Genomic DNA, 72,089 nt, shown 5'->3' with positions numbered 1-72,089 from the left:
CTTCTTGCTTATATTTATTTTTTATATCTTTGAGTCGCATGGAGTGCTACCTTTAAGATGCAGTGTATGTGAAAGCCTTAAGTTCTACAATCTAAAAACTAAACAAGGGCTGTTTGTAAAACATGCATGCCCCCCATATGGGCTGTCCGTTGTAGTGGCAGCCATTGTGTGAATACAATTTTTGTCACTGTGACCTTGACCTTTGACCTAGTGACCTGAAAATCAATAGGGGTCATCTGCGAGTCACGATCAATGTACCTATGAAGTGTCATGATCCTAGGCAAAAGCGTTCTTGAGTTATCATCCGAAAATCATTTTACTATTTCGGGTCACCGTGACCTTGACCTTTGACCTTGTGACCTCAAAATCAATGAGGGTCATCTGCAAGTCATGATCAATCTACCTATGACGTTTCATGATCCTAGGCGTATGCGTTCTTGAGTTATCATCCGAAAACCATTTTACTATTTCGGGTCACCGTGACCTTGACCTTTGACCTAGTGACCTCAAAATCGACAGGGGTCATCTGCGAGTCATGATCAATCTACCCATGAAGTTTCATGATCCTAGGCGTATGCGTTCTTGAGTTATCATCCGGAAACCATTTTACTATTTCGGGTCACCGTGACCTTGACCTTTGACCTAGTGACCTCAAAATTGATAGAGGTCATCTGCGAGTCATGATCAATCTACCCATGAAGTTTCATGATCCTAGGCATATGCGTTCTTGAGTTATCATCCGGAAACCATTTTACTATTTCGGGTCACCGTGACCTTGGACCTAGTGACCTGAAAATCAATAGGGTTCATCTGCAAGTCATGATCAATCTACCCATGAAGTTTCATGATCCTAGGCGTATGCGTTCTTAAGTTATCATCCGGAAACCATTTTACTATTTCGGGTCACGGTGACCTTGACCTTTGACCTAGTGACCTCAAAATCAACAGGGGTCATCTGCAAGTCATGATCAATGTACCTATGAAGTTTCATGATCCTAGCCCCAAGCGTTCTTGAGTTATTATCCGGAAACCACCTGGTGGACGGACCGACAGACCGACCGACCAACATGTGCAAAGCAATGTACCCCCTCTTCTTCGAAGGGGGGCATAAAAACCTCTTCTTGAGTTTAACATGTAGTCTAAGATTCCAAGAGGAACATTTTGAACTGTATATTGAAGGTAAAGTGTCATTTGGACACTGGGCATTGCGAATTTTTGTAGATATTAACAGTTTCAAATTAAAGCGTAATTTTCATAGACATGACCATTTAACTTTTAGCAGTACATAAATTTCTAAGATAAACCGATCATTTTAGTCATAAAACAATTGGGAGTGGAGTTAGAGTATGCTGCAAAATTACTTCTTTGACATCCATTTTTTTTTGGGGGGGGGGGACATATCAATAAATTTAAGATCCTGGCAATTATTCACAGTGCTTAATTATTTAAAGACCAAATTAGTGTAGGCACAAAAAACATTATTATCCAACGTAATCAACTACCACTTCCAGGGCCTGTTTCGCAATCCAATACATGTTGACTTCTGTTAGTGAGTTACACTTAACAATTACTGTAGAACACTAATAACGTTAACCCTTTACCACTTAGATACGTATTTTTATGCATTTGTAGTCCCTCAGAAATTTCAATTTAATTAACTCTTGCAGTGCTGGAACCAAATTTTGAAGGACTTTGCAAACAGTTTGGATCCAGATGAGACGCCACAGAATGTGGCGTCTCATCAGGATCCAAACTGTTTGCTATTCTGATAGTATTCTGTGAAAAAAATCTAAGAAAATGCTAATTTTAGAAATTCAGCAGACGACATGTTAGCAGACGACAAATTTCCCAGCATGCAAAGGGTTACAGACATTTCTTACTAGATTCAAGCTTCATCTCCAAACCTTTGATACTGATGAGCAGCAAACAGCACAAAAACCTGAACAGTCTGCAATTTACTCACAGGCTGTTCTGGTTTTATGCTGTTTGCACATTTCACGGTGCGTTTCAAAATAAATTTTCATTCATTTGAAGGCAAAACAATGTCTTTACCAACTCAATCATTTACCAGATCGTTGTGTATCCATTATTCTCATACCATCGGCCTTCCTAATTGTATCATCAACTTTAACGAGTCCCCTTGAAAAAAACTCAAGGATTTCAAGGCATACAATGTTTTTCGATTTTCAGAAAGTTGGTTTTATTTACATTTTATTAATGAATAACAAGGATCATTTTGATAATTTCTGTTTTCTGTTGGTAAGTAGGTATACATGCCAGATGTTTTAAATAGTCAGAAAATAGTTTTAAAATTTTGCATCAATCTAAATTTAGAGTTTTAAAAATTGATGATTGGTTAAATAAAACACATGTTTGATTGGATGTCAAAAAGAGGCATATGCCCATGCACATTTCACTTTATGGAGTCATTTGCTTAGAAAGTGCAAATGTGTGTTTACTTCTGAAAAATTAAAAACGTTTGAGTTCATGAAATTCTTGAACACATTTTTTGTCAAAATTGGCCAGAAATTATGAGTTTTTGTTGAGAAATATAAATTTAGTTCCAGTACTCCTGCAACATCGATACAAACTCCGAACTATTTTTCAAACAAACAAAAAATAGGTTTATAAGTACACAAAGAAACTGCACTTTCGTTTTGACCATGTAAATGACATCACCGGCACAGTAAAAATAATTCTCGAAATCGGCTGCACTTGATTGGTATATGTCAGGAAGTTTGTAAATCAGATTTAATTGGTATTTCTAGAAAATCCTGGATAAATGTATTCGTCATATCAATGCTTAGACCGAGTAATTACGGCAAATCGGGACTCAACTTGCGTAAAACACTTGCTCAATTAACCGTTTAACCCCACCTCCGTTCTCTGCAAAAGGTGGAGCTATGCACCTGCTGTTACTTAATTGGACGATTTCCATTGAATAACAAACAAACGATTGGTTCAGCATGTTGATTGCTAGAAAAAGGCAGCCAATTTTGTCGGTGAGAAAGGTGTTGTTTATGGCTTCAGACAGGAAGCTGCTTAATTTGATGACGTCAAACTGTCAATTCAAGCAGTCAGTGCAAATTTTCGCAAGACTTGTACTGATACAATTGACCCTTTGTTTACAATTTCAGTAAAAAAAAACACTAGCTTACATTAAACTTTGGATTTTATTATCAGACTAAAGCAAAAGTGAAGTTAAAAATGTGATAATATTAATTTGTGTTATTTAAAATACGACGTTTAACGTTGTAAATCTGCGAGTTTTCATGACAACAACAACTTTACAACCATTACCGCGCATCGCGGGGATAGATCTACCTCGATTTTTATTTTAAAAATTTAATTAAGATCTCATAAGTTGAGACTATAATTTTAATCCATTTTTGGAGGAAAAAATCTTGACTTATGAAAGCATTTTTACAGTATGGAATTGACTTATAGATGTTTGTTTATTACAATGAGACAAAGTCAGATGATAGTTTAAAATTTCAAAAAGGTTCTGGTTGATTATTACTATAAACAAGAGCAACGCAAAACGGGTTTTGTTTTTTTAGAGGTCACAGTGACCTTGACCTTTGACCTAGTGACCCAAAAATGGTTGTGGCGTGTAGAATTCATCAAGGTGCATCTACATATGAAGTTTTAAAGTTGTAGGTTGAAGCACTTTGATTTTAGAGCCAATGTTCAAAACCTTGATAAAATGTTAAGGTTTTAGCACGACGCGGATGGTGGACACGATGAGCTGGCTATGACAATACCTCTTTTTTTTTTTCCGAAAACAGCTGAGCTAAAAATATACATATATCAGGGATCATATTTTCCCGCAACATCAATTGGTCTGGATATAAATGGGGAAAAAGTATCCGAAAATTTATGTCCGAAATAATGACAAATTACATTAAAATATATACCATTGATTTTGCCATTCATGAAGGTGGTATAATAAATGTACATGTAAAATTCCCTTATGCGTTGTTTTTTTTTTAAACGGAACATACGAGTTTTCTCAACTTGCTATTTCATTGTTGTTTCGTGTGCTGTTTTATCAGACTTTTTTTCATCGTTGTCAATATAATTAATCTGTGTAAGTCTATACCGATGTTTTTAATCTGTGTCGACTCGATAATAGCTTACAAACATGCACTGAACCAAACAAATGTCTGTGCGTAGGTTGGCTACTGACAATAACAAACCAAATAATTAAGAAATAATTCGTGTACGTTATAGTTTGTTGTCAAATAACCCACAGCCGATAGTTTAGATGCGTAGGGATTAAATTACGAGAGCGAAGCATTTGAAACCACGCATCTAATTTTCCGGTCATGAGTTATTCAACAACAAACTATAAAGTACACGAATTATTTTGATTCTAACACGGTTTCACTAAAGATTTATACCATGTATATTATTTTTCTTGTGTACTATTTTAATTTATGTGAAGTTCCGCCCATAAAAATAACTTTCGGCTGTTCTGTCGATCAGATCCGCGACTTTCATTCATAATTATATTACCGGATTATTACGCTGGTGAAAATGTATTGGCATGTTTTGTTTAGTTACAGCGCGTGCTTTCAGACGCGTCTTTTCGGATGCGTCTTTAATCCGCTGTTCACAAGTTTTTGATTCTTGGTCTGACGTGCAATGAACCGGTCCTGACCAGCTTAGAGACTGCAGCGAATGGGTTATCACACCTAATCGAGATAAGAATGTCATTAGGGTGTGTTAGCATGTACACTGTGTAATCGATTTCATGACATGGGAATTTTAGCAAACAGAATCGGACCGACTGTTTGGGATATTCAATCGGTTTTTCATGACCCCAATCGGTCTAGGACCAACAAAACCGAAAAAAATATGATCCCTGACATATATATATATATTTTTTTAATCCAGGGCGTGAAGATTTAAGTAAAGGGGGAGTGGATTGTCAGGCCTACTCGCCCTGCAGGGCGAGTGGCTCCGGAAAAAAGTTCAAGGCCTGAATATAAGGGTAACACGTTTACAGATTTTTCTAAACGTTTAAAAAAAAGGAAATAAACGAAATGGTACCCCTATATTCTTTTTAAAAAGCATCAGTGCCATCGCATTTCCATATTGAAAGCAGTAATTATTTCCAGAAGTAACATTAAGTGTATATCCCATTCAAGAAATGACGTCATATTAAAACCAACTGTTCTCGTCTTTGTCCAACCATTGGGTTACACTTTTTCTACGTACATGCCGATATATTTTGTAACAAAGACGAATTAATATTGAACCCACATTTCTTCAATAACAGTAAACCGGTTTAAAAATTTTCAATGTTTAACTTAACAAGAAAAAAATGAATACCGATGAAGAAACGGCAGACAAATTTCCTCATGCACTTCTTGCCGACGCGCATGGAATGTACAAAACGATTTGGGGCATGCTCATGCAAAAATGGCGGGAAAATTTTCTCGAGCACTTTGTGTCGACGCGTGTCAAATATTAAAGACATCTTGTCCATACATGGTGTATTGTTTACGGTATTGTGAATAAGGGCCATCAGGCGCACGTGATACAAATACGAGTCTGTTTCAGCAGCTGTCAATAAGCTTTGCTACGTCGTAACGTAATGAACTAAAATAGATTCTGTTGATGTAAGACTGTCGTTTAAACGTTTACTGTTTTTGTAAACGTTTTTTAGCAAAACACGAAACGCGACCGTTAAAATGTGATACCCTTACCTGAATATACTGATTACTAAAGTGACTACAGTAAAGGTTGCATGATTACATTTGATCATTTTAGGTTTTCCACTTTTGGGTCAAATGTCCTGCAATTTTTTATGTAATGTCCTGATTTGAACCTAAAAATTTCTGGCATGTACAGGGCCCTCAATCTATCAAATCTGCCGCCAAATTTCGGCGGCAGTCCCCCACCTGAAAAGTATACTTTTTTCCCCTTTTGGGGGGAAAAATTCCCCCTAAAAAAAATATTTTTTTTTTTTTTTTTTTTAATAGAAAGATGTGTCTCATGATTATTATATCTCAATTCTATTTCAATTTAATTTTTTCAAACATACTAAATTATGAAAAATGCAATGAATATAGTGCAAACATGTACAAATGAAATAATGAGAGAGTAAGTAAAAAATCCCCCAAAAAGGGAAACGCCGAGAAAATTCCCCCTCCTAAGGGCTGCGGACCCCTTCCCCCAAAGTAGTGTGAGGGCCCTGATGTATGATTATTTAAAGCTTTTTACATGATACAGATTACTACAGGGAGCTAAATCTAGCCAGTATTTTGAAAAGCCTATACAAATGCAGTTTTGGTGTAATGTCCAAGAATAAACATTTAAGTGTAGATTAACACATGTATGTGTTTTGAAATCTTTTCACTTAAAAAACTTATGTATTCATTAAGAGGGCCAATACAACAGTTATACATGCTACATACAAGTTATTCACCTTTAAGACAATTATTCAAAGACCACGGTTAAGAATTAATTATACACACACGTTTGCCATTGTTTTGTAATCAAATACTTTAGGTCTGTCAGAGATGATCTAACACCCACTCAGTATCATGTAATATCCGAAATAAGCCATATCCGAAATCCGTATATGCTTCACAAATATCGTATGATCATTGTTAATGAGACACGCAGAAAGATGCAATACTGGATATCTATTGAATGACTATTTTTTTTAAATACGGACTAGACAATTTTACCAAAAACCTATGCAATGTCATACTATAAAGTCTAATCAATAGGTTTTTGTTAAAACCTACCAGATTCTCGTTTCTCCGCCATTTCGGTTTTCTTGATTGCCAAAATGGGTACTTTGCCCAAGAATGGCCACTCTTGGTAAACTACGTCTTATGATAAATTAATATAATAAAACAGAGCATTTCAGCGGATGTCGGGAAACCCCTTTGACTAAGTTTAACCATGTTTAAAGCAATTCTATTATCAATAGCATCAAAGCAGGAAATTATCAAGTACAATTATTGTATTAATTGGTTACAAAAAAAGTTAAAAACTTCTTATCCCTCCAAAATGATTTTGCTTAATTTACAAAAGTCATAATCCAATGCCTGTGTGGTCTCACTAAAAAACAGCCAATTTTCAAGGCATAATTTCTTGCCTTTCCCTTTTTAGATTGTGCTAGTATCAAATTAATATTAATCTATCCTCTTTTGTAAAATCGATTAAAAAGATATGTCGCTTCTATAACACAATCACTTACGGCTAAATGCAAACACTCTCAGAAAACAGGGCCACGGCAAAAGCCCAGTGCCTCAGTAAACGCTCCCTATACGTTAATCCTTCAACGTTTTCTCTACTGAAATGCGACAGAATCGCATTTGATGGATCCAATATAAATCAAGAGAGTGTCACGTACCTGTGACTGTACACCAATTGAACCGATAACCAGTATGGGAGTTATACTTTTGTTGTCGGAGAACTAGATAACATGTTTGTATATGTTACTACAACATTAAATGGTACAATTGTTTATGTCCTTTAAGTGGTTACTTTCCCAATTGGCTTTTTCATAGCTAGCCGGCACAGATCCCTATAGTTTCGCTATTAACAAAAACACGTAGAACAATCTCTAGGGTTTGTGTGTTACTTATAGGCTACTCTCCTCTATTGCACAGGCAATTAGTCACTTACCTTACTGAAAAAATGCGGATGTCAACAACAATATTTTTCCTTACACTTCTAAACATGTAAATATATGCAAGAAAAGAAATTGTCTTCAATTACTGGTAAACATAGATATCAAGATTCAATATTTGCGTAAATGTTAACATCACAATAACCGATTTAGCGATGTCATTGACAACAGAGTCATGCTTATTAAGTGTTTTGGAAGACAATACCGAGAATGATGGAGAGTCTTAAGCGTCTTATTCACAGATGATGATATTACACGATGATTTACTTCAGGAGTATCAACATATTATTTACAGTTGGATACGCTACCGCGACATTTTTACCCAAAGATCTATGTTACTTGATAGATCTTTACCTGTGATGAGGCTTATGGAAACAATAGTGTTGTTCTAATTATATGGTGTATGCAAAAAATAATAATGATATCTTGAACTGTTAAGCCTTTAGAACAAGTATAGATCGAGGGCCAAAGATTACCGTAATGAGATTACATATACTTAGATACTTTTCTAACGCAACACTTTTAAAACTTGAATACCTCACTTATGAGTAAAGATTTTGTTTTAAAATTGTACATGTCATCATTTTAATACAATACTTAAGCACGTGGGGTAGGTATCATTTCCTCTTTTTGCACGTGGAAATCGTGAAACGCGACATACTTTTACTTTAATTTCGATTTCATCATAATGACATCATTCTATGAGGGTTCTTACACCAGGAAAACATAAAATAAATTTAAAAGGACTGTTAACCACGAATAACGAACAAATAACAGTTCTAAAATACCGTATTTTTTACAATTATTAATTTATATTGATTACGATTTCACGAGTGGTATATTACATTACTTGAAAAAAGTTCATATTTGCAGTATATTCGGTAATAAATGACGATGATGATCGATCTACTGGCGTCATTTATATTTAACTGGTAGTTACCTGGTAGACATACCCAGTAAAAATTAATACCGAATATACTGAAAATATGAAAACTTAACAACTTTTTGCAAGTAATGTAATATACCAGTCGTGATGTTTTAATCAATATAAACTAATAATTGTAAAAAATACGGTATTTTACAACTTTTCTTTCTTCGTCGTGGTTGACAGTCCCTTTAAAAACAATATGGCTCGCATTAATATTCTATAGCGCATTCGGCATGTTTCAGGCTACATTCCCCATACGCTTAAGCGTCCGTCGGTCAGAGATGAATGGTTTTATAGTGTGCTTGCACACAATGTAGGTACAAATGATCTCAAATAGAATTTTAAATACAAATCTTTATTTATAACTGAGATACTCAAGTTTACAAATTGTTGCAGTAGAAAAGTCACCAAGTGTAAGCCCTTGTGGAAGGGGGACGAAACATCTCTAAAAGTTTTATAAACAAATGCGTGGCTTCAATGAGAAAGATATGTGCTCACGTTGTTACAGCCACGGGAGGACACCCAATGAATAAGCAACTCGAATGTGTTATATTCGTGACTTTTAGTTTTTTACGTTGTACGATTTTGAGAATTTGAAGTTTAAAATGGTGTTTTTTAGTGTGTTTTTTCTCTTTTTTCAATCAATTTCAATAAAATTTTTACAGAAATTAAAACTTATGTTTTGAATTATTCTTCGTCCAAATGTCATAACAATCCGTTAAAAACTTAGGGAGCTATATTGATTTGAAAACGTGTTGCGTTAGAAAAGTCCCCAAGTGTATGAAGCTTCATGTTTATTTGAATATAAATTATGCAAACATTGTTTATATTAAAAAAGGTTTCGATGTTGTTATATTTTCAGCCTTCAGAGGCTGGTAGCGGTATTGTGTTTTTATTATTTTTTAAGAAACCTTGTTTAAGACCTTTCTTATACTTAGATTCTTATACATTCTCTGTACTTATAAAGTAAACGTGTATGTTCATCAATTGAGAGTTCTGCAGGTTATACTGACTTTTTACAGACCATTATCTGACAAGCTGCCTCTTACTCTTTTATGTATGTTGACTTGGCAATGTGTATTAATGTGATTATAAGATTGGTGGTTTCGCCAAATAAATAACCTATGGACAGATTGATTACAAAAAACCCGAAAGTTGTTCTCTCACCATTGAGAATTCCGATTACACGTAGTATTCATTTGCCGTTAAATTATAGACAATTACTTTTTTCTAAACCTACAGTCAAATTAAGTTTACTTCGAACATCTTTCATTGGAGGTACAATGCGGCTGGGTTCTAGTTCGCAGCGTAATTTAGCTCCGTGTAATCGGTATCCTACAATAAATAAGTGCAACTCCAGGAAGTGTTTATGTTGCAAGTTTTTAAATATGTCCTCTTTTATTCTTTCATCGGTTAATAACCGCAAATTTTCAGTTAATATTAAATCCGATGTCTCATGAAATTCTATGCATGTGGTTTATGTTATTACTTGAAATGTACCCTGTTGTGGTGCGCAATACGTTGGGCAGACGGGTAGATCACTTAAAACACGTTTTAGGGAACATTTTTTTTTAATTAAAAATAACAATAAATTTTATAACTTCATTTACCAGCACTTTAATAAAACAGGTCATAGCGTAACAAATATTTCAATTCAACCTGTGGAGCAAATTATTTTTAATAATAGTACTTCAAGTCAGTGCCAATTAAAAGCAAGGTGCATGTCAGAATTTGAATGGATTAAACGTTTGCAATCAGCTTACTCACTTGGATTAAATGATAATATTCTAAATGTTGGAACAATTTCTAAAAATAAATCGATTAATTCATTTTCTCTGTTTAGTAAACGTCTAAGAAATAAACGTTCACATGGCATTAGGAAAAATGGTAACTTAAGGCGTAAATTTAAACGTCTGCTTTCTTTAAATGATTGCTACACAGTATTACAAAATGGGGGTAAACATAAATTACTAAGTGCACTTTGCTCTCTTTCTGTTTCTTCGTTGGCGCATATTGATAAGGAATGTAAACTTATTTTACTTCAATCTGACTCTCTATATGAATGTGCTTGTATTATCGAATCTTTCACTGACTACTATCTTAAACCTTTTATTGAAAATGTACTTAAAGGGATCTTTTCACGCTTTGGTAAATTGACAAAATTGAAAAAAGTTGTTTCAGATTCGCAAATTTTCGTTTTAGTTATGATATTTGTGAGGAAACAGTAATACTGAACATTTACCATGGTCTAATAGAGCCATTATATGCATCTTTTGACGATTTTAAAACCTAAAAATTATAAAGCGTTGCAACGCGAAACGATTGAATAATTTGGAGAGTTCTGTTTTTGTCGTTAAATTTTGTGAAACTACGAAGATTGCTTATATAAGGTATAAAATACATTCAGTATGTGTACTCGGCGGAATAGCTCAGTAGGTTAAAGCGTTTTTACTTCAGGACTCCAGGGGTCACTGGTTCGAAACCTGGTCCGGGCAATGTTATTTTCCTTTTTTTAATTTTATTCTTGATTTTTTACTGGAGCTTTTACGATCCAATGTTTACATTTATCGATATAAAGCATTTAATGAATAAGTTTAAAAATGCCAAAATCTGTGAAAAGGCCCCTTTAACAAAACTAGAAATCGTATCAAACTTGAGTTTTGTAACAAAGGTCTTGATTTAATTGACCTTCCTAAAATATTCAATGATAAAAATGTACGTCGGTTGATTCCCCCTTATTTCCGCAATACTGAATCACCACTTATTTGCTACAAATATAGTAGACCTGTAAGAAGTATCGTTTTTAATTATAATTCTATTTCCACAGATAAAAATGTAATTAGAAATTGTCCTACATTATGTGACTGTACTAGTTCTAAATATATATATGGTCCAGTTGGACATATTATTACTGGGGACCTTAATTTCATTCAAAATAAAAACCTTAGAAATTTGCTACGCAGAGGCCCTAAGTACAGACTGCCTATTCCTGTTGATTTTGATGACTGCATTAAGAATATCGTAACATCCTTACATGATTATTGCACTAAATGGTGCAGGAAGGAAAATGCTGAAATTACTGCACTCAATGATTGGAAAACAAAAATATTTAGTATGGCCATGAATAAAATATTTTTTTATGATACACATCCTTTGGCCCTACCACATTCACCTAAATTTAATAAACAAAATCTCTGTAAATTGCTTGAAGACTTAAAATCTAAATTCGTCTTAGTTCCTGCTGATAAGGCTGCTAATAATGTTATCATAATATGACGAGTGTTTTATGTTCAAACTATTTCACAAGAACTTTCACAAACTACATCATATTGTGAGTACAATAAGCAACCTAATGAAATTATTACCGACCATATTGCGCAATGCATAAAGTTAAATGTAATAGTCAATATTACTGACAAGAAATTGCCATCACTTTACTGGATACCTAAATTACATAAGACGCCATATAAAAGTCGTTTTATCGCTAATTCAGTGTCTTGTACCACCAAACAATTATCAGTGTATCTTACATCTGCATTGAGTGCTATTAGATATCATATAGCTAAATTTTGTAATAAAGTTTATGAAAATAGTAATATTAACCTATTTTGGTCAATAAAAAACACCTTAGAAGTTATTGATAAAATTGAAAATAAAAAATATAAGGTGTCACAGGTAAGTACTTATGATTTTTCGACACTATATACAACGCTTCCTCACGCTTTAATAAAATCCAAACTTGTTTCTTTGATTGAAAAAACTTTTGCTAGAGAGAAATGTTTGTATCTAGCTTTAAACACTAAAACAGCTTTTTTTACTAATCAGATATTAGATAATTACATCATTTGGACTGGTCTTGACTTTTGTGCAGCACTTACTTTTCTTTTGGATAACTTGTTTGTTGAATTTAATGGTAAAATATTTAAACAAATTATTGGCGTTCCTATGGGTACTAATTGTGCGCCACTTATAGCTGACCTTTTTTTATATTGTTATGAAAGCGAATTTATGTTAGAATTATCTAAAACTAAGCAAGTAGATTTGATTAATTGTTTTAACCTTACTAGTAGGTACATTGATGACATACTTAATTTAGATAATCCATTATTTGAACAATATATTCACAAAATCTACCCAAAAGAACTAGTCTTAAATAGATCGTGTATATCCAATACAGACGCTGCGTATTTAGACTTACATTTAACTATTAATAATAATTTGATCAAAACTAGTTTATACGACAAACGGGACGATTTTAACTTTGAAATTGTGAATTTTCCGTTTCTAGATGGCAACATCCCTAAAGGACCTTCCTATGGTATTTACATTTCGCAGTTGGTACGTTATGCTAGAGCATGTTCGTGTATTAAAGATTTTAATGATCGTAATCTAATATTAACTAAACAATTGCTAAAACAAGGCTTTTTGTATCATAACCTAAGAAATAAATTTGTTAGATTTTACTCTAAGTATGGTGATTTAATTTCAAAATATAATGTTTCTTTAAAATGGCATTTAAATAATGGAATCTCCCATCCATCATTTTATGGAGATGTTTTGAAGCGTGTCCGCAAATTAAAATATGTTAAACCAAATGTTCATATTAAACTTTTCAATTTAATTAACTTGTTTTTATCAAAAGGATACGATGCTTATGTACTTAAAAACACATGTTTGATGGTTTTCGATTCACTATATCTTTCTTCCCTTAAAATTTGGAATCATTAGTGATATTATAGGCATTTTTCACTGTTGAATAAAATTTTGTCATTGTGTCGTATGAACAAATCTGCATGAATACTACATTATAGGCATTTTTCACTGTTGAATAAAATTGTGTCATTGTGTCGTATGAACAAATCTGCATGTAAACTACATTTGGACTCAAATCGTACATCAAATCATTTCTGTCTTCAGTTGTCAAAACACCTATATACTGTTTGATTCCAATAATGTCGCTTTAATGGTATTACCATTTGTATTCATTTGCTTCTTAATATTAAATCACGTAAACTTGTTTTATTAGTAGCACAGCCCCATGAATATTTTTATTTAGTACTGCCCTTGGAATTTGTTCACGTCATTATGTCATTATTGATTTTTGTGACGTCATACGACCGACTTTCCCAGTTGTAATCTACATGCATAGGTCATTGGGTTTATAATGTTCCATTTTATTTATATTTTCTCTCTGATAGGCGTTTCTTGTTTGATTTAATTATTTTTAATTTGTTTAGCAGTCACATAAACAACCAAGCTATGTAATATGGAATTTTTACACCCATTATTGCTGCTTCTTCCTGTATTTGCGCGATGATTATCTGAGATATTAACTCTATGATTCTACATTCTCAAATCTTTTCTATAAAGAAAGAATGTAGTTGACAATTGTTAATAGTTTTATTTGATCGTTCGTCAAAAAGTTGTAATTCTGTTACTCTTGTATCTTCAATGCAATTGAGTAATTAAATAGTAATTAAATTGAATGCGTTTTAATTCCCTTTTATTATTGTTTAATTTGAGTTACAATGCTATGACGTTAAATTTTATTTACACTTAAATGTATTATGAATATTGCTGGGCCAAGTGTGAGGTTGAGCGCTCTATAACCAGGTTTAAACCCCCAATGCTTTGCATTGACCGTTCCAAGGCGGTGACCCCAGCTTTATTCATATTTTGTGTTTATGTTGTTTTGTATTGTGCTGTATTGTGCTGTTTTGTACTGTTTGGGCAATCGGTCACTTGCCTTAAATAAAGGACCAACTAATTGTTTTTAATGAAAATTCAATACTGCTCCAGCAGCTGGAGTTTCACTTCTTTATATTGAGTTAAGTACAGGGTGTAGGACTGTTAGAACTCCAAACATAACATATCCATGATCAGTAATCTCCAACCCAACAATTTGGTCGACCTTGATTGTATTTTAATAGTCCGCAACTGACTACACCCCCCCCCGCCAAGAACAAAGTTATTGTATGTGCACCTGTACATTAGAACAATAGAGCTTTTAGGCGTGATTATGTCAACAGGACACAGCCTTAAGCGATAGTTTCAATACATAAAACAAACAGAAAAACATGAGCACGTGCACCGCACAAATGTAGACTCGGTTAGAGCATTAGTACCCTGCTGTCATTTATATGACGATATTTCATGTTTAACAAGTGGAACCAACATGAATTTCACTTCAGGACAGTCATTTTCCAAGTTTCTGAACTAGTTAAATATCAATTCTTCTCTGAAGTTTATTAGATAGTAGTTTAGCAAAATGTATTTCTAATAATGACTTTTATTTGGTAGGTGTATGTGCTTCTACTTGAAGTGATTGTCTTGCAAATGCACTCGAATAAAATTATGTTTTCAACGTAATACATTTCATCCGTTGGATTCAAAGGGACACAAATCCTGATTTGATTTTTACTTTGCGTAGTCCTGATACATAAATCTACAATTCCCCCCTCCTTTTTATCGTTTTAAGTTCTGGATACAGGTTAGAGGGATAAATTAAAGTTTTTTTTTTATCAGAAATATCATTAACTGTTTACTATGTGTGCAAACAATTTTTTCAAATGATTTTACCTGTATTATTGTCTACATATGTTATTGACATACGAGGTGAAATATATAACAAATTATGTTCACAGCCTGTAATATAACTTCTTCGGAATAGTTTTAATATTTGGAAATTTAATTAAATCGTACTTAAAATCTTTGTTATCTTTTTAAGTCTATATGCTAAGAGTTTAGACCTAAATCTTATGTTTGGAGAACAGTTTGCTATATTGCATTTAGGGATGATGCAGTTCTCTTTTCATAATAATTGTGAGCATTTTCCTACTATATTGCATTATGAAAGAAAAAGTTGAACTACGCCGTGATTTAAATCTTGCGATCTACGCAGAAGTTGGGGTATTATTTAGGTTAGTAACTTAGTTCCTCAAAGTAGTACCTATTTGTAAAGAGTTCATTTTCTCTTCATGTTTAAAAGCAATTAAGCGATCGCACAGGTGTTTTTGTGTTTAAATCCATGTTTCTTATGTGTGTCTATATTGTTTGGTGCATTTCCTTAGGGATAACGTTGAAAGATAAACGTGTGGAGTGCGTGTATTTAAATACGGTTCTTTTGTCGGAATAATTAATCTCATATCCGAAACCGTGTTTTTCGAAGATGCTTGCATTTTTGCGAATTTTTACTTTCTTAGAAGTTGCGAGACGGACTATTTTTGACTATAATTGTTGGAAGAGCACAGAAATATCTTTAAAATGATACCAGACTTGCACAAATTGATGTGCCTGAAAGTAATGAAAAATGCATTGAAAGTTGGCAGGAATTAGTGTAATCCAACCTCTAATCGATGTAATTTGTACGCATGCGCATTCTTTGTCAATGACCGGAGATTTTCATCGGAACTCCATTTTGCGTTACACCAAGACAATTTCTATTTTACGTATACTATGCCTGTTGATCAACATCAAAATGGCCAGGGTCTAGAACAGCAGGTTTGTTTGTACAACGCCGGATGTTTGATCTCAACATAGCAATACATGACAACTACAAATTTTCAAAAGCCGCGTGCTTTTGTCTAGAAATCCAAGATGGCTGCGTTATCGACCAGAAAACAGAATTTTGAAAATGATCTTGAACATTCAATATTGCATTTGACATGTGATTTGCATAATATGATTATAGGTGCTACCTAATTTACGGCGAAAGCTTTTTAAGTTTTTTTGATAACCATGTATTTTTAATAAATATATGGACATGATTGTGTTCAAAATATTTTAATTGTTGCAATAATAAAGTAATGCATCCAAAAAAACGAGTTACATGTTCCAAGCTTAAGACTCTATTTTTATTTTTTTCTAGCCACATGAATTTATAGCTGGTTCGGTGTCTGGTATAGTGGATGGGGTGTCTGCTAACTGGCTTAGTCACTGGGAGGTCTCTGTATTGATCCCTTTAGTGGGAGCATTCTTTAGATAACCCTAAAGACATACTATGGCGTACCATTTGGGTTGAAAGTCAAGAAGACCTACAAGTTAAAGAGAGAAATGTACGTCAAAGTACAATAATTGTATGTCGACATAAATATAAAATACACTTCGAAGTATATATTTGTTCTTCGACATACATGTTTGTACTTCTACCTACACATTTTCTGAACAGCCAATCAAAACACTAGTCTCTTGAGCCGCTTTTCCTTCAGATTTATTCATTATAAATGTTTAAAATCTCTTTTTTTAATTGAGGACAAAATGAATAAAAATATCAGAATGGCAAAAAAACAACACATAGAAGTTTCAAGTATTTGATGCATTGAAATAGATGATATACAAATTTGAAGAAGATTCAATTGTTACCTTTTTAAAATTAAAAGTATTCAGCGTATTGTGAGTATTTTTTGATCATGCGGGGCGGAGTATCCCGACCGTCCAGCGCATAGCTGTGTAGGAAATTCCCAATAGTAACCAAACAGTTACCAAGCATTAACGGGATAAATAATGTATTATAACCTCACCGCAGGGATGGAAATTAGTGCTTGCCCGTGAGCCTGGGGCAAGTAAATTTTAGCCTGGGCAACTAAAATTCAAAAGTTGGTAGTCCAGCCGGGCAACTAGCTTTTTTAAGCTTGAAACATTCAAGTACAATTAAACATTTAATAAAATTGGCGACTGTTGATAAATAATTTTAATAATATTTATTCATAAAGGCCAAGGAAATTATTCAACTCAGACTCATATTAAGACATTATACACAAAAAGAGTGTAATGTAAGCAATTTTGTTCAGTTATCTTTTATTTAAAGAAAGTATTAGATACACATGACCATACATGTACATTGTACTGAGCTCGTTAGTCTTTAGCTGGGCAACCAAAATAATAAAGATTGTAAAACTTTAGTTTTCATCCCTGCACCGTTGGTCGTATTTTGTGATAACCATAACTTGCATAAGTCAGAGGTTAATTCCGCCACACCAGGTCAATAAATACGCACAATATCTGTGAGTTAGCGGTCGATAGTCGCATAATTTGGTATAAATTATAATAATAATAATGTTTAATAAATACGCACAATATCTATTAGCAAGCGGTCGATAGTCGCATAATTAAGTATAAATAATAATGTTCAATGTCAAATGTCTCTAAAAGCAACAGACGTAAGGTGTCTTCTGATTGGATAACACTCAAGGGTCGGTGAAAATTGTACGTCGAAGTACATTTCTCGTTCTACCTAGTAGGTCTTGTAGACTTTCGACGTCATGGTACCTCATATAGACACAAAGTACTGGTCCTACCCAGAACAGTTTGTTTCATCAAATGTCTCAATTCAGATTGACAGCTTGCTAAAGCAGTTGCATTAAGCATACAGTACACTAAGCCGGGGCGTGTCCTGTTTGTTACAATTCCATTAGTTTGTTTCCTTGATTCAAATATGATTCATGTCATGATTTAACATAATCAAAATCATGTGATGTGTCATTTCAATTTTGATTGACAAATTTGGCAGGATTTTTTTTAATCCAACAAGTTTTAGGCTGTCAAATAACACACACTATGTATTGAAAGCCATACCTGGAGCTTTCGTCTGAATATCACTGGCTTCATCAGAAGAATGATTTCTATTGTTGGGAAATGTTAAGACCACTAATTGCCTTCTTATTTATTATCAATGTATAATTATGTGTAACAGCATAACAACATACTTGTTTCGCAATTAAAATATTTAATAAATACAGGTATCTTGCAGGTTTCTAATTTTCTTTCGCAAACTATAGTTTAAATTTTGTCGCCACTAAAAAACTAGCCATTTCGTTGCAATTCTAAAATCACAGTCTAAACTGCATACACGTAGCTCTATAGTTACAATTTGAATGCAAATATTAGAATGCATCATGTTATATCATCCATATTTTTTATATTTAAACATTCAAATAACACATTACACAGTACATTTATAAAAAGGTATGTGGTATTGTGTGGAGATACAAAACACTTCACATCATTTATTTGCACATAAAATAACAGTTACAAAATAAGTAAAACTAAAACACTGTCATCAACCTACATTTCAAGAATATTTACATATATGAAATTAGAAAGTGGTGTTATTGTATTACCTTTTACAAAATTAACATTGCTGGTTCTGTACTAGACATAAACCATATATCATGGATTAACAAGTAACAACCAATTTATTAATTACACAATAGAACGGAAATCATATTAATTGCATTATGCATTTACTAAACAAGCTATTTGCTACTGTTTAGAATTACACTATCTTACTAAAAATTATCACAGGTACTTAGTGCTTTAACATACTTGTGGTAAGTTTTGTATTACTAGTTTGACAATTATCGGCAGACACTTGTCGATATACAGACAAAATTTGCATGGGAACTTTCATATTTTTTTCAGCATAATTGCCTTCAAATTGTTAATTTAACAACCCTTTGACATTGTTTGCACATCTGATCTATTATTCCATAGCTGATTTTTGTTTATAGATGGACATATATAGACGTTTCAAAGTTCTATAAAAGTTCACACATGTTCCATCCAAGTAAACAAACAGAACCAATAAAGATCACCACAGATGATAACTGTGTGTATAGCTTGGAAATTTTGATAGTTCAGGAATCCCTCCTTTGTTGATTTCTGTGAACCAAAACTGTCAGTTTTTGCTGGATAGAATGGCTTGTATTAAGCCCAGCTCTTGCCATGGCAGAACAGCTTCTAAAAACGGAAAACCAACAAATATCTTAAAATTTGATCAATAATACAGACAATTTATAAATGTCTTGTTTTTTGTTGATTTCGAATCTGGAAGATTTTTTACGTAAGATTGTGGTACGAAAATCCAACGGTATCGGATTTTGTGGTTTTAGGCCTAAACTAATTATAGTAATATGTAACCTTTCGGATATTGGTAAAGTGCGAGCAGACAAGGTGTAAATACGTTAAAAATTAAAGCTAAAAGACTAAAAAGTTAGATCGGAATATCTTTAAAATTTGTGAATAAATGTGTTTCTGGTGGATAACACCGACAACTTACCAGAATATTGCTCATGATCACACGTAAAACTTCTTTCTGAGAGCGAATGGAAAATGCGTCACAAATTCTGACAAATAAACAGTAGGGTGTCGTTATTGAAATACCGCGAGAATACTGGAAGAATAGAGATGCCAACTATAATGTTTAAAACAAATATTTTTTTAACAAGCGTTTGTGATTTGTCAGGATAATAATAACAATAAGATATCGAAAAGATCAAAGCAAATAAATTCAACAGAAATCTGAGATTCGGCAATATATTAAAGACGGTTTATGTTCCCCTAAATTGTGTTTGGTAAAGACTGTCACTATATGTAGTGAACCAGTCTTCGGCTTATACCCACTGAAGGAGAACATTCAGGGGAGATAATTGAGAAATGACTTAATTCTGGAACGGTTGCGAAGAAAAACAAATAATGCAAGAATATTTAGTGCAATTCGCTACACAATTATGATGTCATTTATATATTTTTTCCTGAGGTATGTATTTACATGTGATTTAGCATATGTCAAAGTGTTTTTGATTTGTTCAAGGTCATAAAAAGTATCGCGAAAATATATGTCGCGTGGCAAATTTTTTTGAGACGCATCCCTATATGGTATTTTTATGTAATTTTATGGTCTAAATTTCCATATGTATGAACAGTCAACGCCGGCTTCGCGGGCTTTTGACCGTATAAATAGCTTTATTGATACGTTAATATAAAGATTTTATTAGATATGGCCTTATTTTTCTTCTGAAATAAAGGGTCTATTGGCTTGCAGCATTTTACGTTCACATTGAAACCAACATGAACATGTTCGGTCTGTCAAGTCTTCAACGTGTGATTGAACCTGGGTCTCCAGAGTGGTAACTAGACATGCTAACCCTGTTGTTAATGAGCTAGACCAACAGCAGGGCTGTTGGAAGTGACCTTATTTCACTACAGTTTCCCTCTCTTAATGTTTCAAGGCCCAGACATGCCCGATACTTCTTCTACCCATAAAGTGCGGGGCTCCTCTGGAGCATCGACGCATTGTGACTATACAACATTATGATTCATGTATTGCGACCACATGGCTACCCCAGAAACCATTATACAAGCTCAAACCAATTTCCGCCTTTACAGTTCTCCTTGCCTCTGCCATTTAGGTGAAAAATCCTGAGCTTCAATGGGGGTTTATACCAGAGTAGTAGTCACAACCATGTGGCCCAACAGCAATGCTTGTCCTCTGGTACCAAAGTTTGCTCACTCAAGAAAGATGTAGTTCTCTGCTGGTTCTGAGAAAGAGTTTGCAATAATTTATTCAGCGTCAAGTTACAAGCACTAATCCCTGTACACTCTGCTCTGACATACCAGGACTCTAGCAGTTTGTCCAAGTGTTTTAGTTAACACCTATTTAATCACAGGTACTTGAATTTTTTTTTTTGTCCTTACATATATAATAAGAGTAAAGGTATCCAACGACGATTTCACAGGTGTATTGAATACAGGGGTTATTTTTGGGTTGTGGGGGAAGGGGCCTTTAGCCCTTATGTGGGGGAATTGTTACGCGGGATTTTCCACTTTGGGGAAAAATTGTGCGCGTAGGAATTTTCGCGGTGTTCCCCTTTTTGGGGGATTTGTTTACATACTCTCTCATTATTACAATACATGTGTACATGTTTGCACTATATTCATTTTTTTTCATAATTTATTACGTTTGGCAAGATTAAATTGAAATAGAATTGAGATATTATAATTATGAGACCCATCTTTCTATTACCAAAAAAAAAATTTTTTTTTGGGGGGGGGGGGGAATTTTTGGTTCTGAAAGGGGAAAAAAAACAGCCTAGTTTGGTGGGGGAAGACGCCAATATTCGGCCTCTGTTATATAAGGTAAAAAACCCCTGGAATAACACAATGCAACAGCATAAACGATCAAACAATGCACACATATGTCGTTGTGGTTGCCAGCAGGAAGGGTCCATCTATGATAAAACACCTTTTATTTGATGAAAATCGTCCAAGTATGTCCAAAACAGCCAAAAGTTTCACAAATAGCACCCCAAAATGAAAGTGTGTAATTCCGGACGTCCAGCTGTCAGTAATTAATGAAGGCGATTTCGGTAAGGAGAGACTTACTTCAAACGTAAAATACCATAAAAGCAGAAAGTGTCGTCCCTGATAAGCCTGTGTGGACTGCACAGGCTAATCTGGGACGAAACTATGCACATGCTTTAAACCCCATTTTCACAGAACAAGACTAAATAGATTTAGTCCTTTCCATTACAGTGCTCCCAGGAAGCATTAGGCTAAGTGATAACTTTGATTGACCAATTAGAAAATGTCACCAGGCTGGTCCAGCTTTTCACCATGCACCGTTTTAGCTGCATCCTGTATCTTTGATGATCCTTAATCTTTCTAAAAAACTGTCAATACAGAATATGTTTATTATCTTTCGTTTTTCCAGTTTGCTGGTCTAGATATCAACCGTGGTGGAGGTGGAAGGGGTAGGGAAGACTGTAAGTTCAATTGAATGTATTTTCTCGCTTGTTTTAAAATCTGCAAAAATTGTATTCCCAGTGTTTTTTTACTAACTGAAGTACCTTTATGAGATATATCAGTGTTCTGACATGCTGCAAAATAGAAATTTTATTGCATAATTTTCACAGATATTGCATGAAATAGGGTCTTGTAGTTACAACAGCCTTGATCTATTTAGCATATACGTACTTTTTCATGAAAAGCTGAAGCTAGTTATTTGAAATTTGGTGTTCACAGTGGACACTCCCAAAATGTCAAAGTATGAGACATCAAATTAAAAATGTCAGTGGTATCACTGAAAGCATAATGTGAGTGCTACTATAGCTATATTCCTGTACCAATATGATGTTACAGATAACCAGGGTGGCAGTAGCTATGTGCCCCCACACATGAGGAATAGGGGTGGGGTAAACAGTGCCCCTCCCCAGGGACGAGACAGCAGAGGTATGCCCTGGCTATTGAATTTCTCGGCTGCAAGCTTTAGCAATACTCTTGATTCACAGTTTTAATTTTTGGTCCTATTAATAGACTAAATCAAAATTATAAACAAATGGAAACTACATCTGTGTATGTTATTCAAACAAAATGATATGCTCATTTATCAGAAGGCTTTGATGTTTTTGGGGCATAATCATTTTTTAGTTGGTAAAAAAACAGCTGATTAGTAAGGGATTTTTCCTCTGGACCTAACTTAATTTTTTTTTATTTTAGAAATTGAAAATCATCTTTGTGTGTTATTCAAATAAAATGATATGCCCATTTACCAGAAAATAATGTATTTGAGGCAAAATCATTTGGTAAAAAATCAGTGGAATATTAGCGTATTTCTCCTCACTTAGTTAAACTTCAAGTTTTTTAGATTTGTTGGTAACGTTGCATTGCTTTTCAGAGGGTGGAGGTTACAATAATTACAACCAGGGTGGTGGAGGTTACCGCGGTGGTGGTGGCGGAAGCTACAACAACTACCAAGGTGTGATCATCTTGTTAAAATGAATACATTTTGACAAAAAAATGAAAATTGTGATCCCGTTTTATTTCATTATCTGAATGAAAATACTCCACTTCGAAGACTTTGTAGTGTTATAAGATCAACTCTACAGCGGTCTCAGTTTTAAAGTGAAAAATGGAAATATCTGAAGACAGGATTTAAAACAATTCATTGTTATCTTATTTCAGGAGGTGGTTTCAGTGATCGTGGAGGTTACCAGGGCCGTGGTGGTTACAGTGGCGGGAATGACCGTGGTGGGTTTCAAAATCGCGGCGGTGGGAACGACCGCGGTGGTTATCAGAATCGTGGCGCATACAACAGCGGTGGTAATGGTGGTGCAGGATTTGAGAGGCGCAATGATGGAGGTGGCTTTCAGAATGCTGGTGGCAGAGGGGGGTACAACGATCGCGGGGGCAGGGGTGGATACAATAATTATGGGAATCGAGGGGGATTCAATCAAGGGCCACCTAGGTGTGTATGATTTACTGGAAGTTGTATTATTGTCTCCTACCGGTTTCACCGGAATGGACTTAGGTTTGCGCTCTGTGAGTCTGTCTGTCACACTTTTCTGGATCCTGCGATAACTTTAAAAGTTCTTAATATTTTTTCATGAAACTTGCAACATATATAGATGGCAATATGGACATTTTGCTCGTCATTTCATTTCGTTCCTACGTCAAATATTGTGGTTGCTATGGCAACCCCCCAAAAAATAATCTGAAAATGGAATTTCTGACAATGGTGGAGCCGGTAGGGGACCATATTGCTTGACAATAGCCTTGTTTATACTAGTATAAATGTGTTTTAAGAAACACATTTATCACTTATAATTATGACATATTTATTTTAAAAGAACTGAGGAAATGAAGCACTCAAAAAATCTTAATTATACCCCCACAAACGAAGTTTAGGGGGTATATAAAAGTGAACTTTTCTGTCGGTCTGTCTGTCGGTCCGTCTGTATTAAATTAAGTGTCCACTCTCTAATACAAGGTGTTTTCATTCGATCTTCACCAAACTTGGTCAGATATTGTATCTAGATGATGTCTAGGTCAAGTTCGAATATGGTGTCGTGCCGGGTCAAAAACTAGGTCACTTGGTCACTTAGTGCCAGGGGTTTTTTTTAGAAAAAGGGGAAGACGCTGGACGCTGGGTGAAAGGGGCAAAAAATAAAAACTGTTCATTTCAATGTCTATAACTCACCTACAGACTTCAGGTTTTTTTAGAAAAAGAGGCATGTCTCTGACCTTTTTGTTCTTAAACACATGAACAAGTATGATATTAAAGTCAAATTCCAAAATAAAATTGCAGGTGTAGATCTAATTACGGGAAATGTTTTCAACTGGGGCCGGGGAACGATGTCAATATTATGATTTCAATTTCATGATGAATGGGTTGACGATCTAGATCTGCTACAGTATTGGAAGGGAAAGGTGCGGCAGCTGCCGATTGTCTACTTTCACTTTCACAATAATCCGACAGTATTAATCAATGTTGATTACATGTACCTTCGTATCCTGCTGGGTTTCAAAGGTTATTGATGATTCATTCTTAAAAAATGCGTCAACGCAATTAATATTTTCCGAGTCCGAACGTTTTATTTTGTTCGTGTATGAACGCCAATTGTGAGACTTTTTCTGTTTTAACGTTTATATCTTGGCTTTCACATAACCCGGATGAAAACTCGACTGGTTTCCGGTAATTCATTGACGAAACACCCTTCTCGCGCAAGACCGGAATCCAGTAAAATAGTCACATGATTAATACGATTAGTTGCCCGGTTTTCATGACGTATTTTAAAAGCTGTATATAGAATCACTGGGATTCCCAGATATGAGTGTTCGTCGGGAGAGAGAGAGATCGTTGTACATGGTACAAATTGGATAAGTGTCGACTTCCCAAAAGAAAAAAAAATTTCTTTAAGGGTAAAATATTATATTTTGGTAAAAAAATATATTTTGGAGGGGAAATGGTATTTTTAGGGGAAAAATTCTGGTAGGGGAAGACGCCGAATATCGGCGTCACTTTCTTAGTAAAAAAAACCCCTGAGTGCGTTTTAAACATTGAGCATGGTGTCCTCTCTTTAATTCAAGTAGTTTTCATCTGAGCTTCACCAAACTTGGTCAGAAGTTGTATCTAGATGATGTCTAGGCCAAGTTCGAAAATCGGTCATGGCAGGTCAAAAACTAGATCACGGGGTCACTAAGTGCATTTTAAACATTGAGCATGGTGTCCGCTCTCTTATTCAAGTAGTTTCATCCGATCTTCACCACACTTGGTCAGAAGTTGTATCAAGATGATGTGTAGGTCAAGTTCAAACATGGGCCATGCTGGGTCAAAAACTAGGTCACAGGGTCTCTTAGTGCATTTTAAACATTGAGCATGGTGTCCGCTGTTTTTTGTGAATACAACGTGCAAAATATTCTGTGTCAATGCGGCATGTGGGGGTATTCGTCACGTCTGTGACAAAGCTCTAGTTTAATTTACTTTTTTTACACAGTCATATTCAGGGGGCAACAGAGTTTTTAAGCAAAATGTGCAGTAACAGTTTTTTATTTTCCATTAATGGGATTTACCAAAATGTTGATGTATGTTATGTTTTTCGAGAATCTCAACTTATTTACTCATACAAACATATTCATGTAAATGTTTAATGTTTAAGTGTACATGATTACTTTGATCTTAATTTATGATAAATTTCCAAAGTTTTAATGAGTATCATTAAGTCCATTTCAATTTCTTTACATGACTATAAGAATGCCATCAAAATCTCCTATTCATTCTATGCCATAATGATAGCCTCAATATTTTTCGTTCAGCTAAAATTACCCCAAAGTCATGTGTCCGGTATTCAGGTTTGACCAGCCTCCGCCCAACTTCATCGCCCCGCCCCCTCAGGCGGGTGGCCGCTGGGAAGGCCTGGTGAGCGAAGGAGACCAGAGGCCGACACGGCACTACCAGTCCGGGCAGAACTACGACGTGAACTCTCGCTGGGACAACCGGTCAGACAATGACCGCTACAGCGGTACAGAGACCACAAAGGAGAACTGGGCCGCTCCACTGCCAGCTAACCCTAGGATTGAAGAGTGAGTTGTCCTTCGTAGACATTTATTTTATCCACAGACTGCATCAACGGTATTACATCCCAATGGATAATCCTCATTGCCATCTAATCAAAGGATTTAAGAGTGGTTTCTCACATGCAGCTATTTGTCTATTTCTGAGAAAACGGGAGTTTAATCATGTGCTATAAGTATCATCCTGTTCTGCCATTCATTATGTATAGAACTGAGAGAACCGGGTTTAATCCAGTGTTCCCATATTGAGACCTAAATTCCCTGTTGCTGTGATGTTACAGGGAGCTGTTTGGCAGCAGCAACACTGGTATCAACTTTGACAAGTATGAAGACATCCCTGTGGATGCCACGGGCGAGGATTGCCCCAAACACATCGAGACTGTAAGTACCCTCAGAACTTGAGGCTTGTTTGTGCCAAGCTCCTCTTTAACCTTTTTATTGTCCCCTATCGGTTTCACCGGAGAGGACTTATGGTTTGCGTTCCGTCAGTCTGTCTGTCAGTCTGTCCGTCCCACTTTTCTGGATCCTGCGATAACTTTACAAGTTCTTAATATTTTTTCATGAAACATGGATAGATGGCAATATGGACATTATGCACGTCATTTCATTTTGTTCCTACGTCAAAAATTCTGGTTGCTATGGCAACGAATAAACTAGAAATACTGCTGAAAATGGTGGTTTTCAGGATCCTGCGATAACTTTAAAAGTTCTTAATATTTTTTCATGAAACTTGAAACATAGATAGATGGCAATATGGACATTATGCATGTCATTTAATTTTGTTCCTACGTCAAAAATTCTGGTTGCTATGGCAACAATGAAAAAAGAAAAGAAAAATTCTGACAATGGTGGAGCCGGTAGGAGACCACGGTAGGGGACCATATTGCTTGGCAATCTCTTGTTGCATCTATATTGCAATTGGGTACTTTTGATGCCTGCCTGACTATTATATATGAAATATATATAGTGGAGCTATTCTACTAACCCTGGCGTCGGCTTGAGCGTTAGGGTTAGCGTAAGCGTGCAAATGTTAAAGTTTTCGTAGCACCCCAAATATTTCATATGTCCCTTGACATATTGCTTTAATATTTTGCATACATCTTTACCAACATGACCCCAACCTATAAACAAGAGCAGACAACTGTATCAAGCATTTTGTTAGAATTATGGCCCTTTTTTCACTTAGAATATGCATATTATTGATAAATCTATGTTAAAGTTTGCGTACCACCTCAAATATTTTTAATGTCCATTGACATATTGCTTTCATATTTTGCAAACTTCTTTACCAACATGACCCCAATCTACAAACAAGAGCAGACAACTGTATCAAGCATTTTGTAAGAACTATGGCCCTTTTTCCATTATAATATGCATATTACTATAGTTACATTGCCAGAACTTCTTTATTTATGATCAGATTTTATTAATACTTTGACAAAACAACACTTACCTGAATACCACAATGGATTCCACAGGGATTTCAATAGATGCAGAATCCTGCGTTTTGACGCGAGCAAATTAAAAATGACTCATTTTTGACGCAACCCTTTTTCTGCTGTGCGTCATTTTGACGCGTCGAAAATTTGACCCGTGCGTCAGTCAGTTAACATCTTGAGTTCCATGGTAATAAATCTCGCTGTGCTCCTAATTGAAATCAATGTTTCAGTATTTGAAACTCGGTCTATAATCGAGGGAATACCCCGGGCGTTGTTTATCTTATCTCTTCCAATACACATGTCACCGTCTAAATAGTGCGTGCCCACTTACTGGGTATTTAGCAGCAGTGATTACGTGATAATTGATTGACCATCCGACAATTGCAGGTTTTTTGCAGACTTTTCAGACGGCACGGTTAAAGAAAGTCGGCAAAATTAATTAAAGTAAAAACCATATTGATCAAAGGTCTATTAATTACGTAGATCCAATAGTAGATCTAAGTCCAGCGAGTTTTGTCAGTTGTTAATCCGCTGATATTACGAGTAACACCCATCTTATATAAACTGGAATCACAGTTCATTTTTACACTAACAAGTAATTATACTACACATAAACATTGAGAAAACACATTTTTTCGATAAGATATAAATTATCCGAGTAGAATAAATTGCTGCGTTATGACCTTCGACATTGTAAATGGCGGACTTAACATTCAACCCGCGTTCAATTCAAAGCTGGCGATTCAAATTGCAAGTTATGGTGATTCAATAATGGAGAAAGCATTAACTGGATTTAACAAACATTTGATAAGGTTTGTTAAACCCGATAACAACAAGAAAAATTTGGATTATTAAAGTAAAACTACTACAGGTAAGGCATTCCAAAGTTTACATATTTCGGACGTTTATAGTATTCGGATAAACAGTAATAGATATACAAGATGTTCCATGCATTTAGATTGTGTTTTGTTAGAAAAGCTATCATAGGGATGATGATAATATAATGACGATAAATATGTGAAGAAAAGGTGCTACCGGCACATATCTTAAATTATTTAAATGTGTTAAAAGACTTAAATGTGTTATAATTATAAGGAAGTATATTTAATGTACCAATTCATTAAAATATGTTGTGTTATGTATTATGGTATTGTAATTTAATAAAGCAGTATAACTTTTTAAGATATTGTGTTATATTAGAGCATATTTTTATCTAAAAAATTGAATAATTCAGACAAAAACACAATTAACGCGCTTCAAAATTGACCCCAACATTTTTCAATTTGACTCCTCAAAATTTCAGTCCAGGGGTCATTGACTCCTGGTTTTTAAAATCTATTGAAATCCCTGGATTCCACCCAAACAATACCCCACGCCCCAACCCAGAATTCCTGCCCCTCCGCCCCCGCAAATTTTTATTTTTTATTTTTATTATTTTTATTTTTGAAAGATCATCTAATAAATGACCACACCCCACATTATCCCCCCCTCTCAATCCCCCTACTCCCCCCCCCCCCCCCCCCCCCCCCCAAATTTTTTTTTTTTATTTTTTGTTTTTTTTATTTTTGAAAGATCGTAATAAATTATTTAATATGAACAATTCCCCCACGATGGCTTATGTTATACTCAGGGTTTTCATTAGGAGGCGGCCGGCGGCCGATTTGACCGCCTCAAATGTTATTCAGGCCGGCTCAAATTCGGAAAGAAAATTTAAAAAAAAACATCGGCAAATTTTCACGACGATGACGAGATATTTAGTATTCGTTAATATACTAACTGTTTGAAACGGAAGTAAACAACCTTAACCGATATATGTTAACTGCTTCCTCATTGGTCGTATCGATATAATTGTCCAATCGCGGAGCGGGTAACGGGACTGTACGGCTTTGATTCAAGGTCACAAACTGTGACAAAGTCAACAATTGGATATGTCAAAAAAAAAGAAAAATAAACGACTTTTTTGTTTGTGTTTCGAGTAAGAACGATAGTTCGCTGTTGAAGTTATCTTGTTCCAGTTTTGTTAACGTTTATCATTTACCGGCACCTCCGGATAAATGCACTTTCCTGCTACACTTGCGTTTCGTTTTTTATTCGGTTTTCGACAGATTTCGTTGATGTTTGGTTTCTCCGCGGAGTTTTGATCCTCCGAGCGGAAAGTGGATTTATGTGTTACCACATTTTACAGGAGGGTGAGTCTTTCATTAGGATAAATGAAACTCTCGAGCCCAAACTCCCCTGATTTTTTCATCATTAAGGTCGGACTTAAATGCCTTAAATGCTAAATATATTGAATGGCACTGCAATGTTAAGCTATGTCCAAATTTGTATTTGAAAAAAATGGCCCAAAGAAGCTTCCTCAGCAAAATATTTAAATCCTAAGATTGCATCAGCTGGGGCAACCTATGCCCGATTTTTTTCCAAAAAAATGCCTACGTTAATCAAATAAAAACAATTATTCTCATGTCAACAGGCACACAATCTTTATAAACTGAATAATCAATTATTTCAGAAAAAGACAGTCATTGTGTACTCTTAACACAGTATTACTTATAAATGTTCAGGTATTTGCTCATAAAATGCTTCAGTATTATTGTTTTAATTATTGTGATGTTTATCAGCCTTTATTTTTCTTAAGGTAACTTACTCCTTTGGTAATATTATTTGAATTGCTAGTCACATACTCTTGATAAAATGGGATCGTGTTAAGTAGAGGTTAATTATATTGAATGTTATTGTTTGACAGGTGATAAAGATGTTTACAATTTGTACTGTTTCTTCTTATTTGCAATAACTACTTGTGGACTAGTCATTTAAATTGGTTTAGTTACAATGTATATATTTTGAAATGTCATTGTCATTATTGGAAGTTACAACTTATTAAAATGTTAAAATTTCCAGTGTTTGTTTAAGTCAGATTTTCATTAATACTGTAAAGAATACATGTTATGTACTGCACAGAAATTATACATTAAGCTAGGGCCCGGGCCGTTCGCCCCCGACGGGGACATTCCACCTCAGACCCATGCATCTACATGAAAATTTAAAGAAATAGATTGTGATATTTGCTAGCCAAAGTATTTTTTTTTCTGTTTTGAATCTCTTAAAAATACAGGTGTCTTAAAGCTCAGGAGAAGAGATTTCTTTGTTTCAAATAAGCTAAATTGCAGGTGCTTCCGGGGGCCTCTGGCCCCCTGAACCCCTGTCCAGGGTGTGCCCTGAACCCGCCGTGGGCCCTATCGGCACCCAGATTTTATTTTCAGGATTTCAAATTTGGGACATTGGCACCCCTGAGAGTTGATGTAACCTGAGGACTTAACAATTCACATTAATATCCTCTATTTTAACTGAGGAAAATCATGTAAAATATGTGTCAAAAATCGCTCAGAAGCCACGATTTGGCACCTTTATTTCAAAACATTTCCGGGGAGGCATGCACCCGGACTACCCTAGCAGGTTGGCCTCCTCAAATAACTCAAAAGCCTGCTACAAAGAATCCTAATGAAAACCCTGTATACTGTCAAGCGCTCGAATAGTCGAGCGTGCTGTCCTCTGACAGCTTTTCTTTATGTCCCCGGTAGGGTGGCATATAGCATTTGAAATGTCTGTCCGTTCAAAAACTTTAACATTGCCCATAACTTTTACAATATTGAAGATAGCAACTTGATATTTGGCATGCACGTATATCTCATGGAGCTGCTTATTTTGAGTGGTGAAAGGTCAAGGTCATCCTTCAAGGTCAAAGGTCAAAAAAACAAATCCAAGGGAAGAAACAAGCTTTAAAGGGAGATAATTTCTATTTTACATTTGGCATGTACATATAATTTTTACAAGGGAAGTAAAACATTTTAAAGGGATATACTCAAAAAAATTAATAAATCAATCAAAGCGGCGCAGTTGGGGGATTGTGTTTCTGGCAAACACATCTCTTGTTTCTAACTTAAGCAGAGTTTTGGCCCTTAAATAGCATAAAACAACATTGGTTACTTGTGTTATGTGTAACAATTGCTGCTGAAGTCTTCAAAATATGCATTTTGAAATAACGAGCCCGTTTGGCTTGTACATTTTTAACCAGTCAGAAATATTTTTTGTCCCAAAATGTTGAGGAAACAAACACAGAAATGTAGTATCTAATTGAAATAATGATGTAAGCATATTTTAATGGATTACTGTGTAAATGCAAAAAAGCCTCGAGTGTTTTTTTCCTCAAACAAGTAAACAAGTATTTTTTGCCGTTTTATACAGCTTATTACTTTTGTTTGATTTTTAAATGACACACACTTTTCAGCCATATCAGGGAAAAAGTGATCAGCGTTTATTTCGTATTCATTTTCGGTTTATATTTCGACTAAACTGGCTCTCAATTTTCTAAGCAGGAGCTGTACTTTTGTAGTCCCACTGAGAAATTTCATTGCCAGTGGTCATTGTTAAATTGCTATCGGTCTGGCTTGTATTTTCCACTAGCATTTATACAAACAATCTGGCTTACTTGGCATTACTGCTGTAAGCTCAGTTTGTAGGCTGTTGAACTACACATCGGCTGTTTGCGGGTTCAGAGTCTGCATGAGCATTGGTCAATAAATTATATCTATGGCAATTGTCTACCTACTGCAGACTCAAGTATGAGGAGGTTATGTCTACTACGATATCATTGACATACTGTTGTAAACAGAAAAAACAAGAGAAATAGAGTTATGTTCTCCCTTGCAGTTTGATGACACCGAGTTCGGTGAGATTATCCGTAACAACATCAAGCTTTCTCGCTACGCCAAGCCTACCCCTGTACAGAAGTACTCCATCCCCATTATCATGCATGACAGGGACCTGATGGCTTGTGCTCAGACCGGTATGTACAGTGATTTTTGAATTTTTTTTGCACAGAATTACAGCCACTTAAATGCTGCTTCCCAATTGCAAAAAGTTAAAAAAGGCTGTTTCCTAATGGCAAAAAGTAACATTTTTTCCCCCAAAATCTGTCTAAAATGTTCCCAAAAAATTTGCCAAATTTTTCCAATTAACTAAATAGTTTGTTTAGTTAGTTTATTACTCAGCAATTTGATATTGTAGCACTTAATGATATGAATTTTAGAAAGCAGTTAAACAATTTGTATAACTCATTATATAAATGGCATTATAGCAGTTGAACTGTCCGTCAGTCAGTCTGTCCGTCCATCCGAAAACTTTAACATTGCCCATAACTTGCAATATTGAAGATAGCAACTTGATATTTGGCATGCATGTGTATCTCATGGAGCTGCACATTTTTAGTGGTGAAAGGTCATCCTTCAAGGTCAAAGGTCAAATATATTGCTTCAAAGCGGCGCAGAAGGGGGCATCGTGTTTCTGACAAACACATCTCTTGTTCCTAATGTCATGGTCTATCGCGCGTTTGGCCCAATTTAAAAGGCACAAGCTGTTGAATATAAAGTGAAATAAATCACTGATGTAAGTAGTGGACTAGCTTTGACAGTTGACCAGAAGAGCGATGTTTTTCTCCACCTTTTGGTTATTTGCTGAAATGTATTGGATGATATGCAATGTGTTTTTATCCATTTCACTAGTCCTGGAATATGATCTTTACATTTCAATATAAATAGCATGAAGTAGCCTTTATGTCTAAAAAAAATTCTTTAAAAGTCACCTATTATTGTCCCCTACCGGTGAAACCGGAGAGGACTTACAGTTTGCGCTCCGTGTGTCTGTCGGTCTGTCCGTCACACTTTTCTGGATCCTGCGATAACTTTAAGTTCTTCATATTTTTTCATGAAACTTGAAACATAGATGGATGGCAATATGGAGAGTATGCACGTCATTTCATTTCGTTCCTACGTCAAGAATTCTGGTTGCTATGGCAACAAATATTTAAAAAAAAAGATAATAATAAATTTTGTACTGACAATGGTGGAGTTTTACCGGTAGGGGACAATATTGCTTGGCAATCTCTTGTTCTAAGCAACCCTTCATAAAATCTGAATGTCCTGAACAAAAACTGATCAGCGAAATGGTAATAACAACATTTAATGGTAAAATTCCAGAGAGTTTTCTAAACATCCTAACTGAATTTTAGGAAAACAAACTTCACCATGCGCCAAAGGCGGAGGGATATTGAATTAGCGTTTTCTGTCATTCCTTAGGTCTGTGTGTCACAAAATTAATTTTTGGCAGGAAATATCAGTGCAAAGAATTGCTTGTTTTGATTGGGAATATGACCCAATTTAGCTGTAACATCGGCCTAATATGCCCATGGTTTGGTTCTCAGTTTTTGTTTCTGAAAAATGAGGTAACTAACAAAATTGTAGTATTTGGAATATTTTTTGATAATTATATTATAAGAAAACAATACTATAAGGCTGAGCAGGTTTATAAACACATATGGTATTCCTAGGCTTGTTATTAAACCACCTTTTTAGTGCCCTTGTTGAATTATTTTGCATCGGACCTCCAAGCCATTTAATTTATTATTACCTAAATAACTTTCATTTAGCCATAACTTATTTCTAAAAGCTACCATTGATGAATTGCAACACATGTTGATTCTGTTTCTGGCTGCTAGGTTCCGGTAAGACTGCTGCCTTCCTGGTGCCCACCCTCAACAAGCTGTATGAGACCGGCCCCGGCGATGCCCCTGTTAGCGGGCTGCCCCAGGGCGGCAAGGTTGGGCGCAGGAAGCAGTTCCCCCTGGCCCTTGTTCTGGCCCCTACCAGAGAGCTAGCCTCTCAGATCTATGACGAGGCCAGAAAGTTTGCTTATCGGTATGTATTCCATACCTGCACTATGTTTGACCTCATTTCTGGGAAAAATGGGCTAAACGCTTGTGTGTGAAGTGACCTCCAAGATTAGTTTATGCAGTAAAATTAAGGCGGACTGCACAGGATAATCTGGGGAAACACTTAAAAACACACGTGCATTAAGCCCTGTTTTCCCAGAACAAGGCTCATCCCACCTCTAATGGATAGGCCAATGTGGCATTATTTTTGGAATATTAGATAAGATGGACAATGGTATTGCATGGAATTGAAAATCATGGGTAACATTAATTCAGGAGAAACTTGCAATGACTTGAACAATCGGATTAAGGGACTTAAAAACAATACATTGGGTAAAGTTTAACAAACATTAAAGGTGTAAAATGGGCGTGTCGGGGAGAATGCAAAATTTTGCTTGGCTCACTACCATTGCCTTTTTTTCAACCACTGATCATGTACATGTTAATTTGCTAAGTGAGTGTATTATGTATGGTAAAAAAATCCTGCTGAATGAGATCTAGACTGATGACTGTGTGTCCCATTGTGTAGGTCTCGTGTGCGCCCGTGTGTGGTGTACGGTGGTGCTGACATCGGCTCCCAGATGCGTGACCTTGACCGTGGCTGTCATCTGCTGGTAGCCACCCCGGGCCGGCTGGTGGACATGATGGAGAGAGGCAAGATAGGCCTGGACCACTGCAGGTCAGTAACATTGTGGCAGTGGGCTTGACTTGTAACATTTCAATAGTGTTTTGTTTAAGATTATTTTTTTTTAATTTTATCCCCACTCTTTTTTAAAAGCGTGGTGATATTGTGGTTATCTCCTCCGTCTGTCTGTCCGTCCGTCATGGCCACTATCTCCTCCTACACTATAAGCACCTAAACCTTGAAACTTGCACATAATGGTAGCTATGAGCATATGTGCGACCCTGCACTATTTGGAATTTTGATCTGACCCCTGGGTCAAAAGTTATGGGGGTTGGGGTGGGGCCGGGTCAGAGATTTTCACTCATTTTTTCAGGTTATTTTACATTAACTTCTTTATTTCTACACCGATTCACTTTAAATTGATACTGAACCTCTCTTATAACAATACGTTTAATCTCAACTATGCATGGCCCCATTACCAACCCTGGGACGCCCCGCCCACATAGACCACACCCACCCAAAATTGCCTTTTACTATAATTTCTTCATTTCTACACCCATTCACTTTAAATTGATACTGAACCTCTATTATGACAATACGGTCGATCTCAACTATGCATGGCCCCATTACCAATCTCAGGAGTGTGTTATATTCTCTTGGTTTTAATGAATAATATAAAAAGTTGAGCTTATATTGATGAGTGTGTTAACTATAATTAAAACTAGAAAAAAAAATGCTGGCATACATAACAATACTTTCCCTTTAATAGTCTTGGCTAGCTTTAATAGTAGAGAGCTGGAATACGATCAGGGAATTGTTGGTTCAATTGTGGCCTGGCCACATAAGTTGTGTGGGAATTGGTCATGAAATTATTTCAACGGCCATTTTCTCCCAACTTCTGATGCAACGCAGGCAGTTTTCTGTTACAGCTATAAAATATACTGGTCAACCAGCTTACTAAGGAAAATGTTAAATTGCTCAACTGACCACTGTTAAATGAAGCTCGCTCTGGGAACATGGGCTTTATGCAAATGGGTAAAGTGGTGGCCCAGATAAGCCTGTGCAGTCTGCACAGGCTAATCAGGAACAACTCTCCGCTGTAATGGTATTTTTGTTTAAAAGACGTCTTTAATAAGCAAAAAAATCTAGTTTATCAGAAAGTTTTGCTCCTTATTACTTTGCACAGGCTAATCTGGGACGATACTTTACGCAAATGCATTAAGCCCTGTTGACCCAGAGCAAGGCTCATTTGATATTGTTGAAAATGGCAAACAATCCACACACAAACAAACACGTTTACATTTAGGTTCCTCATTCTGGACGAGGCTGACCGCATGTTGGACATGGGGTTTGAGCCCCAGATCAGACGTATCGTGGAGAAGGACACCATGCCACCCACTGGGGAGCGCAGAACTATGATGTTCAGTGCCACCTTCCCCAAGGAAATACAGGTGAGAGATATGGAGAGAACACTTGGGTGGTATTATACAGAAGATTTTCTTGTACTCCACACCTGTGATTAAAAAATAGCAGTTGTCTGTTGGTGGTGGTATGCCCTTTTGAAGATTGGAAATTATTGCATAAATTAAAACAACAAGATTATTGTCCTTTGTTCACAGTTTACTCTCAATAACCTTTCTTCCCACTTAACATAGAACATTTTGTCTGTCAACATGACTCCGAATTATTGTTGTGCACATTGACTCTGAATAACTCTTTTCATCCCCCCGAAGGAGGGCATATAGTGCTCCGACCATCCCGTCAGTCTGTCTGTCTTTCCAACACACTTTGCATTTAGGTTTCGAAAAATACTCATAACTTCTATGTCACTTCAGATAGCAACTTGATGTTTGGCATGCATATGTATCTCATGGAACTGCACATTTTGAGTGATGAAAGGTCAAGGTCATCCTTCAATGTCAAATGTCAAATATATGGCTTCAAAGCGGCGCAGAAGGGGCATTGTGTTTCTGACAAACACATCTCTTGTTCTCACTTGATTGTGAATGACTCTTATATACACTTGTTTCTGAATTACCCTTGTTCACACTTGTTTATGATAACCCTTCTTCCAGCTTTGAACCTATTTATGTGACTGTTCCCCCCAGTTGTCTCACAGTATTACCAATATCTCCACTGTGTCATCCAGATCCTGGCCCGTGACTTCCTGGAGAACTACATCTTCCTGGCTGTGGGCCGCGTGGGCAGCACCAGCGAGAACATCACACAGAAGGTGGTCTGGGTGGAGGAGAACGAGAAGAGGTCCTTCCTGCTTGACCTGCTCAACGCTGCTGGTGAGGAAGGTGTATTGACATTTAATAATCTTATTCATTTAACGTTTACAAAGTTTGACTTTAGATTATGGTCAATAACAAAGATTGTTTCAATTAAGCATGGGGTTCAAAACTGGTCCCACCCCAATACACAGGACTGGTCCCACCCCAATACACAGGTGGGTGATCTAGGGCCATCTTAGTCCTCTTGTGTTGAATATACTAAATATCTCTGATAACCATTCAAGGATTTGCATGATATATATGTAAATTTCATTCAAAAGATGTTCAGACCTTGTGACAGTGTTTTTTAAAATGTTTTGGGGAATGCGACCAAGCCTATGGAATTGGGAACAGATCTCATTATTTTCACTAAAATTGAGGAATTGGTTAGTCTTTAAAATTAAGAATTCAATTGTTTTCAATTTTATATCTTCTAAAGTTTAACTTATACATCTGGATAGGGTAATTAAATAAAACTAAAAAATAATTTATTTATTTTTATTAATATATTTTTTTCAACCTTCAATTGTGAATTTTAGGCATGCATTCGTGAAAAATATACTTTTGGAAATTCTGCCCCAAATTTGATCCCCAAAATACAGTCATGGGACAATCAGACTTACTCTAAGTCCGGGTCGCCTTCAAGGTCAAACAATTCTAGGGTATGACTTAAAAAGACTTGGACACTCAATTCAAGTCCCAACAGTTTTAATATGATCTTCACCAAACATTAATTGAATTTGTCTTGGCCTTATATCTGCTGGGTAAACTTTAATGATCAGCTGAGTTTATTCAGAAACTGTCAAGATTTGCTCTTTATTTAGAAATAATTATTAATTTTGTCACATTGGTCTCGCAAAGGTCTGAAAATAGTTTAGGACTGTTTCATAACTTGTATATTGTTATCTTTAGACAAAGAATTACCAGGCGTATTGACTGTACCTACAGGCCCAGAGTCCCTAACACTGGTGTTTGTGGAGACCAAGAAAGGGGCTGATGCCCTTGAGGACTACCTGATATCTGAGGGCTACCCGGCAACCAGTATCCATGGCGACCGCTCACAGAGAGAGAGGGAGGAGGCACTGAAAATCTTCAGGAATGGGGAGAGGCCTATACTGGTGGCCACAGCTGTGAGTTGGAAAGAATGCGTTAGGAAGGCTGTGCCATTACCATTTTTAGTGTTTAAAGAGTTTCCTTATAATGTGTACAGCAAAAGAATGGTTCCTTGTGCATTTTCAATTAATTATAATTGTCCTGATCAGGCCTGAGAAAGAATTTGGGGCTTTGAACTTTTTTTTTATGATTTCATAACGAGAAAACTGACTTAGCTTTTTATTTTAACTTTTGTCATTTAAAAGTTTGTTGAATATTAACACCCCTGATTTGTTTTCAATAATTAAGGATATTCCAATTCTGTGACAGACCAAGCTATATATATAGTTAAAGCATCATTTACTCATCAGATTATGACTAAAAATGCCAAGTTGTTGTATCTTTTGTGAACAGCAGCAACAAATATTTGCAAAACTTATATTTCACTTGCATTGTGCAACTGCAGTCATGTATTAGTAGTGTTTGTTCATGCAAAGGTGGCAGCCTGTGGTCTGGACATACCCCATGTGCGACATGTTGCAAAACTTATATTTCACTTGCATTGTGCAACTGCAGTCATTTATTAGTAGTGTTTGTTCATGCAAAGGTGGCAGCCCGTGGTCTGGACATACCCCATGTGCGACATGTTGTGAACTTTGACCTGCCCAGTGACATTGAGGAGTACGTACACAGAATTGGACGTACAGGGCGTGTGGGAAACCTCGGTAAGCTGGCTTTGCTATTGCTTTCATAGATGGATAAATCTCCTGTTTGGAAATATCATAGTACTGTGAATTTTCAATCTGTAAAACTTTCTCTTTCAGGAAACATTGTAAAATACTTATGATATTAGCGCAACTTGTACTTATGATATTAGCGCAACTTTTCGCAGAAAAGAAAAGCTGCTCTACTGGCCCCAAGGTCTGCATTGGCTTAAGAATGGTATTTGAGCTAGGCTGAAGTTGGCTTAAGTTATATGGGTTATGAAAATGCTATTTTAGTTTCCAGTAAGCATTTATTATGCTCCCCGAAAATTTTCGGGGAGCATATAGTTGCCAGTTTGAAGTTCCTTCCGTACTTCCTTCCGTCACACTTTTGTTACCGTTTCTCATAGCACCTTCAATACTTTACCGATCTCTTTCATATTATGCATGTAGGTACCTTGCATGGACCTCTACCTTTTGATGAGATTTGAGGTCACTAGGGTCAAGGTCACCGAGGTTAATAATAGATTTTTCCGTCACTCTTTTGTTACAGTTTCTCATAGCAGCTTTAATATTTTACCGATCTCTTTCATATTTGGCATGTAGGTACCTTGCATGGACCTCTACCTTTTGATGAGGTTTCAGGTCAGTGGGGTCAAGGTCACAGAGGCTAATAATAGATTTTTTTAGGTGGTTATTAACACATAGATTGACAAAGCGCATCATCGGGGAGCATCCATCAGTTTCACTGATATTCTTGTTTGTACTCTTTGTCTATTTTTGTTGAATCAGAAATCACTTTCTTGAGTGAGCTAATCTTGTTGAGACTGTTCATAAAAAGTCATAAATCTTTTTATTGATCTTTTATAGAGCTCAATGTTATTTTGTAAGACACATAACTTGATTATGTAAGAGAGCTTTTTGAAACAGTGTTCGATGCCCTCAGAAGAATGTTCTTGAAATTTCCCCCCAAAGACACCCAAGTACTTGTTCTTACAAAGAAACATATTAAAGAGAATTTCAATAAGCCTTAGACTTTTGATGCAATTGAGCTTAAATATATATGTTTAAACTGAACAGTCAGCTGTATTTTCTCCTGTTTTGTATCCCCAGGTCTTGAACAGTCAGCTGTATTTTCTCCTGTTTTGTATGCCCAGGTCTTGCTACATCATTCTTCAACGAGAAGAACAAGAACATCACCCATGACCTGATGGTCCTGCTGAATGAGTCCCACCAGGAGGTGCCGTCCTGGCTCGAGTCCACTGCCTACGACGCCAGGCCCACGGCCAGCAGGAGCCGGGGAGGACCTTCAGGCAGGAGGTATGTAGGGCCTGGAGTATGGGCTGGCCTTTTCCAAGTCATTTTGGGAAGAACACAATTTTGGGTTTGGGATGTTTTTTTAGTCCACTGCATATGACGCTAGGCCCACAGCCAGCAGGTCTTGCGGGGGACCTTCAGGCAGGAGGTATGTAGAGCATATGGGAACCTCTCTTTTCAAATTCAAATTGTATAGTTCTAACAGACTGCAGGGAGTCAAAAAAGTAGACACTTTTAAATATATATACTGTATTACATATATAAATCAATTTTTTTACTATGTATTCTCGGACTCCATAGCTAGGAAAAGGTCTTAATTTTGTGCAGCAGATCACCAGATCTAAACGATTGATCTTTTGAGTTGTTACAGTAATCAATCAAATTTGTGACCCCTTGTCTTGCATAAATCTTGCAGCCCTCATTGAGTTAGAAAACACTGTATCACCTGTTCTCTTTGTATTCTTAAGCAAAAATATCACAGAAAGATACCCGGCAACAATTGGTTTGATTCTGAGTTTTATAAGTTCTCCCTCTTACTATATGTACTGACTGCAACAGGGAACCAAATAATACAATTTTGGATGGTCTTGTTTTTATGCCCCCTGTAGGGTGGCATATAGCAGTTGAACTGTCCGTCAGTGTGTCAGTCAGTCTGTCCGTCCGTCCGAAAACTTTAACATTGGCCATAACTTTTGTAATATTGAAGATAGCAACTTGATATTTGGATTGCATGTGTATCTCATGAAGCTGCACATTTTGAGTGTTGAAAGGTCAAGGTCATCCTTCAAGGTCAAAAGTTAAAAAAAAAATCCAAGGGAAGTAACAAGATTTAAAGGGAGATAATTTCTATTTTATATCATTTGGCTGGTACAGATCATTTTCACAAGGAAGTAATATTTTTTAAAAGGATATAATCTGAAACAAATTTTAAGGTCAGTGTTATCCTTCACGGTCAAAAGTCAAACAATACAATCCAAGGGAAGTAATAAGCTATAAAAGGGAGATCATTTCTTATCCTGCCAAATGATATATTGAAATTTTATTTCAAAGCGGCGCAATAGGGGGCATTGTGTTTCTGACAAACACATCTCTTGTTGATATGTTCAGTAATGTTGGCATACTTTTCGGATTCGCAAAAGTTTTGAAATTTTGAGCTTGCAATATATACGAATAAATCAGGGGATTGTATTTTTATTAATTCAGAGAAAATATTGAAGGAGTCTTACTGACTACCTTGACACAAAACCAAGGAGTCCCAGTCTCATTTCCAGGAGTCTCAGACTACAGGACTCCTGCGAGTGTTAAAAGCTGTATGGGGGTGCTGAGTTGGGGTTCCTGAGAGTGGTGATGATTGTATTGCTGTATATGTTGCCAAAACATGTATAGCCTCCACGGTTGTCCTTAGAAACCAATTGCCAACAAATTGTTTGAAGTCATTTAAAATCTGTTGCTTTTTAGGAGCTTTGAGGTTTTGTATAAAATAGAATTCTGCTTAAACCCTTGCCAAACTGCAAGGTGTATATGAAAATCTCTTGCTTGAAATGATAATGACAACCGAGAAGCCTTAACTTATGATTTTACCAGTTAAAAAAGACAATAAAATACTGCAAACTATATTAATTGTGATTTTCTGAAGCTGTTTCCTCTGGGTTGTACATATACCAAAATTGGCTATTGCAAGTGCTCACTATGTAAAATATGTAATGTCGCAACGCTTTTTTTCAGCTTTCATGGGAGTGAACCACTGTATCAGCATTGGTATTCATGCTGTTGTATGCATAAAGGACATTTCAGAGTAAAATACAATTTGCTAGAATTGCTTGGCAGTTCTACCAAAATTAGGCTCATAGGTGTATAAACAAGTTAAAAAGATGAAAGTTTCAGTCTAGGATACCAAATACTTTTGCTTTAAGTACCATGATAACAAGTGACCATTTTCTGGTTGTAGTAAAAATTCTCATGGGTGGATTTAAGGTTCATCAATTCTTGCTGTGATGCTTGTAGGTTCAACACGACGTTCGGCAGCCGTGACTACCGGCAGCAGGGCAAGCCCAAGGGTCAGGGGTTCAACAACTTCAGCGGACAGGGTAACCAGTTCAGCCAGCCGCCACCTGTGTACAGCTATGGTGGGGGCTCGTACGGGGGAAGTTACGGAGGCTCCTATGGGGGAGCCAGCTCTACGGACTGGTGGGGGGGCAACTAGACCACATCTGGGCTGTATTGACCAAATAATTCTTAGACTTAATACTAAAGAATATTCTTTCAACTGCAATGTGCTAAAAAAAAGGTAAATGCTAGCAAGGCAGTTAACACCAATAATTATAAAATGCTTTGTGAAGAGCAATATGTGGATAATATAAGCACCATTTGTAGGTTGTATATATGACTTTGAGGTATTTTTATCAAGTCCATGACTTTTCTATATTCTTAAGTCCAAGAATGGGTTGGTTAAAACGGTCTTAAAAGCGTGATTGCGTTTGTTCACTCTTTGTGGGGGTCTTTTAATGGCGTGATTTAAAAAAACTAGTTTTTGTATTTAAAACATAAGGACCCTGCTTTGAAATTTGAGAGATTTTATGAAGATATTTAGGCCACAAATTGTTGTCAGTATAACTGTTTTTATTTTTTAAAGAAGTTTAAATTTTGTGGAATCTTCATTTGGGCAAGGGTCAAAGACTGTATTTGATTGGGTTAAACCCAGATGATTGATGTGTTTCAGAAACAATTTTCCCACACATTTTGAGTGTTCTAAAAAGCAATTTTGATTTTGTTCTTAGTTCAGCATACAGCCACAAATCATGTTTGAAAAATAGTTTTTAATAAAGTCATGTTTTATGTAAATTTGTTTTCATGTGCTTGTATTGTTACAAGATGGTGTACACTTGTAATGAACCATCCATCAGAATGTTGATGCTGTCATAGTTTGCAGGTAGTACAACACTGACAATAAATGTGAGAACATGCTCACTCTTGAACATGTGTGTATGGACCATGCTTCCTGATTTATATGTTGTATTCACTCTATTGCAGTGTTTATTTGTTAATCATTGTTCCAGTTGGCAGAGTGTAAAATAAGTTATGGACAAGTAATTTAATCATTACTTTTAATTAAATAGAAATTGTCTTGGTGTAGAACTGAAGGGAGTTATAGTCCAGGGACAGTTGAGGCCTGTTGTGGACTATATATGAGCCGTGCTCTGTGAAAAAAGGGTTTAATGCATGTGCGTAAAGTGTCGTCCCAGATTACATTGTGTAGTCCACTGGGGCTTATCAGGGACGACACTTTACGCCTAAACTAGATGTTTGATGAGAAGAGACTTTCTTTTAACAAAAGATATCATAAAAGCGGAAAGTGTTGTCCCTGATTAGCCTGAGTGGACTAGCCTGTGTGGTCTGTGCAAGGTAATCTGGGACGACACTTCGCACATGCATTTAACCCTGTTTTCACAGGGTGCTGCCCATATTTTTTGTTTTTGTAAGTGACATAAGTTGGAGTAGTCTTTAGTATGTATGTCACATTTTTTGTATTCAACAAATTTGATTCATATCAAATTTGCCACATAAACATTTGTTTAACAAATATGCTGGTAAATACTTTTGACATAATGGTATGCCACATATACATTTGTTTTAAATATGATGGCAGATATTTTGAATATGTACTGTTTCAAGTTTTGTTAAGGTCATGTTTCGTTTTAAAGTTCTTTTTATGAACATGACATGTTTTATTATGGAGCTATTTTTTCTAATAAGCTTGACAGTTCCTGTTCAAGTTGATCAACACATTTTGTATTTGCTATTTGCTCCTTCACTGTTTGCACCAGCAATTTTGTACTGTATAAATTTTCAGAGACAAGTTTACATCATCCTGAACCAAGTTGACAATTCTTATGTGCATTTGCAGGTAACTGAACAAATTGTTGTATATTTTGTTTAATATTTCACTTTCATGTCTTTTATTCATCATGTAGAAGATTTGTTGAACCATCATTCAGAATCTCACCTTAAAAAAGACATTTTCAACTAAGCATTCAAATGGTTACTGGACATACCTTATACAATATTGTATATATTTGAAGAAGTGAAATGTATTGATATTTTTATTACAACAAAATGTCTTCCATGATGTTTTCATTTCTGTTGTCAGTATTACATGGTGGCATAACTTTTGTTACACCCAATTAGTTGGTAAAAAAAGAGCATGTTTTGAAGAAAACATTAACAAAATAACAGTCTACTGAAGGTCTTTTAATTTCCTTAGCCATGTCTTTAAAATATTGCTCACTGTTTCTAGAGTCGGAATTACTTAAGTTATTTATTTAAACATCAACAATATTTGCCATGAAACTGTAAGGTATATTTAAAGAGGTCCCTTTCCATCTCAGAAGCAAAGTGAAAATAGCTATGTGCAAACAGCAAAAAACCAGAACAGCCTGCAAGTAACTACATTAAACTTATTTAAATTTAACTTTCTAAGGGACTACAAATGCGTCAAAATACGTATCTAAGTGGTAAATGTTTAAATGGTCAAATTGTCTAACTTGGTCGTCTTATTTCAAGAGTCATAAGGTCTATTTTAAAGAGAACAATTACAACAAATAGTTTAAATTAAGTTGGATCTGTATATTGGTAGTCATTTTGTTTATTTGGTGATTTTGATGAAGCCCTGCTTTCAGTAAGGTAATTTCCTCTCTTAACATAAACTGAATGCCAGTTTTAAAGTAAATGTTGTGCATAACTTAATTCATATGTAGCCAATTTCTGGTAATTTTTATTAAGTGCATAGACTTACAAGAACTATTCATTAATGGCCACACGTGTATGACAAGATTATTTTTGATTTTCTGTTTTCCTGAAAATAGAAAATGTGCGCATTGTGGGATAAAGGTTTTGTACACCTCAACTTCATCATTTCTTTATGTTCATTAAATTGTTTTAACATTGTTACTATTTAAGATTATCAGAATAGCTTGAATGGTTCTTTTTGACCTGTTTGTAATTGTGAAAACTATTAGCTATCAGTGTTTGTGTACATGGTACTTGTTGGTTCATTTGTATTGATTTCTGTTCAATGCCAGTCTGTATAAGGTTACATTTTGCTACTGTCAGACAGTCCATTGATGTACACAATTTGCCGTCATGAATATTGATTGATATTTTCTTGCCAAAATAATGTTTAAGATTTAAAAATCAAGATCCTGATGAAATGCAAACAGGAGAAACATTCAAACTTGTATCTTGCGTGTTTATCAGAATAATGAATCTAAATAACCAGTACCAAATAATATGTCTATAAAACATTAATATTATGTTTTATGAAGTGTTTTCTTTCACAAAACTCATGTTTTATGATGTAAACATTTAAATTGTATATCCAGAGTTTTTTAATAGCTTGTTTAATCTGATGCAGTATTAAATTTGGTACTGCTGGCCAATTAACTTGCTTGTTGTTAGCTTTTGCCTAACGACCATTCAGGTATTTTGTTTCACAAGCTATTTAGTTGGCCAGTTATGTACTGTGATTGATTAGGCTTGAGTGATGGTAAACTTGCGCGATTGAATGTGAAAAACGAATTTTGTGCAATATCATGTTACATTGTGCTGATGATTATTTATTTTTATAGACACGTATAATTATGTATACTCGAGGTACGAATAGTGCTTTCACTTTATATAATCTGGAATATACCGAATGTATTTCAAATCAAATTATGATGGCATTTATAAATTTGATCTCATTTCATTCCGAAAGGTGTGCCTTTATTTACTTGACCAAAATTTGTTGTTGTATACTAGTCCCTTTTAAATCCTTTATATCAAGTCATTTTTATCGACAAAATGTGCTCATTATTGTCATGTGAAAAGTTTGCCAAATTTTGGCCAATTTCATGTGCATTGTGATCATATTTTTAACTGATATGTGTTCACATAATTGGTGCCGTTTTTATTATGTTTGATTTTTTTAATGTTTTTTTTTTTATTTGTCAGAAATGTGTGTGTATATTAACATTCCACACACGTGTACTCATATAACAGTAACTCTGTGATAAATGACTGTACAGCAGTTGTTCAGTAATGTATCATTGATTATGGTACCATAGTCTTTCAATGTTTTTTCTGGTAGAATATAGTTTGCCTGGAGTTTCAAGGCTGACCGGAATCCAAACCACGATGCTATTTAAAAATGGAATGTCTCTTATTTTCTGTTCTGTGATGTGCCAAAATTTCAGTGGATAAATGTGGCATTTGGGAAGCTGGGTTGCAGCAAAAAGATTTCCATTTTCGGCAGTGTTACATTCATATAAATTAGAAATCTTTTCAGGCATAAACTTGGACCAAGTTTATGCTTGAAACGTTTTCTAATTTGTATAAATATAACTTTTATTTAAATACTTAATGAAAAATTAGGCAATTGTTACTATATAACTTGTTTACTGTTCTAATAATTACATAGTAATAAATGGTACCAGTTGTAAGTTCAAATTGGTTGGAATTTGAAAAGTATGAAGAAATTTGAATTATTGATGAAAGATAATTCAATTGTGGTTGAATTTGAAAAGTATGAAGAAATCCCAAATTATTGATTAAAGTTACTTTTGTAACTTACGTTTAAATTAATTCCTTGCAGAAAGTGTAACATGTTGCAAGGTCTTCGTTTTTGTTTTCTGGATTTAAAAATGACTGATTTAATGGGGACAATCACATTTTAGAACGGCACACCTTTTAAGTACGGCAAGTTTTAGTATTATCAGCACATTTGCACATCCAATATTGTACAATGGTTTTAAATGCTGTTTTACCAACATTATAGATCAAGGAAAATTTAGCGTGAACTCTAAAAATCTGTCGTGCTCAATAATTAACTCATTTTACACCTGTCCAACCGAACGAGTTTATGAAAAACAGTTTTTGGTTAGAACTAGTATATCGTTCAGTTGGCCACCTTAGGTTAAAACTGTAAAATGTAAAAGATAATTTCCAATAAACTCTGGTGTGTTAAAATGCTCAAGTGATATTTTTGAGATCAACTTTGGTTTGTGAAATGACTTGATTGATTTGTATTTACAAAATTAATAAGTCAAGCATTCACCGGTAAGCGATATTTAATATTTATTTATTACAACTGTCACAAACTGTGAATTGTGTGAAGGTACGAAAACTTTTTTTTCAAAGGGTCTATGTGAATAAAGGACCCAGGCTTGTGTTAATACTTATATACAAAACGCTACATATATAGGAACATGTAAGCCGTTTTGTTTTATTAATATTTCGGAACTGAAGGAAAAATACCCTTCCTTTGAGTTGAATATTTTTGACGGCAATCCTTAGTACTGTCTGACAGCTCTGTTTTCAATTTATATGATCGGGTAACATGTTCAATCTTTATGTTTGTTAAAGTATTACGGTTTCATGATGATGTTGAATTTTGGAGCAATATTATGGACGGTAATTATTAGTTGAATTGTTACATTATAATACTTTAAGAACAAAGTAAGGTTATAGAGATGTTGCTATATTTCTTGCATTCTCGTTATGCATGGTATGTACAATTTTAGTTCAGTGATATTGCTTTAATAGCTAATACGCACATACAGTTAACAGCGTTAAAGTTAGATTAAGAAGTGTTTACTTTGTTGGTATCTTGTCATCTCTGAATCCATCCCGGGATGATTTGTCAGATAATGATGTGGTTGTATGCATTAAATCCAGAAAACAATGTTTAGTTGTTGTATTTACTCACAATTGGTTTTGTCGCATTTAACAGGTTTTTATCAGTCGGTTCAAAATGCTTTTAAGTTGTGAAGTGTTTAAATCAATCTCGATAGCTTAGGTATTTTATTGCTGAGTCGGCATTTGAACGACAAACCTGTTTGAACACGTTTAATTTAATTAGTGTAATTCATATGGACACTTTCAGCAGAACATATAAATTCGTGTTACTCATATCGAAACTTACCACAGAAAATAGTAATTAGTGTAAATATCATGACTACTCTTACCGCATAACATATTATCCCCTTGCAAAGGCGGGATATATAATGGGCGTTGTCCGTCTGTCTGTCACAAACTTGTGAATTTAGTGGGGGATATTATTTCGACGAATTTGCTTGTTTATTAGTGTAATTCTCATGGTAACTCTTACGGCAGTAAATTAATATTAGTGTAATTAACATGGATACTATTACTGCAGAACATATTGAAATCATGTTGTAACAAATAATATAAATGAATAATTATATGTAATAAATCACAATATAGTGATTTTAAATTATTCATTCAATTTTACAAATGCACTAGAAGGTGCCTAATTAAACAACGTTAACAAAACACATTTGAAAACAGCAAATCTCGATATCGTTTCGACGTGCGATTGATGCAGTTGTTAGCGTTCAATTGATAAGATTATCAAAACTTCATAACATAATTTATTGAGCTTGCATATCCATTTAGAGGAATTCGCTGGATAGATAGATTATTGGACGATTTTAAGGCGTATTTCATCCGCTCAAGTTCTTTGCTTTGATTTTCACTTGCAGGGTCGAAGTTTCACCGATTGATTTGCGTAACAGAACTATTAAGAACATAGAGTGCGTTTCATTAACATAGCGTATATTTACGCAACTTTAGGTTTACGCACAGAATTTACGCCGAACGTAAATTAATGCGTACGCCGTTTCACTAAAATGTGCGCAAAATTTACGCTGCTTGTAGTGTTTAGCCTGTCAGGTGCGCGCGAACGCGTAAGAAAGTAATTGTCTGCACCAGTATCTACTGTAAAGCGAGATTATATGATTTTGTACATGTGTTAAATTGTAATATATTGATAAAATATGTCACAATAACACAACATATGCAATAAAAATTATACATTGAAGACGAATTTCATAACATGCAGCAAAGACAAATTAGCGCCCCGAGCCGATTGTGACGAATGTATTTCGTACATATTTTCCTACAATAACCGAAGCATTCGTCTTTTTAGTTAGTTTTCGTGTGCCGTATGAATAGATATTGTTGCAGGAATTTAAAATACATGTTAACCGTTTAACTAAATATAGATTCACATCGTAGATGCATGATTTACATGCTGGTGAATTCGTCTGTACAGCCTTTTTCGATTTCAGAATTAAATATCTGGTTTATTTAGCATTTTTATCCCCCGCCATAGGCGGAGGGATATTGTTTTGGCGTTGTCCGTCCATCCTTCCGTCTTTCCGTCCGTCCGGAGCCATATCTTTGAAGTGCTTTGGCGGATTTCATTGAAACTTGTAATGAGTATATATATGGATAAGAGAATGATACACGCCAAATGGCATTGTACACCATCTGTTAATAACGGAGTTATGGTCCTTTGTATCTTGAAAAAATGCTTTTTGTGTGTGTCCGGAGCCATATCTTGGAAGTGTTTTGGCGGATTTCATTGCAACTTGGTATGGATATGTATATCAATAAGAGGATGGTGCACGCCAACTGGCATTGTACACCATCTGTTAATAATGGAGTTATGGCCCTTTGTATCTTGAAAAAATGCTTTTTTTGAGTGTCAAATATTACACTTTTGTGTCCAGATGGCAGAAGCATATTGGCGGGGGATATCAATTCAACGAATTTGCTTGTACGACATATGTTCTTCTTAACTTTTATGTTAATTTATATAAAAATATATGTTTAATAAGTTTTTACTCACTTTATATTAATTAATAAATATTTGACAAGATCGTATATACTCGCTGTAAACAATCGTTACAATGGACGTGAAAACGAAGAAAAAGAAAACGAATTGGTCAAAAAACGAGTTTGAAACGCTCGTTTCCGAGTATGAAAACAAGTTTGACGTGCTAGAGGGTGATCTGTCCGTTTCCCTCACTGGTTCGGACAAAAGAAAAGCCTGGGAAATCGTTATGGAATGGACACGTAAGTGGTTGAACATGCAAAGCCCCAGATTAATCATATCAACACAAAAATTCAAGGAACAAAAGAAAATTCAGACAACAATTTAGATATAAACTTTTTAGTAACTGATGATCGATCAATTTTTCTGAAGCCCCTTTTTGAAATTAAACTGATACAATTTAAGCATGTAGTGTCATTGCTAAATTTAAGTTACAGTGTTTAATCTGAAAACATGTATTTATTCTTTATCGTTTGTATTTTTTCCTTTTTGGAGCTTATAACTGGTGCTGGTGGTAAAAGTATAACATCATTAACATGTGATGAATTTTTGCTAGACTAATATTGCATTTTTAAGTGAACATATATTTGCAACTCAAAAATCTGCGTATCAATACAATTCTGAATACTGCAGTTTTGAAACATCACCATGAAAACAAGCAATCACGTTTGATCATAAAAGGGATATAAAATACTTGCGTAAAATAAATGTATAGATCTATGGTATCATAAAATGCTTGATTTGTAATGATCATTATCACCAGTAAAGAGTTTTCAATATTCATGTACATGCAACGACAGTTCAATTTGTAAAATATGCAGGTCCCGGATGCACGTTTTGTTATTTGAATGTTTAAATTTATTAATATTTTCATTCAATGTAAACGAAACGAAAATTCATTCAATGTAAAATACAATAAAAACAAGGGACAAAATTGTCACAAAACCAGGTTTTCATTGTGAAAAAAAGTCTGATAAAGGGAGAAAACTCAAACTGAACTTTTGAAATGAACAAACAAAATTACCCCCCTTGGTAAGTTTGTTTTAAAAAAAATTCTATTTTTAGTCGTGGCGACCTTGACATTTGAGATATTGACGTGATTCTTTCGTGCGACACACCGTCCCATGATGGTGAACAAATGTGCCAAATGATTTTAAAATCTCACAATGAATGACATAGTTATGGCCAGGACAAGCTCATTTATGGCCATTTTTGACCTTTGAACTAAAAATGTGACCTTGACCTTGGAGATATCGACGTAATTATTTCGCACAACACACCGTCCAATGATGGTGAACAAATGTGCCAAATGATTTTAAAATCTGACAATGAACGACATAGTTATGGCCCGGACAAGCTTGTTCCGCTCGCCCGCCAGCCCGCCCGCATTCGCCAATCTAATAACCAGTTTTTTCCTTCGGAAAACCTGGTTAACTATATTTGAAGATTGTAATGTATTGCGCTTTTTTAAGGCTTTGTTTTATAACTGATTTAATGCACCTCTTACACTAAATTTCGATCGCTGATAAAAAAAAACACTTTCGCATCCACACCACTTATAATTATAATCAAATTGTTATATGTTTTATAATTTTTGAAATATCATTAATTAAAGTCTTACTTTAAGAAAGAAAACGGGTATTTATAGTTTTGTTTTGTGGTGTCAGTATTTAGTCTACCGACGACCAGAGCTCAAGATAAGGATTTAGTCTAAAGAGTATTTTACCCCCTGATGGTTTTGTTAAAGGGTATTTTACTCCTTTGTTTCAGCCATAAAGGGTATTTATAAATATTGTGGGGTATTTTTCAATTCCATAGAAAACTGACATAGTATGGTGGACGAACCAGTTATCGAACACCTAAGAAATTACGTTCAATTACCTTAAAATTGCAACACTTAAAATGACAAAAACATTTAGTTTTAACTAATGACTAACAGTTCAATCATTGAATGATTTATCTGTAAAGTTTTCCAGCAAACTACCTTCAAGAATTCATAACAATGATTCCCTGATTATTGTCACCTCTAGCAGACAAAACAAAATGGCGGCCGATGTAAACATAACCTATTACCCGACACTTCATAAATACTACTCCAGTATATACAAAGTCACATGACAATCACGTGACCCGGACTCGGCGAAAAAATCTGCGTCTGCTGAAATAAAAATTGCAAACGGAAATATGATTTTTGGTGTGTAAATGCACGTTTTGATAAATGCATTCAAAAAGTAATAGCAAAAAACACACAAAACGGTGTAAATAACAATAAATGCATTCCTTTAACCTGTTTTTGGCGCATTTGTTTCAAGCTAAGTAGGCAAGTAGGTCATGGACTTCATGTGTGACCATTTGTTTATCAATGTGACGTCATGCGCACTTTTGCGCATGTGCATACAGAACCAAAACAAAACGTCCGATATTAGGTGCTGTTCGATAACAGGTACTTACACGACATGGCGTGTTTAATCTAAAAATAAATTATTATTTGTTATTAATAAATAAAACAGAATAAATTGTATCATTTCAAATTTTACAGCTTAGTTTTATTTCTGGGCATTCTTTTATATTAATGATTAACCAATGGTAATATTCTTTCCATGATTTCCGAGTTATGTCAGACAATTTGTAACCACTATGATTTTTGGTTTTCTTTTCTTACTTTTCAATCGCTGTGACGATGAGATCGCCTACAATTATTTTAATAAGTCTAGAAGCATCATAAGATTATCTTTATTGATATATTGATAATACAGTTTCTTCCTGCAGAAGCTGCTGTTCGCTTGAAAAGTCCTTTTTCGAGCCACGAACACGATGGGCCGCCATTTTGATTACAAGGTTCTTTTGATTGACTTCCTTTTGATTCAAAGGTTAACTTACACTAAACACTCAACTGTATTATTGGTTAAACCAGTTACGCACTTTGAATGACTGAAAATACGTACCAGGTACGTTGCCCGGCGATCGCCCGACATTGGTTTCATTGAACGTGTATCGGCAAAAGTAAAGGTGTTTTCGAGAGGCATATACATCGGCCGGCGACCGTCTGATTGCCGGAGGCCCTACGCACGATGCCCAACGGACGCCGGACGATGCTCGTTATGATACACGTACAATGAATCCGATGTCGGGCGCACGCTGGGCCATAACCGTTCGTTGCTCGTCCGATCTTTTTTCGATCTCAACTCGATTCCTTCCCGGGCCCGATGTCGGGTAAAACAAACTGTGATATAAAAATTAATCCGATGCTACATAATGACCCGATGTGTGTGCGATCATCGGCCGTCGCCAGCCCGATGAGCGGAAAATAACGCCGGATTATTTTTGACTGAGGCATTAGATAACTTAAGGGGTTGATTCGTGCTCGCAATATTCGAGGACGAATCTCGCGTACTGCTAACGCTTCAGCAACGGCAACCATTAGATCGGCGTTATGCCAATCTTTCTGATTTACGCGAAGTATATATCTGGCGTAAATTTATGACAAAACTTACGCACTGCGTTAACTTACGCTGTTTAGTGAAACGCGTTTTTGAGACCAAGATTTGCGTACGCATATATGTACGGATATTATTTGCGTACGCAGCTTAGTGAAACGCACTCATAGTGTTTATTCATGTATGACCGCTTTTTGTACGCTAATAAAAATTTTCAAATTATAATTTAAAACTCTGAAGTCATTTATAACAATGTATTCATTATTTATTAATCAACAGTTAGTTTAACCAATCAAAATAATATACCGATAACGAAACTACAATGCAGACGGACAATTTAATGAAACAAACAGTTCATATATTACTCTCATACAGCAAAATTTCAGTTCCACCAGAAGAGCAGAAAAATCTGTTTACATAATGCAGGCCTTTATTTATGGCAAGGAACCAATTGACAGCGAAGCACAAACACGTAGTAGACGAAACACAGACGTACATAATAAACGCAGAAAGATGGGAAAAACTGAGGCTATGTAGTAGACAATATACAGACGTACATAACAAACGCAGGAAGATGGGAAAAACTGGGGCAACAAAGTAGACAAGACACAGAGGTACATAGCAAACGCAGAAGATGGGAAAAACTGGGGCAACGTAGTAGACAAGACACAGAGGTACAAAGCAAACGCAGAGATGGGGAAAACTGGGGCAACGTAGTAGACAAGTCACAGAGGTACATAATAAACGCAGAAAGATTGGACAAACTGGGACTACGTAGTAGGCAAGATACAGTCGTACATAACAAACACAGAACGATGGGAATAACTGGGGCTACGCAGTAGACAAGATACAGACGTACATAACTAACGCAGAAAGATGGGAAAAACTGGGCCACGTAGAAGACAATAGACTCAGAGGTACATAACCTACGCAGAAAGATGAGAAAAACTGGGGCCACGTAATAGACAAGACACAGAGGTACATAACAAACGCAGAAATATGGGAAAAACTGGGGCCACGTAGTAGACAAGACACATAGGTAAATAACAAACGCACACACATGGGAAAAACTGAGGCCACGGCCTTGGGATGGTCAACATAAAGCAACGTGAGGCATAACTGTTCAAGAAGCTTCTAGTCGCATACTAAGCCAATAATTATTCATGAAAAATTTAATTGTACAATATAACATAACCTCAAAGCATCGTTATTCAAAGTTATTACCAGTAAACGATAATTCTTTGCAGTTAAGTCACCCATATAAATAGTCAATCGTTGTATACAGATCAGATCAACAGAACCGTATATGTCTGATGCAAGATGTAATGAAACAAAAAACGGCTATCAAATACAATTTTTTTTTTAAAGCTTGAAAGAAATAGCATCAATAGTATCATCAGAGTTTCGTGCAATGCATAAGTATTTTTTCAACCATCTTTAAAAGTAAAAAGGGTTACGCATAGGCGAATCATGTGTCGACATCTTATGTTTTAAATATTGTCTTGTAAAATGATTTGATCCCATAAGACTGCATTTTTTTATATAATATATAATATATTGTATAAAAAAAATAAAAACTTTAATTTATTTGACAAGCGTTTTTATAATTTATTTTTTTGAGTACACACACTTACGGGTATATGCAATTACAGTTATTGAACCTGTTTCAGAACACCTTTTATTTGTCTGATGCAAGTGGAACAATTTCTTCGCTGCAAATACAACAACAAAAAGAACAACATCATTTATTTCAACAATAAAGCTCATAGCCTACAATAGTGAATACATACATATTTCTGGTTAAGATGACCGTTTGTATATATTTGATAACGTATGAAGCAAACTATTAATTGTATTTAAATTTATAAATAGTGTCAAATCTGAAAGATGTACGTATTTATTTAGAGTGTTTTGCATGTAAAACTGTACTATTGATATGTTTTCAAAAATGCTTGTATGAAAAATGTTACTATTCATTTGTTCATTGTTAGAATGCGAAAATGCTGCTATGCATTTGTTTTTAACATAAGGTAAAAAGGCTAATATTTTCAATTAGTTATTTACAAAAAGTAATAAATGGTGTTATCAAGTGGTACCGTACAATACATGTGTTAAACAAAGAATATACGTTTTCGTTTAAGTATATATGTATATCAAATACTTGTATGAAAGACAAAAAACTTAAACACTTCCCTTAAATTGTTTGCGTGGTATTTTGTATTTACTTTGTTTAATGACTTGTAAGTTTGGTTTGAATTCAGAACTACCTTAAATGAGCAATTCGTGCTAAGTCTTACAGATTGATTATTATCTCTTTGCAATTTGTGTTTGAATTGATCTACTATCCGGAGTTTTATCATATCAAGTGATGCTATAATTGTTCCTGGGTTTGGCCATAAATCTGCAAAATCATTTGTTCCAACATACTTTTATGTGTGATGCCCAGATATATTTATTGTAATTGAGTCCATTTTCTGTGTCTATTTTTAGTATGAGGTAAACCTTTTTTGTTATGTTATTTTCATGTACATTTTAATCCAGTACCTAAAGATAATCATTTTTCGGTGTTCATACAGTGGTATTCTTCCAAGTTTGCCACACAGGCCCATAATAATTGTTGATTTGTTCACGCATAGTACTTTTCTAAAAAAAATCAAATAGATTTGTTCGATGTCTTTTGCCTTATGTCGAACCCATACTTCAGCTGAATAGTTTAAAACTGGACTTATTAATACGCCAAATAATTTTATGTTTCTTGTGTTTGAAATTTATACAAACCATACAATTAACCCGAAAGAACTTTCGTACGCGAACACTCGAAAAGAAAGTAAAGTACACTTGAATGAGGTACTACATAAATAGCCTCCATAATCATATCCATACAAACTCAGGTGTAGTATTTTCGCGCTAACGATGGGTGAAGGAAGCCGACTTATAATTAATGGGTTGCAATATAAGGAACTGCTGCGTTATATACAAAAATACATAATCATGACGTTCTCTTGCTAAACAACAACCATATTATCTAAATTATACTTGAGGAACTTGTCCGTAGTTTGGCAAAATGCCAATCTTCGAAAACTTGTCATATATTATAAGCAGAATGTGCGCATAACATTCCTTCAAGCAGAAAATGCTCCTTAGTAAAATAAAGCATCAATCGAAATCGGTTTAATTATGCAGCTTTTGTACCGTTTTGCGTCGATAATTCTAAACTAGAGTTTAGAAAACGCCAATTATATCGAAAACCTGAGTGGGCTATTGGTAGATACGTAGCCTTTGCTCGTAGAGTTCCCGGGTTGGAATCCCGCTGGAGACAAACTTTGTTATTAAACGTTTATTTCTTTCTGTTATAATGATGTCACAATATTCCAATCATTTAGTTTTATTAGTCAAACATGATATGACGTAGTTCGAAATTACGAAAATTCTGTGCACTGATCCCTTTGAATGGGGTAATAATGACCGTTGTCGTTAGCAATAATGAAACAAAAATCAAGCGTTCATACGCAATGATCGCTAGTAAAACCGATTTTTACTTAATGATGATGGTGATGACGTTATAGAAACTACCATTAAAATACACACAATGGTGTTCGCATGCTAACAGCAAGTACTGATATGAAAATAAAGTTGCATACTCATTATAAAATCGTCTTCTACCTAAAATTTAGATTCAAATTTTATTGCTATGTGGCATTGGGCCCTTGCAAGTACAAATACAATCGTATAGCCACAAAATTTCAATGCACCGACAATGTATAAGCAAACATACACATGTAATGGTACAGCAATTTATAATTAACTGCTATTCAATAAGGCATTTCTTCTTTCAAAAGCATAATACAAGAACATAGCAGTACTACTGATACCTTTTCTTCTCGGGAGCTCATGATTATATTAAACGTTTTTATAGTAGCGGGTGTATAGTACTTAATGGGTATATACCTTTATCGAAGGTCTAAGTATGTCGTGCAAATTCAATTTCAATTACAGTTTTGCAAAAAGGACAAAACCTTTGGCCCCTGTCTATATTCAAATAGAGGCCCGTTTCAATCATGAGCTTATGGGAAAAGATGCGAAAACATACATATGCATTTCGAAATTTACGATTTGTTATTTTTTTTTATAACCATACCTCAAAATCAAAGTTACTTTTGAATATATTGCATGTTGCAAGTTTTGGAGAATTATCACCCTTTTCTATCCACTGCTGTACACAAATATCTTTCAATCGTTGAGCATAATTGTGCAAGAACAATGGTTTATTAACAACCGCCTGTTGTTCCCACACATATACAAACCCTATGGATTGCAAGTGATTGCGTAATGACTAATTAGGTAACCCAGTTTACATGTCATATGCCATCAAAGCATTTCAACATTCAAATCACTTTTTAATATGACGGGAGTGAGATGTATCCAATATTCGTAATCAATATTTTATAACTCTCATAGATGAATAAATATGTACTGAATATCTGCCACTATCACCTAACATAGCATATTTACCAGAGTTAACTGGTGCTGACATAAATATTTTACATGCATATGTGTGAACTCTGTCTACAACTTCAAAATATTTTAGCCCCCATATTTCCGACACATATACTAAAATAGGCATCACTTTAGCATCAACAATCTTAATGTAACAATAATATAGCATAGGCATATCGTCGTATAGGGACGAAAGCTTGCTTAACAAGACATGTTTTCTGCAATTTTAAGCATAGACAGGCAAGATGAAAAATGAACAACTAAATAATTAAATCCCTGTCCACATTCCAATAATACATTATTGTAACACCATATTTCATTAAAAGCAGGTCGATCACCATTTTTGAATACATCAAGTTTTGTCTTATCCACATTTACATTTAATTTTGAAACAACACAAACTTCGTGAAGGTAATTTAGCTACTGTTGTAGACCTTAAAATATATCCGAAGCAAGTGCTACATCGTAAGCAAATAATAACATGAATATTCAAACATAATCTGGGGTAAGTTGTATACCTCTTATATGTTTGCCTTTTAAATATTCATATAATTCATTGATATACAAACAAAACAGGATATGGCTTAAATTACAGCCTTGTCGTAATCGTATATTACATTCAATAAAATCACTCAATGTATTATTCGACCTAACGTGTATTTTAACGTTCTTGTAAATTGCTTTTATAGCCAGAAATAGATTGCCTCATACATTATTCTTCACTAAAATATGGAGTAGCCGTCTCCTATTGACGTAATCATATGATTTTTTTTTAAATCTACAAATGCGACATTTATGTTTCGTTTTTTACGACATAAATATTTACTTATTATTAAATACAAAACAAACGCATTGTCAATAGTCGAATATCCTTTTCGGTAACCTGCTTGCGATTCTGTTATTTTATCATATGCTTCAAAATAAAACGAAAGCCTTTTGTTCAATATGTATATATAACTTTTGCATATAAATAAAATATATATAAGTGATATCCCCCTATAATTATCTGGATTATTTGTAGGTCCTTTTTAATGTAAGGGTATAAAAATTGAACAAGCCCAACTTTCTGGGAAGGCGCCTTTTGCAAATAGTCTGTTTAATATGAGTTTAGATATGGAATAATTATTTTTATGCTGTGTATAATATCATTCGCTTATAATTCATCCGCAAATGATTTAACGGCATTCAATGGTTTCACTGCTTGCAAAATGTCTACTTCTCTAGAAACATAATTAAAAAGTTCGTTATGTGATTCATAAAAATCGCCAGTATTTGCAATAATATCGATATTTTGTGGCTCAAAATATGGACTTGAAATAACCAAACTATGGTACCAAAGCCGACGTTCGTTTGCCGTTATGCTGCTGTTCCAGATTCGGAAGTAAATATCAACAACTACTCTATTCAGCGAAGGCATCGAAACAGACATGGCGGTGGTGTTTGTATATACGTTAGGAAGGACTTATCCTATAATACTCGTTCCGATTTGAATCGCGATGATCTTGAAGCTATTTGGATTGACATTTTATTACCAAAATCTAAACCTATTTTATGTGGTGCTTTGTATAGACCTCCTTTACAACAGAACTTTTATACCAGTCTAGAATCTTCGTGCTCTTCATGCAATGATTTTTTAGAACATGAATCTATTTTACTGGGTGATTTTAACACTGATGTGTCCATGAACAAATGTAATACTCTTTTAAAGTGTTTCAAATCATTTATTAATATGTTTCATTACAAACAACTGATTTCAGAACCAACTAGAACTTGTTCTACCATTGAAACCATAATTGATTTGATATTGGTTTCTAATATTGACAACATTACTCAGTCAGGTGTAATTCACACTTCCTTTAGTGATCATAGTTTAATATTTTGTACTAGGAAAGTTAGTAAAATTCCTATTAGTTCTCATAACAACGTTACTTTAAGATCTTTAAAAAATTATAATACAGAAGATTTTCAGGCAAGTCTTTTAGCCATTGACTGGACTCCTGTTCTGTTATGTGATAGTGTTAATGAAGCTTGGTGTATTTTTAAACATCTATTTTTATCTGTTATAGACAACATAGCTCCTGTAAAACAGACTAGAATTAAGCAGAGAACAGAACCTTGGATAGACTCAGACATTCTCAGTGCTATGAATGAAAGAGACAAAGCCTTTTACAATTATAAAAAGGATATAAGTGTAGATAATTATAACATATTTAAGACTCTTAGAAATAAAGTTCAGTTACTTGTTCACAATGCTAAAAAAGATTATTTTAACAATATACTTGATCAAAATAAAAATGATTCATCATCCTTATGGAAAACTCTTAAAAATCTTGGTTTGCCTTCCAAGAAAGGTTCAGCAACATCTGGCTCCAACATGTGTTTAAACATTGATAATAATATTTGTTTTGAAAAGAAACTTATTGCTGAAACATTTAATGAATTCTATACAACTATTGCATGCAAACTTGTTGCAAAATTACCTGAAAGTGTACACAAATTTGGTGTTAATTTTGTTAATTCTTTTTATGCAAATAAGGGTGTTTATGCTAATAGTTATTCTTTTTCCATTGTAACTGAGAGTAAAGTTCTTAAATATTTAACTTCACTTGGTACAAAGAAGCTACTGGCTTAGATGGCATACCTTCGCGTTTTGTCAAAGACGGGTCCTCTGTTATTGTTAGTCCCTTAACTCACATCATTAATTTGTCCCTCATACAAGGTCAAGTCCCCGATGATCTTAAGACGGCAAGAGTTGTTCCCCTCTATAAAAAGGATGACAAATTGTCTGTAGGTAATTACCGGCCTGTGTCCATTTTAAATGTTATTTCTAAAATCCTTGAAAAGGTAGTTTATGACCAGGTTGAATCTTATTTTAAAGATAATATATTATTGTATAAATTTCAGTCAGGTTTTAGAAGTGGCTTCTCCACGGATACTTGTTTAATTCACCTAACAGATTTTATCAGGTATGAAAATGATAAAGGTAATATTGTTGGCATGGTTATGTTAGATTTACAGAAGGCGTTTGATACAGTCGACCACTCAATTCTTCTCATGAAGCTTCGTGCATCCGGTCTTAGTGATAGCGTTTTAAACTGGTTCAAATCATACTTGTCGGATAGAAACCAGCTTGTTGATGTCTCCGGTACCTTTTCTTCTAAGGCCAGTATAACCTGTGGTGTACCCCAAGGCTCAATCCTTGGACCCCTTCTTTTTCTAATTTACGTGAATGATATGTCAGCTGTGGTTAAAAATAAATTGTTATTATATGCTGATGATTCTGGAATCCTTGTTTCTGGTAAAAGTGAACTTAATGTTGAAAAGGCACTAACAGATGATATGAGCTTGGTTAGCCAATGGTTGATCGACAATAAGTTGTCATTGCACTTAGGTAAAACTGAGTCAATTGTGTTTTGGTCCAAGCAAAAACTTAGGTCACAATCTAGCATTGATATATCTTGTAATGGTACACCCATTGCTTCTACATCATCCGTTAAGTATCTTGGAATTACCCTTGACCAAAACCTTTCTTTCTGCTCAATGGCTGAGTCTCTTTTGAAAAAGGCCAATTCTAGGTTAAAATTCCTTTATGGTAAGAAAGATTTCCTTACTTTGCATACGAAGAAACTTCTTGTAATGTCTCTGATTCAGTGTCATTATGATTATGCTTGTTCTGTTTGATATAATAGTATAACTCAGTCTTTAAAAAATAAGTTACAAACCTGTCAAAATAAGTTAATTAGGTTTGTTCTTGACCTTGATTCTAGAGTTCATATTGACCAATCTCACTTTAAGTCCCTCAACTGGTTACCAGTTCACATGAGAGTAAATCAAATAATGTTATGTCATGACTTCAAAATAAGAAATGGCCTTTTTCCAGATTACTTGAGTGAACACTTTGTTTCCCAAGATTCTATGCATAATTACAGCACTAGGCTTAGTAAAAAGGGTGGGTATTGTTTACCCTAGGTCAAATGTCATGGTTCCAAATCCTTTTCTTTTAACAGCATTAAACTCTGGAACTCTTTACCTGAGTCACTCACTGAGGTCAACAGGTTACAAGGCTTTAAGGTTGCCATTAAAAGTCATTTAATGAATAATATTTAACTTTTTATATATGTGTATCTTTTCACTTTTAATAAGCAGATATTAACTTCGTCTTAGGTTTTTATTTTTAATAATTATAAGTGTATACTTCATAACATACATTTTAGCAATATATTTAATTTAGATAATTCATGATACCTCATATCATCAAATTACAACTGTCAAAATATCTATGTGTTGCAATAATTGATAACATCAATTGATCTTAAATTCCAGCTCCTGTCATATTTTCTGAGCACTACTGTGATAATTAGTTTGATCTCTTTTGAACGGTGATATATATTTTTTATTTCATTAAAGAATTATTTTACTATGAACATAGTTATGTTTAAGGTCAACATAGTTATGTTTTAGGTCTGCCTCTTTTTGTCATGCCACCAATAATAAGGACCACAATGGAAATAAGGGCTTGCTCTTTTTTGTGTTATCCTTGGTTTGGTGAGCATGTCATAGTTTATTGTACATGATATAGTTTTTAATAATTGCTTATTATTTTATTCTATGTTATGTTGTGAACTGTGTATATGCTTCCTATGCCGAAATAAATCTATCTATCTATCTATCTATTCATTCAGTTTTTAAAATTATGAACGTTCCCGTGACGCGTGATGTGTATTTTAAAAAGATTAATTAGGTCTATTAATAACGAGACCGACGCACTTTTGTAGGTCACTCGTTTCGCTGAATGTATGGCGGCTTTTTAAAACAAGTAAAATACTTATTTCGCTAATGCTGTCTGCCCATTGGTTGTTGGTGTAGTTGTCGTGGTAAAAAAATTGTTCATTTGCATGCTTGAGATCACTTGTTCTGGTATTTCTGCCAGCAATGCCGTGGCTAATGCTGTTCGGGCAAATGGTAAGCTGTTGGGGAAACATATTTTTAAGCGTTGTTGGGATTTTTGTTTACAAAGTACCAACATTAGTACTGATGTTTTATTCTTCTACTATTTATTAGTGTTAATAAAGAAGCTTGTAGATGTGCTCTTATTTTGTATGGCAGCAGAAAATTGTTAAAGTAAAACATGTCATTTTTAAATCTTATTATAGTAATTTCAATAAAGAAATTTAGAATCGGACTAAAGGGTTAAGACATTTTGTTTCCAGCACAAAAGAATCAGATTTGAAAACCATGAAATAAAGATTGTAAAATACCATGTAAAATTCTCACAGTGAATTTACACCTGTATCGAGAATATCATAAGTGTAATTAAACCGTGAACACTACCTCTTTGTTTACAACTTGAACGTCTGATGGCTATACATCGCTTACACGATACTTTCATTGTTAAATAACAATTAATCTTGTCCGCTATAAAAGTTTGCCTCTGGCTATGAAATGTTGAATAATTCGTTGCTAAATTGGCTATAAAGATGACAAAGTTAGTTTTACATACTGTAATTATCAAACAAACTTGATAGATGTGAATTTATTAAGCTAGCGTGTTGGTAAAAGAAGCATTAGTTTAAAGAAATAATCGTCTTAACGTTGTAGTCAAAATTAATATACCTAATTATTCTGTGTACAATTAATGATATGTACAAGCGTTCATAAAATTATTAAATTTTTAACGTGGCGCTTTATATGATTGCGTTAACCATTTATTTCATAATTTATTGAATTGGATAGGTGTACAAACATAAGCTTTGGTAAAATTATTACATTTCTTATATTCCTCTTTATATGACTGAATTATTATAAAGTATATATATTTTATATTTATTTATTTTCATTTTATTTAATAGAATAATAAGTAAAAGCATTTTTTAATATATTACATTTCTTCAATGTCTGTCAATATGATTGAATGTATTATTGTTATATTACACATTGTGTGACTCTTTGTCCTGATAAGAGTTGTACAAACAATGCATCAACGACTCGACCAATGGTATCATCTTCTCAACAACAGCTTCACCATGTATCGGTTCAATTGCATCGTTTTTTTTGCACATGTATAGGATTTTATCGCACAAGTTAAGTCGAATTGGAATGCGTAAAATGGCGAGGATAATTATATATTGGTGCTTTTGCAGTGCTGTTCTACTTTTAGGAATAATTTATACAACTTACTTACTTGGTAAGCTTGTATTTTTCTAATTTTACCTGTTAGCTTGTTTTAAGTTTTGAACTGCTGTACAATAACATAATAACTATTGCTAAATACTGTTATACATAGATGTTTTACTTTGTTTGTTGTTTAATTCAACATTATTTTGTATATTTGTGCGTGTGCACACTACGGTTTTAAGCTCACCTGAGCACACCGTTCTCATGACGAGCTTTTGTGATCGCCTTTTGTCCGCCGTGCGTCGTGCGTCGTCAACATTTGCCTTGTTAACACTCTAGAGGCCACATTTATTGTCCAATTGTCATAAAAGAACACGTTGTGCAATGATATCTTGGACGATTTTGGAAAGTGTTTTGGTTGGTGGAAAAACATGGCTGCCAGGGGTTAGTTTTCCTGTAAATTGCTTTATTAAAACTTGTTAACACTCTTGATGTCACATTGATTGTCCAATCGTCATTAAACTTAGTCAGAACATTAGATCAAAAGATATGTTGGTAGATTTCGAAAATGGTTTCGGTCTGTTGAAAACGGCGGGGCATTTTTCCTTGTATGGCTATAGTAAAACAATTGATTATTCTAGAAGTTATATATTAAGTCCAATCTTCATGAAACTTTGTCAGAACATGTGTCCCAATAATATCTTGGACGAGTTTAAAACTAGTTCCGGTTGGTTGTAAAAAACATGGCCGCAAGGGGCGGTGCAGTTTTCCTAATATGGCTATAGTTAAACATTGTTAACACTCAAGAAGTCATATTTATCATCATACAACTTTGTCAGAACATTTGTTATAATAATATCATAGATGAGTTTGAAAATGGTTCTGGTCTGCGTCTTTTTTATATGGCTATGGTAGAGCCTTGTTAACACTCTAGAAGTCACATTGATTGTCCAATCTTCATGAAACTTGGTCAGAACATTTGTTAGAATCATTGCTCGTCTGAGTATGTAAATGGTTATGGTTCGTCAAAAACATGGCCGCCAGGGGGCGGGGCATTTGTTATTATATGGCAATAGTGAAACCTTGTTGACACCCTAGACGTCACATTTTTAGTGCAATCTGAATGAAACTTATTCAGAACACTTGTTCTAATGACTTCTTGATCGAGTTTGAAAAGTCGTCTGGTTTGGTAAAATTGTTCTGGTCTGTTTGTTGGGAGCGGGGCGGTTTTCCTTATATGGCTATAGTTAAAACTTGCTGAAGTTATGTTAGCAAAATGTATTGGCCAATCTTCATAAAACTTTGTCAAAAAGTCACAATCAAATCTCGGCTGAGATTGAAACTGGTTCATGTGAGCTCAAAAACTAGGCCACAAGGAGAATTATTTTTTTTTTAAACCTTCATGAATCAGCTCGCAAATTTTCAAAAGAGTCTAGTTCCTTTGGGTCTCTGGTGAGCGCCTTAGGACACACGGTCCTCTTGTTTAAAGATATAGTTTTGTCTTATTAGCATACACATCCTCTGTGCACTTTGCCGTGGAGTGTAAAATGTGGTGTGGGCTCCTTGCAAACAGGTAGTAATTGTTATTATGATGTCTAATAATGCACATTCCGGTGACTTAATAAATGTTCGCACTTAAATATGAGCAATTCTATGCCATATTAGGAGCTTTTTCTCTGTTTGAATTGAAGACTGTATGAATTCCTAAAAACTAAGTATATAGTGATTTTAAAAGCAATGACCATGTACTGTTTTCATCAACATGGATTAACATGAACCTACAGGTCCATACACACCAATAAATAGAACAACATGTTTTAGCTACGCGGATCGGTATAATTCGGAAATTCATCACCGTCATACTTATCATCAGCATTTTTCATGATCACCAAATTATCAATAATTGGTCATCTCCCATTCGATGAAAATATCGGGAATTCTAATGTCTGATTACTGAATTATTGATGAGCACTCTCACAAGGATTGTACTATTCTACATAGTGTATTATATGATGATATTAGTAATTATACACATATTTCTGTATTCCGGGTACGACTTCGGATAGGTACTGGTTTTCCATAAATCAGGTACGAGTTGACATAATGGTTGCGTGTTGACCGCGGTACGAGTTGACCGACAACCGTGGTGATGATGATAGGGGTGTTGTTGTTGCTGTTATTGACGATTATGCTCTGCGGATGATGTGAGGCGCCTGATAGTTGTGATAGAGATGATGATTAGGATAAGGATACAAAGGAAGATGGTTACAAGAATTATGAAAAACTTGTATCTTATGATAACTAACAACAATACATAGAGCACAGTGCACGAAGTTCAATAGCATAGGCATATTTGACAGCAAAGTAAGTTCAAGAGATAACATACTTAAGAGTTGAACAAAGAGCATGGATTGCCAACAAAGTGCTGTGTAACAGGGCACAATTCTTTAATTGTATTTGTTTCAATAGTAACAACAGCCATACAAATTTCACGCTAAACTTTCGGGGCAGCATTGGTCAACGCGACTTTGCATAGTCTCAAGTATGAATATCGTATATGTCATGTTGATGTATCGAATGGCATAAATCGATACATCGCACCACAACCCGACATTTTTAAATGTTGTTAGTATTTTAAATCTATTTCTGTTGTGGTGTTTAAATTAATTGTGAACGAAATTAATCAGCCTGAGAAGATGCAATATGTGTTTGCATGGTATTTCGGCGCTTGACGTTCATTGATAAAACATGTGATTTTCACATATTATTTCACATATAATTTGTACGAGAACCACCTTCATTGTGGCACAAGCTCTACATGCATCATTTATTCTTGCGACACATATAGGACCCTATGTTAATAATCTTCATGTTCATTGCATTAATACACAATTTGCGCTAATTGTGACAAACACACAGTATACACTATTTAATGGGGTCTGAGAAGTCACGAAGCCGATGATCTTGGTACTTTTTAAAGTTTTGGCATGTCGCTGAAAATCGATCGACGTCATTTGCCTTTTGAAAGAGATCTCGTGCATAAATTATTTAGCTCTTTATTTATTAAAAAAAAATATTTTCCCGATGAATAGACACACCTTCTGCAAAATCTGATTGTAAATATATAAAATGTAAACTGTTATTATTTCTGGAATTATGCTGGAAAAACATTTAATTAGACATTTAAGGCATTTCGAAATTGCTAAATTAATACCATACATGTACTTGTAATTTGACTCTATTCATTAATGTGTCTATTGATCATCAGACTATCTTTAGAGTAAAACAAGTTAATTAAAGGAATTCAACGAGATTCAATTTAAATTGCCTGACACGACGATTGCACAAAGAGTTATTCAAAACAGTTATTTAGAAGATATTATACGTTGATCGTTAAGTTCGAATGGGTATACCCCTATCCTAACATTCTGAAACATCATATTGATATTTTATGGTACAACGTAAGTGTATATAATGAACGTATGTGAATATCAATAGATATGTTACTTGTGTATATGTTTAAAAACATCAAATGAACTTTAACTATTTTTAAACTCGACGCTATACTTTCTAAACCAAGTAAAACAATGCCCGTCCCACGAAAATATGTAAAAACTTAATGCTAGCGTGCCCCTATGCTCTGATCGCGGTTGCGTTAATGTAGAGCTTGCACGTTTTTCTGCCGTCTCACCCTTTTCATCGGAAATGATAAGTGCCTTCTGTTTTATACATCGTGTGGAAACTCTTACATTAAAATAAATATGCAAAATCAACGAATGTTTCGTAAAATATTTCGTAAAATAAAGTAACACCCTTAATAATCAGTGTTCCTTATAGCAATAGCAAAAATTTCAACGCTGGATGTGGTTTGGATATATAGATTTAATGAGATACAAAATGCTTGCTTTTTTGTGTGTGGCACAACATATTCCATTTTGATTTCCCGCAATTCTACCTATCCATACGACACACGAACATTTATATGGCACATTAACATATGTTGAACATTTTGTCCCACAAAAAACTAAAATGAGCATTTTGTATCGTTTCAAATACTTTACGCTCATGCATTAAACGACCTTTTAAAAGAGCACGGTCCATTTAATTACGTCGCTGTCTTTATTGTTCCAGGAAAGACGTTTTGGACAAACCCTCAGATCCAGTATAAGACCGCACACTCCGAAGAGCGACAAGACGCCAATGTCCAAAATATATTCGACGATCACATAAATGATTTTATCGTGGTATCAATTCCTTCAACTACCGACAACCTAACATCGAAAAATGTTGTAAACACGAATATCAAAGCAAGCAAAACCGTGTTAATTGCAGATCATGAAACGAAAAATAATATTGCTCTGAAAATAGCCTCAAAAACGTTGATGGAGAATAATTTCGTATACGTTTCTGAAATTATGAAGACAGATATTCCAGCGCAACAAAAGCTTAAACAACAACCACAAACTATTTCAGACAAATATACAACGGAATCGACTCTATTGCCAATTCGACCAAAGATGTATTTAAATGATTTACCGTTAGAAATGGGCTTCCAACCGTATGTTGACGTCGAGTTCCCGACTGTTGAAAGTGACACACCCCGTATACCCCACAACATCCATCAGATATGGATTCGCGTCCCTGACAGTTCATCAACACCGGACATGTCCGTTCCAGACACGTTTGTAAACTACATGGTAACATTTCCAAAGTTCAACCCAAACTGGGCCTACTATTTCTGGACGTACAATACCTCACGAAAGTTGTTACAGGACAGGCATCCTGGACTTTTGCACTTTTTCGACAACACAACCCAAATGGTTGTTAAGGCAGATCTCATGCGTTATGTAATTCTCTACGAATTTGGGGGCTTATATGCGGATGTAGACACAACGTGTCTGAGACCGCTTGACATTGTGTCCAAGAAATACTCGTGTATCTTAGTATTAGCACCATTTGAACATGCAGCAATGTGGCTCAATGGCCCGTACCAAATTTGCAACGGAGAAATATTCTGCAGAGCAAAACATCCGTTTCTGAAGTATGTACTTAATACTATTGCAAACCTTAAAGACGCTGGGAAAGACGCTGGGAAAGACGCTGGGAAAGACGCTTTAGTGATCGGACCGGAATTTTTCACAGGTCAATATCGTCTGTACAATAACATTAGCAAGGAAGACGAATATAGAATCGATCTATTTGCTGACATAGGAACTCCATACTTTTACAAAGGAGAACGTTCAGTTACAGGCGACGATGGTATTTTTATCGGGAACACCCGATATTTTCTTGACCAACCGCATCCATCACTTAGACAGGGCATAAAGAAACAGTGCAGCAATCCGACTTATCAATCCAGTGTTAGACAGAGAATGTGTGCCGTAGTAAAGAAATTGGGCTTCGACAGAAATCCTGGAAAGTTTACGTTTTTAACTCATGCATATTCATTTTCATTCAGCGCTGCTGCACAAAAGCAAACTAAGACGTATATTCAAATTGAAAATATTATTCCAAAATATAATGTGTATGATATCCAAACAGGCCTTGTGAAGACTGTTTATCGTTCGAATTTCAGTCTTGCTCGCCGAAGTTAAAACGCTCAATGTTTATGCATAATTTGTTATAATTTCATTGAACATTTGCGATAAACAATTGCAAACATTTGAGGGACGGCTTTAGAAAATCTCTTACATTAGGTATAAAAATAGCATGCTTCAACACTTTTTGAACAGAGAAGAAATACGTCTTACCAAAACAACACTATTCAATTGCTTTATTATTCAAATAAGCTATTATTTTTAAGTTTAACATTGTAGTTTGAAGTAAAAATTCCCGACGGTTCTATTATTTCTAATCCAGAGACGGTTCTTAATAAGTGGGGCTCTGATTTTGAAGTTCTTCTTCACCCTATGAACACTGCAACAAATGGCTTTGATAATTATACTGGCTCTTTTAGTGCTTATAATATTGATGATCAAGAAAATGAACAACTTGATAGTATGATATCAATTGATGAGGCATTGAAATGTATTTTACATGCTAAATCTGGTAAAGCACCTGGATATGATGAGGACTACCAAAAATGATTCTGCGTTAGCTATGCTACATAGTCTTTTTAACAGATGTTTCGTTATTGATACTGTACCTTCAGCATGGTCCAAAAGCATTATTACTCCGGTATAAGAGAATAATATTAGAAATGCTATACCTACTATATCAATGTTGGAATGAAATTGTTAGATATTGAACAAAATAAGTGGAATCTATTGTTGGAGAGGCACAACCCTGTAAGAGGAAACGGTGGTAATAAATTAAGAACTTACAGAAAATTTTAATCACACAGAAAACTATCTTATGTGTAATAAGCCATTTCAATATAGATCAGCTTTTACAAAGTTTAGGTGTGGTGTAGCGCCACTAAGAATAGAAACAGGCCGCTATGAAAATATTGATGTGTCAACTAGAAAATGTTTTAATTGCCCTGATTATGTTGAAGATGAAAAGCATTTGTTGTTTGATTGTCCGTAATATAGCAATATAAGAAAATACCTAGTCTCTGCACTCTATAATATGTTTGCAAATAATGATAAAATGTCAGATGACGACAAATTGGTTAGACTGTTTAGTGATGAAAACCTTGTGTATTTATCTGCCAAAGCCTGCCATCATATTCTAGTAGAAAGAAAAAGAAAATTGTATTGTAAAGTTGGATCTTTTTATGTGTTTAAATTAAATAAATGTGTTAATAATGTTAACTTAATAAGAATTTCTTTTTTATGTATTCATGGTTATTTTAGTCACATACAAGAAGCAGTCACTAAAAGATGGACATGGTCTTGTAAATTTTGTAGGATAATACACTGAATGTTTAAAAGAAAATATTAGCATCTCCTATTTATAAATACCGAAGGAATTCCCCTTCTTTTGCATGATTTTGAGTGTTTGACCTGGATATATAGATATGGGTATCTAGTAGCTGCTTCTTGTATCATAATATGATACATTGTATTATAACAGCTGTGTCATAAGTGTTAAATATCAAGTTTTCAAATCTCATAAGACGATGTACATTCAACGCTAGTACAATAGGTATTTTATGGGGTGGAATAGATTCGTTTCTTGTTGCATAATACTATCATACTCACTAACCATTCTTTAATCATCTTAATTTTGTTTGTAGACATTACACGTCTTCACAATTTGTATTTGGGCAACTTTAATTCTGTTCAATTATCTGCTCCAATTAGAAGTTATATTGGCACTAGATTTGCAAAATGACTCCCATAGCAATTAGATCTAAGATTTATCTTACTCTTATATATTTTGTATTAATTAAAACCGCTTTTTTAAGTTGAAAAATTTAACAACATTCTCATTTGCGGTAGTGAAATAAGTTCATAAAGTTTTAGCTATTATTGTTGAATTGTATTTTAGAATATGTATAGTCTCTTATAACTCAATTATGAGTGGTATTTATGTACTGTGTTTTAAAGTTATTTTATATATGTTTTACCAGATACATGATGCTGAGACTTTAATAAATTATCTTATCTGTATAGTAACAGCTGCAAAATGGTATCGGATTTCAGATATATTAAGCTTTTGAAATTGCACCAGCAGCCATAATAATAAACATATACACGTAAGAAGACAACATAACGTTTCTTAAACTGGATTTATAAATAAGTCTCGCTCGGTCCGCACAGACTAACCAGGCACGACGACAATTTCCGCTTTAATGGAAGTCTCCTTTCCAGAAAGTCTCTTTTAAACGAAACTTCAGTCTAAGCAGAAAGTTTCGCCCACTGTTAGCCTGTATGTACTGCACAGGCTAACCGTGGACGACATTTAAACCCAAACATCAAGCCCTGTTTTCCCAGAGGGAGGGTCAAATAATGTTTTTAATGCCTAAATGAGTTCGCACGGAACCAGCTATCCTACA

The 72,089-nt window shown here is 34.9% G+C and overlaps 2 protein-coding genes across 6 annotated transcripts in view; one reads left to right on the top strand and one right to left on the bottom strand.

The window, feature by feature from the left end:
- Window positions 1-6,876, bottom strand: part of LOC127834982 (zinc finger HIT domain-containing protein 1-like) — a 16,984-nt gene extending 10,108 nt beyond the window's left edge. The window contains exon 1 of the mRNA XM_052361153.1: window positions 6,762-6,876. Coding sequence (XP_052217113.1) covers window positions 6,762-6,783 — 22 coding nt within the window. The 5' untranslated portion in view covers window positions 6,784-6,876. The remainder of the gene's footprint in view (window positions 1-6,761) is intronic.
- A 9,069-nt stretch (window positions 6,877-15,945) lies between these two features.
- On the top strand, window positions 15,946-48,143 carry LOC127834955 (ATP-dependent RNA helicase DDX3X-like). Of its 5 annotated transcripts, none has more exons than XM_052361104.1 (16): window positions 15,946-16,082; window positions 22,072-22,123; window positions 22,500-22,589; window positions 23,035-23,115; window positions 23,322-23,604; window positions 25,989-26,219; window positions 26,492-26,591; window positions 32,357-32,492; window positions 34,200-34,398; window positions 34,942-35,091; window positions 36,344-36,488; window positions 37,187-37,331; window positions 38,262-38,443; window positions 39,013-39,130; window positions 40,267-40,429; window positions 42,431-48,143. In XM_052361104.1, exons 1-16 carry the CDS (start codon window positions 16,038-16,040, stop codon window positions 42,627-42,629), a joined length of 2,319 nt encoding a protein of 772 aa, XP_052217064.1. In that variant the 5' UTR covers window positions 15,946-16,037; the 3' UTR covers window positions 42,630-48,143. The 5 variants fall into 5 exon arrangements, with proteins under 5 accessions (XP_052217064.1, XP_052217062.1, XP_052217063.1 ...); XM_052361102.1 differs by having other exon boundaries at window positions 38,226-38,443; XM_052361103.1 differs by having other exon boundaries at window positions 37,187-37,340.
- Window positions 48,144-72,089: the final 23,946 nt, after the last annotated feature.

Source organism: Dreissena polymorpha, chromosome 6, assembly GCF_020536995.1.
Source record: "Dreissena polymorpha isolate Duluth1 chromosome 6, UMN_Dpol_1.0, whole genome shotgun sequence".
NCBI classification, from domain to species: domain Eukaryota; kingdom Metazoa; phylum Mollusca; class Bivalvia; order Myida; family Dreissenidae; genus Dreissena; species Dreissena polymorpha.
Note: the sequence above shows the minus strand (reverse complement) of the source record. Positions and strands in the feature narration are given on the sequence as shown.

Bases quoted from the DNA above. Each gene is read 5' to 3' on its own strand.
- LOC127834955 (XM_052361101.1), top strand. From the start codon at position 16,038: ATGCCTGTTGATCAACATCAAAATGGCCAGGGTCTAGAACAGCAG. The intron at 23,116-23,321 runs GTGTGATCATCT...ATCTTATTTCAG, and splicing joins AAGCTACAACAACTACCAAG to GAGGTGGTTTCAGTGATCGT. The intron at 40,430-42,430 runs GTATGTAGGGCC...TGATGCTTGTAG, and splicing joins GGAGGACCTTCAGGCAGGAG to GTTCAACACGACGTTCGGCA.